Source organism: Dromiciops gliroides, chromosome 1 (assembly GCF_019393635.1).
Source record: "Dromiciops gliroides isolate mDroGli1 chromosome 1, mDroGli1.pri, whole genome shotgun sequence".
Classification (NCBI taxonomy): Eukaryota; Metazoa; Chordata; class Mammalia; order Microbiotheria; family Microbiotheriidae; genus Dromiciops; species Dromiciops gliroides.
In genome coordinates this window covers 401699035-401766339 of record NC_057861.1, presented here as the reverse complement: position 1 = coordinate 401766339, position 67305 = coordinate 401699035, and the positions used below count along the sequence as shown (strand labels likewise).

At 39.8% G+C, this 67305-nt stretch overlaps 1 protein-coding gene across 1 annotated transcript; it reads left to right on the top strand.

Annotated features, from left to right (window-relative positions):
- Positions 1-26715: 26715 nt before the first annotated feature.
- SNX18 (sorting nexin 18) lies at positions 26716-62394 on the top strand. The gene is made up of 2 exons (XM_043979757.1): positions 26716-28658; positions 59673-62394. Exons 1-2 carry the CDS (start codon positions 26993-26995, stop codon positions 59924-59926), a joined length of 1920 nt encoding a protein of 639 aa, XP_043835692.1. The 5' UTR covers positions 26716-26992; the 3' UTR covers positions 59927-62394.
- Positions 62395-67305: the final 4911 nt, after the last annotated feature.

The window sequence follows — 67305 nt, the reverse complement described above, 5'->3', positions numbered from 1 at the left end:
GGGCATTCTAGGTATAGGAAGCATCAGGAATCAGGCATCCCAGTGAAAAAACATGGAATATGTACAGTGGACACTGTACAGTGACCAGTTTTGATGGTGAACAGGGTAGCTGGAGGGTGATAGAAGAGTATGACATAAACCTAGAAGAATAAAGTAATACCAGATTTTGAAAGGAATTCTCGGCTTTCCTCCTTGAACTACATGGAAAGGCACAGAGGAAGGGTTTGGAGCAGAGGAATGACTTGTATAAGGAAAATCACTCTGGCAGTGATTTGAAGGCTGGATTGGAAAGCTGGTATAGCAGATAGAGCGCTGGGCTTGGAGTCAGGAAGACCTATGTTCAAATCCAACCTCAAAGATTTACTAGCTGTAGGATCTTAAGCAAGTCACTTGACCTCTGTTTGCCTCAGTTTTCTTATCTGTAAAAGTAGGATAATAATATCACCTACCTCCCAGAGTTGTTATGAGGATCAAATAAGGTGATGATTATAAAGCACTTTGTTAGTGGTGACGATGACATGTTCACTCTGCACCAAGTACTGAGTATACAAATAACAAAATAAAAAGCAGTCCCTGCCTTCAGGAGTGAGAAGTGTATAATCTAGTCACAGAGGAGGCAACATTTACATATATTTGTACACAAAATAGACACAACTTTAATACAATATGATTAGGGCAAAAGATCTTGGCAACTGGTCCCATCACTTCCTGGTAAATAGAGAGAAGAAATGGAAGCAGTGTCAGATTTTATATCCTTGGGCTCAAAAATCACTGCAGATGGTGACTGCAGCTGGAAATTAAAAGATGTTTGCTCTTTGGAAGAAAAGCTATGGCAAATCAGGACAGCATCCTTAAAAACAGGCATCACCTTGTCAACAAAGGTCTGTGTAGTCAAAGCTATGTTTTTTCTAGTAGCGATGCACAGCTGTGAGGATTGGACTATAAGGAAAGCTAACTGAGACTTTTGAAAGTCCCTTAGATAGCAAGGAGCTCAAATCAGTCAATACATAAAAAACATCATTCAGGCTATTCACTGGAAGATCAAATCCTGAAGCTGAAGCTTATTTTGGCCACATAATGAGAAGATGGGACTTACTGGAAAAGCTCCTGATGTTGGGAAAGACCGAATGCAAAAGGAGAAAGTGGTGGCAGAGAATGAGATGGAGTGATGGTGTCGTGGAAACAAGGAACATGAACTGCAAGGCTTTGGGAGATAGAGGAAGATAGAAGGGCCTGGTGTGGTATGGTCCATGTGGTCACAAAGAGTCAGACATGACTGAACAACAATGACAATACAATATGATTTGAGGAGGAGGGCGCTGGTAACTGGAGTCCACCTCCAGGGTGGGGATGAGGAGAGGCTTCATGAAGAAAATAGTATTTGATCTGAGTCTTTAAGGAAACTAGACTAGGATTCCAAGAAGCAGAGGTGAGTGAAGAAGGCATTGTAGGTATGGGGGACAGCCTGCAGAAAGGCATGGAGTTTAATAAGGAAGATTAAGACAGCCAATTTGGCTGGACCATAGAGTGAAGGAGGGAAATAAAATATATGTCTGGAAAGGGAGGGGGGACCCAGGTTATATAGGGCTTTTAATGGCATTAATTCAGGTTAGTGGTGATGATAATGATGAGTGCCTATACTAGGGCAGAGGCTGTGGGAATAGAGAAGAGGAATGAAGAAATGAACGAATGAAAAACATTTAATGAGTACCTGCTATGTGCCAAGCACTGCGCTTAATGCCTGTTTATAAATACAAAGCAAAGACAATTCATGCCCTGAAGGAATTTATAATCTAAGAGGGAGAGGCATCATACATAGGGTCATGGTGACCTGGGAGCTGAGAGGGGCCATGGGTAATTAGATTGACATTTATTCCAGGAATCATGTCTGAGTTAATATAAATTGGGGGAGGGGAGAGGGATGGAAGGAGTGAATGTGCTCCGCAGCCAAGACTGCTGTTGAGATTTATAAGGACATTTTTAGGGAGTAGGAAGTAAAGTGAATCATGGCTGGGATCTGCCTGAAGTAGTACACCCCCAAAAAGTGGTCAGTCACATGGTGGGTGGGGGGAAGGTGAAGGAGGTGGGGTGGAGCAGAAGTTCTGGAGATGAAAAGGTTAAAATCTCTAGGATGAGGTTTCTGGTCTGAGCAACAAGGCTCCTGGTGAGGCTGTTGAGAAGATGATCTGGGAACAGGAGGTTGTATTGTGAGATACTTTAAAGAGAGCTTCCACCAGCTGCGTTGACTGCTAGGCTAGGAAGGAAAGGGAAGGGAAGGGTTAAAGGTTTCAAAAATGGACAACTGTCAATGATGCCATTAACTGAAAGAGTAAATGCAGAATTTTGGGGAAGATAGGTGGTGGTGCAGTGGATAGAGTACCATGCCTGGAATCAGGAAGACTCATCTTTCTGAGTGCAAATCTGGCCTCAGACACTAGCTATGTGACCCTGGGGAAGTCATTTAGCCCTGTTTGCCTCAGTTTATTCATCTGTAAAATGAGCTGGAGAAGGAAATGACATGCTACTCCTGTATCTTTGTCAAAAAAAAATTCCAAATGGGGTCACAAAGAATCAGAAGTAACCGAATGATAACAAATTCAGATTTGGGGTGGGGGGGAAGATAATTAGTTTGGCTTTGGATATATTAAGTTAGAAATGCTGATGGGACATGCAGATCATATTATGCTATATGAAGTTAGAAATTTTAGTCTGTAGCTTGAAAAGGACTTTAGGGCTCTAGATATATATATATTTTGTAATCATGTATATAGGGGTACTTATTAATTAATTTAAAAGAGAGAATTAAATTTCCAAAGGAGAAAGTAAAAAGAGAATAGAGAAGGGGGCCTAAGACATAGCTTTGGGGGGCTCCTGGCCAAAGGGTTGGGGAGATGAAAAGGAATCAATGAAAGAGCCTGAGAAGGAGTAATGATTGAGGTAGGAAAAATAAGAAAGTAGTGTCTCAGATGCCAAGGGAAGAATGTTGAGAAGAGACTGGTCAAAAGGGCAAAGTACTTCAGAAAGGTCAAGGAGAATGAGGACTGGAGAAGCCAGATTTGACAATGAGGAGTTCACTGGTAACCTTGGGAACGAGAGTTTCAGGAAAGTAGAGGAAGCCAAAGCCAAATTGCCTGGGGTTGTAGAGAGGGTGAGTGGTATAGAATGAGAATTTTCTTAAGAACCAAAACAAGGAACTCCTCTGACAATTCTGTTGGGGGTCCTGTTAGTACACTAGCCTAATTCAGGGAAGTGTCTATGAATTGAATATTTAAAAGAAAGCTAAGCTGTGCTTCTGTCTGTCCCTAAAACTTAGCACTTAAAGAAGTCCCTGGTAAAATGTCCTAGATGCAAAAAAAATCCATTTATTTCTGTCTGACCATTAATAATCATTATGATGGGGGCAGCTAGATGGCACAGTGGATAGAGCACTGGCCTTGGAGTCAGGAGTACCTGAGTTCAAATCTGGCCTCAGACACTTAACACGTACTAGCTGTGTGACCCTGGGCAAGTCACTTAACCCCAATTGCCTCACTCAAAAACAAAAACAAAAACAAATAATCATTATGATGGAATAATATTGTGCTATAAGAAATGATTAAGTAGATGGTTTCAGAAAAACCTGGGAAGACCTATGTGAGCTGATGCGAAGTGAAGTGAGCAGAACTAGGAGAACACTGAACATAGTGACAGCAATATTGTAATGATGATCAACTGTGAAAGCTAAAGATTTGGCTATTCTGATCAATAGAATGATTTATGACAGTTTCCAAAGACTTATGATATCCACATCCAGAGAGAAAATCAATGAACTATGAGTGCAGATTGAAGTATTATTTTTTCACTCTATTTTTCTTCCTTTTTTCCCCCAAACCTGGCTAATGTGGAAATATGCTTTTCAAGACTTCATATATAAAGGGTATCATATTTCTTGCTTTCTTATGGGAAAGGGAGTGGTAGAAGGAAGGAAAGAATTTGATGGAGACCCTTAAATAAATGACTCACCCTCCCCCAAAAGAATAATTGAGAACTGAATAAAAAGACTAAGCATGAAATAAACTAAACACAGAGTAAAATATATACCAATGTGATATAGTGGATGAGGCACTGGGACCTGAAGTCAGGCAGTACTGAGTTCAAATCTCACATCAGACATTTTACTATGTAACCCTCAGAAAAATCACTTACACCATCTCAGGCTTAGTTTCCTCAGCCATAAAATGAGGGGGTTGGACTGAATGGCTTTTGAGTTACTTCCAGCTCTAAATCTCACATCCCAAGATGAACAAATAATTAAAAAATAAATGTTTGTTCTATATCCCTTTTCAAGTCTTGTGGAAGTTCAGCCACCTTCAACTTCCATCCACTGTGGCCTTTTCTTTCCTCTTCTTTCTGCTGCTCAGACTTCAGAAACCTATTCATATTTTGCCTCTTTACTGTTTGGGCATCTTATTTTCCTATTCCTCTTAGATTTTTGAAGATGAGGGGGGAACTCTGATGTCATCTAGTTCAATCTCATTTGGGGGGGGGAGCAGAGAAATGAGGGTTAAGTGACTTGCCCAGGGTCACACAGTTAGTAAATGTCAAGTATCTGAGGCCAGATTTGAACTCAGGTCCTCCTGAATCCAGGGCCAGTGCTTTATACACTGTACCACCTAGCTACCCCCTAGTCCAATCTCATTTTGCCATCAAGAAGACTGAAACCACAGGGTTAAGTGACTTGCGTGAGGCCATTCAGATGATATAGATTAACAAATTCATTTCAATCTAGAACTGGAAGGAACCTCAAGAGGCCAACTAGTCCTTATTTTATAGATGAAGAAACTGAGGCCAGAGTGGTTAAGTGACTTGCCTATGATCATTCAGGTTTTTGTTGTTCAGTCATTTTCAGTCATGTCTGATTTTTTGTGACCCCACTGGGGTTTTCTAGGCAGAGATACTGGAGTGATTTGCCATTTCCTTCATTTTACAGATGAGGAAACAGAGGCAAACAGGGTTAAGTGACTTGCCCAGAGTCACACAACTAGTAAATGTTTGAGGCTAGATTTGAACTCAAAGATGAGTCTTCCTGCAGGCCCAGCACTCTATGCACTATACCACCCAGCTGCCCTATGTTCATTCAGGACCTAGTTTCAAATTTTTCTCCACAATGGTACCATTTCACAGATCCACCAACAGCACATTAGTGTCCTTATTTTTCTACATCCCCTACAACATTTGTCATTTTTCTTTTGTGTCATCTTAGCCAAATGATTTGTCTTTGTTGATGTCTCTCTATCTCACCCTTAAGTCCTGTAAAAGCAGCTAAAATAAAACATCTTTGCCTAAGTGACAAAGCTCAAGTTTGAATACAAGTCTTCTAGGTCTCATTCACTTTAGCACAGTGCCTCTCTTCTTACCTACAATTTCTTTCTTTTTATTTTTTTTAAGTGAGGCAATTGGGGTTAAGTGACTTGCCCAGGGTCACACAGCTAGTTAAGTATCAAGTGTCCCAGGCCGGATTTGAACTCAGGTACTACTGATTCCAGGGCCGGTGCTCTATCCACTGCGCCATCTAGCTGCCCCCTTACCTACAATTTCTACAGTTGGCCTTGCAGTTTCCTATTAAGTAAGCCAGTAAGAGAACCCTGGAAGAACTTGGTGTCAAGTCACACAGACCCTTCAACTTAGTCCCATCACAAACGTCCCTAATGCAAAAGCTAACATTGGGAAATGCTTGCATTCTGGCCTGGGTATCTCTGAAAACTTCAGACAGTCTGGATAAATCCAAAGGTTAGTTTGAATGCTGATCTTCCTGGCATCTAGTGCTTCCAGGTTATTCCAGCAAGCAGCCTGCGAGGTCCTAACCACGAGGCTGCATTCCAAATGTCTGGTGTGAGCAGCTGTTTTCATGTAAGACTAAATGCTGACAAGTGAGAATACAAACAGACACAGGAATAAAGATAAAATACTGTTTTCCTGCTTACACAGAGTACAGGATTTTCTTTAAAGCTAATCCAAAAAAAAACCCTTTTTACCAAAGAACCTTTTGAAACTGGTATCTTCCTTTCCTTTTGATATTCTGCTGCAACATTAAGGCTGGGCCTCATGGGACCCTTGTGGAATATGTTAATGCCTGATTGTCTTACAAGCATAATCTTTTATGCTGTGGAACTTGGCATTGTGTATGGGTGTTCTTAGCCAATGACAGCAATCCTTTCCTTCTGGTCAGCAAATTGACCAATCATATGATGTTGAGTATAATATTCAAGTCCCTGGCTCATCTCATGTATTTTCATTACTCATTTTAATTCAACAAGCATCTCTTTTTTGGGCGGGGGGGGGGGGGCAATGGGGGTTAAGTGACTTGCCCAGGGTCACACAGGTAGGAAGTGTCAAGTGTCTGAGGCTGGATTTGAACTCAGGTCCTCCTGAATCCAGGGCCAGTGCTTTAACCACTGCGCCATCTAGCTGCCCTCAACAAGCATTTCTTAAAAACAGAGCCTTAACTAGGAATTTTAAAATCTGGAATGCGTACCACAAACCTCACTCTGAAGCAGTTTTCAGAAAAGGAATCCTCATTTGGGGGTGGGGGTGGATGCTACCCAGTGGAGGTGAGAAGATCTGGGACACCCAGAGGCTGTTGATGATGAAGCTGTTCTCTCCCCAAACCCTCACTCTCAGAGGAAGAGGAGCATTTGGTAGTATTCTATTTTAACTCATCTTTCCCCCTAACAGTTAAGTATTACAGTCAATTGTTTCTATATAACTTTTACATCTATGACACCTGACTATTAGAGGATAAATGAGATCTCTTGATTAGTAAATCCAAATTCATTTACTCCCCCCCTTCTCTTCTCTTTACTCTTTCTCCTGTCTCTCTGTGTCTGTGTCTGTGTCTGTTTCTGTCTGTTTTTGTCTCTCTCTGTTCTCTGTCCCTGTTCTTTCTGTCTCTCTCTGTGTCTCTGTCTCCTAGGTGAATAGAGTATTGACCTGGGCTAAGAAAGACCTGAGTTTGAATCCTGCCTCAAGCACTCTGTGACCCTGGATATTTCCTCATCTGTATATTGGGGATAATAATAGTATCCACTTCACAGAATTGCTGTGAGGCTCAAATGAGAAAATATATGTATTTTGCAAATCTTAACTATATAAATGCTAGTTATTTATTATAGTTGCTGTTGTTTATATTATTGTTATTATCATTAATAATTTTCTGGCCTCAAGGCAGACCATGCTTCACATCTCATCCAGGGGGCTACTGGCCATCCACTATGCTATGCTTCCCTCCCCCCTTTTTAATCTGAGCATAGTAACCCTTTCAATACCACCACTGCTTCTGTAAAAGGCATATAAATTGACTATCCAGGAATCAAGTCACTATCCCTTTAACTCTCCATCCCAAGGTAGCACAGTGGATACAGCACTGGCCCTGAAGTTGGGAGGACCTGAGTTCAAATTTCACCTCAGATACTTACTAGCTGTGTGACCCTGGGCAAGTCACTTAACCCCAATTGCCTTAAATATCTGGGGCCATCTCCAGTCATCCTGATGTATATCTTGCCACTGGACCCAAATGGCTTTGGAGGAGAGAGTGAGGTTGGTGGCCTTGCACAGCCCTTCCTCACTTAAATCCAGTGCATTGAAAGTCATGACATCGCACCTCAATGTCATAGTCTGGACAAATAACAAGAACAATTTCCATCCCCAAACTCCTTTCTCTAGCTACCACTCCCCTAACTAAAATCTAAGTTTCTCACTTTTATACTGTATTCCTATATTGTACCAGAGTTGCTGGTACACAGTAAGTGCTCAGTCACTGTTTTTTTATTTTTATTCCTTTATTCAAGAAGTTGACATTCTGCTGGGTTAGGGTGTGGGTTACAGAGGTAAGCAAATGGAAGATAAGAGGAGGAGAGAGAGAGAGTACCAGCAATTCTTCAGCATTGAAGCTTTCAAAGGCCCTATATTACAGTGCCCTGTTCCTTTTATATATAGAGAGAGTATATATATATACTCTAAGAGAAAATCAAAACTTGTTATTTGAAATAACAACAAGCTTCCCTCACATGCTTGAATTGGTTAAAATCCAACTAGTTGGCCTACACGTTTGCTTTCGCTAAGGACATTGTGGTATCCTCTTACAAAAATCAATTTATACTAATCTTGGACATGATTTTCAGAGGTAAAGGTGAGGAAGGAAGAAATTCCAGGAGTGTAGGAAAAGTAAGAAGTCTGGAGGTAGAGTGTTGCCCTTGGTAAACAGTAGGCCATGTGGACTGGAATATAGAATGTGGGAGGGGAAGTCAGGTGAAGGGAGGTTTACCTTTGTTCTTTGTCCCTTCAAAGTTTGTTAACTTTTCCATTTTTAACTTTTTACTTTGTGTCTAAAGTTGGCAATCTTGATAAATGCTGTTAAACACCAGCACTGCTAATCTATGGTTTGGAATTTCATTGAGAAGTGGAGATTCTGAAGTGTCCTAGGAGAAAAGAGAAATAGCTTTAAAACTGCTGTGTATTATCAGAGCATCTTTGATGGGAAGAAGAAGAATGTGATTGATTCAGTTTTGCATCTTTCCAGGGCAGAAACTCAGTCAGTCAATAAACATTTAGTAGGGGTACTAACGTGCCAGTTGCTGTGCTAACCATTGGGGATATAAAGAAAGGCAAAGTGGGGCAGCTAGGAGGCACAGTGGATAGAGCACCGGCCCTGGAGTCAGGAGTACCTGAGTTCAAATCCAGCCTCAGACACTTAACACACACTTACTAGCTGTGTGACCCTGGGCAAGTCACTTAACCCCAATTGCCTCATTTAAAAAAAAAAAGAAAGAAAGAAAGGTGAAGGACAGTCCCTGATCTACAGATGCTTACAATTTCTTCTAGAACAAAGCTTCTTAAACTGTGGGTCGAGACCCCATATGGGGTCTGAATGTGACCTCACTGAATGTGAGGGTCATGAAAAATTTGGCAACAGTGAAAGGTCATATATACCTATTTTATGTACTTATATACCTGAGGTCGAGTAAAAATTTCTTGAGTGAAAAGGGGTCTTGAGAGGAAAAAGTTTAAGAATCCCTGTTCTTGAGCAGGAGTTCTTAACCTATGGGCTCTGTGAGTAGATTTCAGGTAGTCTGTGAACTTGGATGGGGAAAAAAATTATTTTTATTTTCACTAACCTCATTTAGCATTTCCTTCCTTCCTTCCTTCCTTCCTTCCTTCCTTCCTTCCTTCCTTCCTTCCTTCCTTCCTTCCTTCCTTCCTTCCTTCCTTCCTTCCTTTCTTTCTTTCTTTCTTTCTTTCTTTCTCCCATCCTTCCTCCTTCCCTCCCTCCCTCCTTCCTTTCTCTCTCCCTCCCTCCCTTTCTCCCTCCCACCCTCTCCCTCTCCCTCTCCCTCTCCCTCTCTCTCTCTCTCTCTCTCTCTCTCTCTCTCTCTCTCTCTCTCTCTCTCTCTTTCTCTCCCTTCTTTCCTCTCTCCCTTTCCCTCTCTCTTTATCTCTCTCTCTCTCTCTTTCTTTTTTTTGAGGAAATCAGGGTTAAGTCAATTGCCCAGTGTCACATAGCTATGTAAATATCTAGGGCCAGATTTGAACTCAGATTCTCCTGACTCCAGGGCAGGTGCTCTATCCACTGTGCCATCTTGCTGCATTTCCTTTCATTATGAATGTTGGCAATAAACATTCTGGAAAGAGGTCCATAAACTTCATCAGAGCTTCAAAGAAAGTCCATGCCACTCCAAAAAAAAAAAAAAAAGGTTAACAAGTCTTGCTCTAGACTCTGGACAATAGGTCGACAGTAGGGGCTGGTGACTGAGCTGGCACTAAGGAAGCAGGGCCTCCTTCATCTTCCCTGGCTTGGTTTGGAAAGAATTCTGCTCATAGAACATAGAGCCAAGAAAGAGTCAAGCCCCAGAAAGAAGTAGCCCTGTACACAAAGAGGTGGGAGAATAAACAACAGGGATTGATAGCCCTGCATGCCTACAAACCAGCTCAATTTGACATGCTCACACCACTGCTACATATGTCTGTGGCACTGAGATCTATGACTCATTAGAACAGGTACTGGGCTGGGCCTGACAAAGCCCCTAGACCAAGTAACAAGGGAAATAAGGGCTTCCTTTGAATCTACTTTGAATAGAGCAACCACTATCTTTCTCCTGGGGGTGCATGGGACTGTGAGGAAATAAGCTATAAGGATTCTTTTCTTCTATTCTCCCTTCCCTTCACCCACATCCACCAGTTGTCAAAGGGGTTCCAGCAGTTGAGGTTTGGGAAGTCAAAATTATTTTCATAATAATACTAAGACATTTTAATTTCTAATACAGTAAATATTGATAGATATAATCCACACAAACAAAAGTTTTTTGGGGGGTAGGCCCTCACTAATTTTTGTTGGTGGTGGGTTTTTTAATTTGTTTTTTTGCAGGGAAATGAGGGTTAAGTGACTTGCCCAGGGTCATACAGCTAGTAAGTGTCAAGTGTCTGAGGCTGGATTTAAACTCAGATCCTTCTGAATCCAGGTCCAGTGCTTTATCCACTGCGCCACCTACCTGCCCCCGGCCCTCACTAATTTTTAAGAGTGTAAAGATATCCTGAGACCAGAAAGTTTGAGAACCACAGCATGCTATTCCTTCTAAATTCCCAAATGACTTTTCTCCCTATGGTTAAATAAATGACAATACTTTGGGTTGGTTGGGTTTTTTTTCCTGCCTGTTTGTTTTTCCAGCCCAGGTTGACAGACTGTTTCCTTCTTTCTATCCTTCTCCAAAAGTAAACATATAAGACCACAGTCAAACACATATCTATTTAAAGTCAAAGAAGACAAGAAGAACAAAGATTGTCAGGGGGAAATTTAATATGACAGACAGGAAAGGAATTCGCTATAACTGATCATCCCATTGAAGGTGGAAAATAGCTGAAATAGAATAATTAATAATAATGTGCATTCCTATAGTACTTTAAGGTTTATACAGCACTTTCTTCATAATAATCCAATAAGAACAAAAGAAGAAAAAAAAGAAAAAATTATCCAATAAGGTGGGTAGTACAAGAATTATTATCCCCATTTTACAGATATAATGAATATGCCAGACCCCAGCAGCTTGTTCAGCTGATGCAACTTCTACTGAAGTTGGGAAACCTGCCTCAGAGAGGGTGGTGACAATTGCCGTGGAGAGCCTGTGGAGCGTGGTTCTAGGCTACTAATCCAGAAGGATGATTGGGTAGCCCCTTTTGGCCAATGGGGTTGCTTTGGCATCGGGATCCCCAAAGAAGGGATCTGATCTGCACTTGAGAATGGCCTTGGCCCTTGGTCTTTGCATTTGTTCTTTTTCCCTCTAAGCAAAGGGAGTGGAGTTGCTGACCCCATGAGTCTCAAAAGATCAGGAAAACAAACCACAGGAATCTGGGAGTCAGAGTCCAGGCTGAGTTTTGCAGCCAGCCCAGCTTGGATGCCTTGAGGAGCAAATGAATAACTTTCAGGAGTGACTTTCTGGACTCTGACCAGTGGAAGCTGAAATGAGGACTCATGTGGAAGTCATAGTATATCTGGACATGAACCTGATGGGACTGATGCAATGTAGGAACTGAGCTAAGTGTAAGCCTTCTTCTTCCAGAGGTGAAGATGGTCTGGGGAAGTGCCTCAGGTACTGGGGCGCAAGGGGGTGGGGTGGGAAATGTTTGTAGATTGATTCTTGCTTTATGTTCAGTGCAAATATTCCTTTATAAAAGCTCATGGATTTTAAGTGGTTTAGGGGGCATGTCTAATCCCTGGTGCCTAACAATGGGGGGAAAGGACATGGATGCTGGTAGCTCCAGCTGATTGCATTATAATAGAACTACACACACACACACACACACACACACACACACACACACACACACACACACACACACACACACACACACCCCTCTCAGGGTATCCTAGAACCCTGGAGAACAGAAAGAGCCTGTCTGGTTCTGAGATAATGGGCCAGAGCATATACTTGGTACATAAATAAGGAAACTAAGACTCAGATCATTGAAGTTACCTGCCCAACATCACACAGGTAAGATATGTCAGCATGAACCCTTGCATCCTAACTCCATGAACTATACTTTTTAGGGAGGTCTGTAGATCTGGATTATATGGCAAGAGGAGGTTATCCCCCAGGAAGTCAAAGATGCCTTCATTGTCCATCTCTATAAAGGAAATAGATTGTCCTATGACAATCATGGTGGGGGTGGTATGGTGTCTCTCTCAGTCATTGCTGGCAAGATTCTTTCCAGAGTCTTCCTTAATAGGTTATCCTTCACCTGGAAGATGGTCGTCTACCTGAGAGCCAGTATAGCTTCAGAAAGGGCTGAAGAACGGTCGATATGGTGTTTGCTGCCTGACAATTCCAGGAAAAATGTCAGGAGCAGAACAGAGGTCTGTACACATTTGTAGATCTGACCAAGGCCTTTGATGCTGTCAGTCATGAGTGCTTATGGAAAATTATGTCGAAATGTGGTTGCCTGGAGAAGTTCATTGGTATTGTAGGTCAATTTCATGACAGCTTATCCAGGTTCTAGAGAATGGACAATGCTCTCTGTGCTTTCCCAGTCATGAATGGAGTGAAACAAAGCTGTGTGCTTGCTTCCATGCTTTTTAGCATGTTTTCAGCCATGTTGTCAAATGAGGACAAACATGGCATCAAGGTCAGCTGCTGCACTGATGGTAAGTTCTTCAACTTGAAAAGGCTACAAGCCAAGACTAAAGCACAAGGACTGTTGGTGCATGATTGTTTTTGTTTTGTTTTGTTTTTGCAGATGATTGTGCACTCAATACAGCCTCTGAAGCTGAAATGCAACAAAGTATGGATCAATTCTCTGCTGCTTGTGCCAATTTTAGCCTAACAATTAACACCAAGAAAACACAAGTTCTCCACCAGCCAGCACCATATACCATCCATACATGGAACCATCAGTTACATCAAATGGAGAAGTTTTGAATACTGTGGGTAAGTTCACTTACCTTAGCAGTATACTTTCCAGGGATGTACACATTGATAATAAAGTTGATGAGCACATTGCCAGAGCTAGCTCAGCATTTGGGAGGCTCCAAAGGAAAGTGGGGAAGAGAAGAAGTATTAGACTGTCTACCAAACTGAAGGTTTACAGAGCCATTGTGCTGACCTTATTGTTGTATGCCTATGAAACCTAGACAGTATACCCAGCACCATGCCAGAAAACTGAATGGCTTCCATTTGAATCTTCTTAGGAAGATTCTGAAGATCACCTGGCAGGACAAGATACCAGACACTGAGGTCTTCCCTCGGGCTAAACTGCCAAGCATTCAAACTCTACTGCAGAGAGCACAAGTCTGATGGGTTGGCTACATTGTTCAAATGCCAAATGTATGCTCACCTAAAAGACTATTTTATGGAGAACTCGCATAGGGCAAGCACTCACATGCTGGTCAGAAAAAGCAACACCAGGACACTTTCAAAGTCTCTCTTAAGAACTTTGGAATTGATTGCATGACATGAGAGACACTGGCACAGGACTGCCCAGCATGGCATGTCCTCAAAAGAAGTGTTGTGCTCTGTGAGCAAAGCAGAATTGAAGTAGCTCAAAAGAAACTAGAGCTGTGCAAATTTAGAGAATCAAACCCAAATGTTCACATGGATTATTTGTGCCCAACCTGTGGTAGAGCATTCCGAGCTTGTATTGGTCTGATCAACCACATTTGGACATACTGTAACTTGACTCTAACATAGTAATGTCATTTTGGTCCTCTTTGAGAACAAAGGACAACAACCAACCAACCAGTAACAGGCTCTATCCCAAGTGGGTAGGGGAGAAAATGTTCTATTGTGGGGCTGGTGTTAGCAAATAACTCTCCTTGGAAAGCAGAAGCTTGAAGCTTTAGCAGGGGACACAACTTGACAAATTGAAGAAGTAAAAGTCATTTGCAGAGAGTATAGTGAGAAAGAAGAGGGGATGTCCCCAGGTCCATATTGGGTCAATGAATGGAGGATGAGTGAAGCATAAAACCATTGCAAATTTGAAAACTTCTCCTTAAAGCATTTATTTTGTATCCCTGTCTTCCAGTGTGTAGCAGGAAATCAATCAATCAATCAATCAATCTCTCTCTCTCTCTCTCTCTCATAACTAGCTGTTAGGCCTTGCCTCAAAACTCCTCTGAAGCTTTGGTCTGACTTTATCTAAATATGAAAAAGCCATGAATGAAGTTAGATTGGTAGAAGAGACAAAGAAAGGCCTTGTCTCCTAGACTTACTGTGTCTTGTGACTTTTCCTCCTACTTATTCATCTACAAAAGGAGAATGGAAGAGACCTAGATTTTGAAAACTAGGTAACCCTGAATCCCAGAGTTGTCTGGTTATTATTAGGCAAATCACCATTACCTGGTTTATTGTTTTTCCTTTAGAGACATAATTATGGGAGGTATAAGGAATGCACATCATGAGCTCAGGGGAGGTCTTTGACAAGAGAGACTGAACCAGAAAGTCTCTGAACCAGAAAGGGGGCGGGAGGGGGGGAGGGAATTAGTCCTCAGGACATTTGCAAACTGGGAGGACCCTGCTTTTTGTTCTAAAGAGTTTAGGATCTGAAGCCAAAACTCTTGAGTTGGGAAAAGGAGAGGCTTTAGGAGCCAAGATTTGGGGAGAATAAGACCAGAGAATCTGGGTGGAGGCTTTTTTTTAATGCTTATGCCAGGGTTTCTGCTTTTTAAAAAAAGGAGTTGGTGGGGGGGAGCAGGAAGGGAAAGCATGCAACACCCATTCTCCCCTGAGGAAAACATAGCCAAGGATTTCAGCTAAGCCTGGAAGTACAGGCAAGAGCAGAACAACATCTGGTGAAGACTTTGTCTGCTTGAGCAGGGTCCAATGGAGAAAACACAGAATAGATTCTGGAGGAGATGAAAGCAAAGCAGTGAATGGCAGATGCTATGGGTCCTGCAGCATCCAGCAGAGACTATGCCAACAGAGATGATGAGAAGAGCATGATGTCAACCTGAGTGGCCCCTTCACTGTATGTGCCCTATGCAAGAAGGTCTCTTCTTGTTCCCTCTACATATGTCTATCAATGTACATACATTAGCCTCACGTATTCGCGATTTGTGTGTCCTTCCAGGTACATTACCTGACTCCAGACAGGTATCTCTCCATGGGTAGTCTATCATATGCCCAATGTTTCTCATCCATGCCTTGAGTGTACATTTCTATTTCTTCTTCTTTTTTTTTGCAGGACAATGAGGGTTAAGTGACTTGCCCAGGGTCACCCAGCGAGTAAGGGTCAAGTGTCTGAGGCCGGATTTGAACTCAGGTACTCCTGAATCCAGGGCCAATGCTTTATCCACTGTGCCACCTAGCTGCCCCTCTATTTCTTATTATTCTATTTCATTATCTGTCTTTAGTTTGAAGTAGTTGTGTTCTCAGGTTGATATTAAAGGTAAAAACGATAGTGAAGGCTGGTGAGCTTTGTTTTTTAGCAGATTTGGATACACAGAGTACATTGGATTTGGGGTAGTTATCTGCTGGGGGGCCTACCCTGCTAACGAAGAATTGTCATAGGCTGTTTTTCCTAAAAATTGATTTTCCTAAAGTTCAAGCTTGACTATCCTGGGTTTATGGACATGGTTAGGCCTATGACTTTACAAATATTATCTTATTTCATCTTCACAACAACCATTTGAGGCGGGTGCTGTTATTATCCTTATTTTGCAGTTGAGGAAACTGAGGCAAATAGAAGTTAAGTGCCCATGAGGGCAGGGAATTTTAAAATCTTAATCTTTGTATCCCCAGTAGCTGACACATATTGGATGCTTATTAAATACTTGTTAATTGATTCATTGGTTAACTATCAGGGAGCAAAACGGGGAAAAGGAAAATGACTGAATTTTTTATCATAGCTTATTTTCATTGTCAGGGGAACTCAGGCAACAGGAGAGGTTGTAACGGTAAGAAGAAACCATGATCGCGTGCCCCTGTGCTAAATCCTTGAACTTGATGCCAAACCTGCTGGACGCCCCCAGTTTCGCTACAGAAATGTATGCAAACGAGACTTGAGGTCTCTGGGAATAGACACCGGGAGCTGGGAGGAGATGGCCAAGGACTGAGCCGGATGGAGTTCAGTATTCAGGAGCAGCTTGTGCGCAGCTGAGATGGGCCTCCAAGTTCTGGAGGAAGAAAAACGAATAAGACGCAGGAACTGATGGGCAACAGAGAGCGCAGTTTTCCCATGTCCTCGTTGAGGCAGGAGCTGCGGCTCCCATATCGGATTGCACAGCCACACTGTGGCCTGTGGCTCTTCAAGGTGCTGATCCATGGTCCTCTGTGACTGGTGGAAACCTACTAGATGCCAGACCCAGAGATTCACCTAACCTCAAATTCCCTTATGATCAGGTTTTAGCTTCCTTCCCTTTCCCCCGTCTAAAGATAGGAAGGAAGGAGAAACATACAACAGATATAAAAGGGGTTTTCAATGTTATTATCCTTTACCATGAGGAATCCCAGCACACTAGTGAGATTACAAGTAGAAATTCCATACAATTCAAGCCAGAACTTCAGGCCCACCCTTTGATAACTACAGTTTTAGAGAAATGACTGGAGGGGTAATAATATTATAATTTAAATGTTTTAAAATACTAATGGGGCATTGGAACATTCTCTTAAAAATTCTAAAAAAGCATTAAGAAGACAGTTTCTCCCTAAAAATGAATGCATTCCTGAAAAGTTGCCCATACCACATATTACATAATTGGTTTTCTACATTGAATTTAATTATGAGAGATGTGGTTTCCTTCAAAGGGAAGCCTTTTCTCAAACCTGATCCTCCCTGACCCCTCTGTAACCTGTGACACTATTGATCACCTTCTTCTAGATGGTCTTTTCTTTCTAGGTGTTTGTGACACTGCTCTCCATTGGCTCTCCTATCTGATTGACCAATCTTTCTCAGTTTCCTTTGCGGGATTGTAAGCTATGTCATGCCCACTAACAGGTATATCCACCAAGGCTCTCTCCTGAGTGCCTTTCTCTCTTTGTTCTGTACTGTCTTACCTGGTACCCTTATTAGTTCCTATGGGTTCAATTATCATCTCCATACGGATGATTCTCAGATCTATATTTCTATCTCCAGACTCTTTCCCTTTAGACATTTTAAACTTGATATGTTCAAAATATCTTCTTCCTCTTCCCCCCAAAAGTCCTTCCCCCTCTTCTGAACTTGTCTTTTACTGTCACAATTCTGCCAATCACACAGATTCACAACCTCGGAGTCATCCTCCATCTCTCAATCTCACTCCACGTATCCAACTCACTGCCAAACCTGGTGGTTTCTACCTTTACAACATCTCTTATCTATGTCCCCTTCTCTCTGCTCATGTAGCTACAACTCTAGTTCAGGTCCTTATCATTCCTTGCCTGGACTACTAAGTACCAACTAAAATCCTACCTTCTATAGGAAGCCTTCCCTAATCTCTCTTCATCCCAATGCTTTCCCCTTTTTAATTATTTCCTATTTATCCTGAATATAGCTTGCTTTATATCTATTTGTATTAGATTGTAAGCTTCTTGAGGGCAGAGAATGTCCTTTGCCTCTTTTTTATTCCCATTGCTTAACATAGTGAGTGGCACATAGTAGGTACTTAATAAATGTCTACTGGATGAATAGATAAATAATCTAAGTGTTTTCCCTTTCCAATACATATTCCACTTAGCTGCCAAGGTGATTTTTCTAAAGCGTAGGTCTGACCATGTCACCCTCCCTATCCAGTGAGTTGCAGTGGCTCCCTATTACTTCCCAAATCAAATATAAAGTCTTCCATTTAACATTTAAAGCTTTTCCTAACCTAGCCCCTTCCTCTCTTAACAATCTTTTTTATAACTTACTCCCTTGAACTCCACAATCCAGCAGACAGCAGCCTCCCTGCAGAGCTTCGGTCGTGACTGTCCACCTCACATCTCTTCACCTTTATGTTGGCTAGTGCCCAGGACTGAAAAACACTGACCCCCTCCAGCTGCCTCTCTGATTCCTTCAAAGCTCAAAGTCCACATTCTTCAGAAGGCTTTTCCTGGCTCCCTTCATTTATTAAAAAAAAAAAAATTGGGGGTGTGTGTGTGAGGCAATTGAGGTTAAGTGACTTGTCCAAGGTCACACAGCTAGTAGGTTTCAAGTGTCTGAGGTCAGATTTGAACTCAGGTCCTCCTGACTCCAGGGCCAGTGTTCTATTCACTGCACCACCTAGCTGTCCCTCCCCCTTCATTTATTAAAGCCAATCCCGCTAAAGTTGCCTTCCATCTGTTCCCTCTCTATCTTGTATATACCTTATTATTTACACATTCTCTCCTCCATTAGAATGAATGTTTCTTGAGGACTAGGCCTATATTTTTACTTTTCTTTGCATTCATTGCTTAACACAGTGCCTAGCACATAGTAAACTCTTATTCAATGTTGACTGCCTCATATAAACGATATCATAGATTTAAAAGGAAAATGGGGGCAGCTAGGTGGCGTAGTAGATAAAGCACCAGTCCTGAATGCAGGAGGACCTGAGTTCAAATCCAGCCTCAGACACACAACATTTACTCGCTGTGTGGCCCTGAACAAGTCACTTAACCCTCATTACCCTGCAAAGAAAAGGGGGGAGGGGGGCAGCTAGGTGGTACAGTGGATAAAGCATGGGCCTCAGATTCAGGGGGACCTGAGTTCAAATCCAGCCTCAGACACTTGACACTAGCTGTATGACCCTGGGCAAGTCACTTAACCTTCATTGTCCTGCAAATATAATAAATAAATAAATGAAATAAAAAGAAAATGATGTAATTTGCTAAAATAAAACTAAATTTAGTAACAAACTAGCAACGTAGGTAGAACTATTTTTATGTGTGGTAAAAGGACTTAGAAGTAAGTGGGGGGGGAGGATGGGGGGGGAGTAAGGGGGAAACCTATGAAAGCTTAACCAAGGAGGACATACTAGAATAAAAATTTACGCTGTTCAAACCACATCCCAAATATTTTATAGCAGTATAATATATAATTCTCTTTGGTTGCTCAGGGTATTTGTGGAAACTGCTGATTTTGCGGAAATGAGCAGGTTTGTCTGGGTTGATGAGAAAAGATATAGAAATTCAGCAAAAGCTATAATTCAAAATGAAATAGTTATTGAACAAGTGGCAAAATGTTTATTAGAACTTATAATAGGGAATGCAGGAGTAGATTCACTGAAACACCTGTTTAAAGGTACATGAGAATGTTGCAAAATCCCTATCCCTGAATTTTATTAGTATACAGACATTAACTTCTTTGGAGGCAAGAGTAAAAATTAACATTATTAATCTAAGGAGAGTTTTGCTTACCTTGAGACAATGAATCATACTTTGGCGTAATATGAATCTGAAATGCTCTGGCTAAAAGAAGAGAGTTGACCTATTTTCAGTAAAGCTCCTAGAGCATTGCCAATATTATTATCTATTAGCTCTTATAATAACAATATAAGGAGTTTCTTCTTATTATTTTTTTGTTTCTTTTTTTTTCTTTTTTTTTGTTTCTTCTTATTATTGAAAATTTTTGAAATGTTCTACTTATAAAGAAATAACCCATTTATCTAGAAGTCAGACTTTCAGCAATCTCAGTCACCCTGGACACAATCCCAAATTTGGAAATAATTAAAAAAGCCTCTCATGGAAAATAATCCTCACTAAAACGATTTACTTTGTATTATGTATGAAATAAAGCTTTTTTATTTATCCTTCTTGGTTGCCTGGTTGGTCCTGGAAACTTTAAGGTCTCCTGAGGTTATTGCTGATGGCAGTAAAGAAGAGAGTGGGAGTAGTGGTGAAGTAGTAAGACTAATCAAAGAAACACATCCTGACAGAAGATAGGAATTGAAAGCTATGATTGAAGGACTCTCTTGTGGAAAAAGGATCTGACTTCCACTTAGCCACAGAAGGCAGGACCAGGAGCAAAAGGTAGATGTTGCAAAGAGGCAAATATTATAAGGAAATAAAAGAAAAGTGCCTAACAATTATATCTATCCAAAAATGGGATGGGCTGCCTTGTGATGCAATAAGGGTGCCCCTTCACCCACTGGGGGTCCTTTAAGCAAATGCTAGATGACCACTGGTTGGGGATGCTATGGAAAGGATTCTTGTTCTGGCACTGGTTATACTAGATGATTTCTTAGGTGTTTTCTAGTTCTGAGACTAATTCTGTGAAGAATAGACAACAGCCAGAAAAGTACATGAGTCTGAGATCATTTTGTGTAGCAACAAAAAGGTTCATGCATCCAGTGCAATTCTTGAATAATGCAGAAGACATTCAGTTGTGGTCATTATGCTCTCTTTACTGTGGTGGGTGAAAGATGAAATGACTGCAGAAGCAAAGGTTCAAGTTTCCTAGCATATTGATTTATTAAGCAATGCCTGCTAATGAACAAATTGGGACTAGGACAGGGGAAGACAGATTTTTATATGTTAAAAACAATTAATAAACAACAGAGTACAAATCATGATACAAAATTAGGTAGTCTCATTTCTAACAAGAAGGAAAGATCAGGGACTTCATAAGTTGGGAGGGGGAGAGTGAACAGATGCGGTTACCTGAAATCTGTAAAAGAGGTATTCCATTCTCCCAAGTATTTGTATTCAGTCAAAGGAACACGGAAACAATAACAGATTAACCAGTAGGGGGTCAGTTTTCAGAGAAGACATATAGGTTTCTTGAAATGTAAACTGTAAGAAAACTCCTTGAATCAATCTTAAGATCTGACCAAGTTTCTGGTCAGCATAAACTAGGTCCTTAGTTAAGGGTCTCTAAACAACAGGTAGAGGTGGTCTAGCTTCCCAGCCACACAGGGCTAGGATAAAACAATGCAATAATGTTTTCTTTTCTTTTCTTTTTAGTGAGGCAATTGGGATTAAGTGACTTGCCCAGGGTCACACAGCTAGTAAATGTTAAGTGTCTGAGGCCAGATTTGAACTCAGGTACTCCTGACTCCAGGGCCAGTGCTCTATCCACTGCTCCACCTAGCTGCCCCAGGGTTTTCTCACAATTCCTACAATTGTTTTCTTGCAAGACAGAAATTGGGACTTGACCATTAATTGAATAAAAAGGAAACCGAAGTAGATCTAGAATTGAGTCACAAGATGAAAGTCAGCGTGGTTCACTTAATTTCCACCTTACTAAAGCAGGGGATATAAAATACATTTTGGAAATATTTCCATTTAAACAGTCCCCACCAAAAAACCCATTTGTATAATTACAGGGATAAGCTTCAATTGTTTAGAAAGATTGCTGGATCTGGGTTCAAATTTTGTTTCTAAACTTTAGTTAATTGCTCACTTAATTCTCTGAGCTTCAGTTCCCTCACTGGCAAAACCAAGATAAGAGCTGTAGTGGCTGTCTCACAGGGTTGTTGTGAGGATCAAACTATCAAATGTATTAAAAGTATTACATAAATATCAGCTATTAATATTAGCTACAAAATTTATGTCTACTGGAAAAGCAAGTAGAAAAAATCTTGAATCTGGAGTCAGAGGACTTGGCTTTGCTAATTCCTTCCTGTGTTACCTTAGGGCAAATCACTTAAAATTTCTGGACCCCAATTTTCTCATCTGTGAAATGAAGGAGTTGCATTGGATATTCTTCAATCCCTTCCATCACTAAATCCTATGTCAGATAAAGAAAACCTTACTATATCTGAAATAATTGTTACCATCTTCTTGTGCTAATTAGACAATAGCCCCTCTACCCTCCCCCTACACATGTAGGAGTTTAACATCTGAAATACCTTCTACATTTTGCTATCTTGCTCAGTGAGTGGTTTCTTATTGCCTCTATAATTGAATATAAAGTCCTCTATTTAGCTTTTAAAGTCCTTCATAACTGTGCCCTGAAACTAACTTTCTATTTGTATATGTCTATATGTATAGCTGCATAGCATGTACACATACCACACATATCATTTATTTGAATGGAAGCTCCTTCATTGTATCTGTATGTCCAAAGACTAGCACTGTGCTTGGTACATAGTTTGTTGTTGTTGAATCATTTCAGTCGTCTGACCCTTGAGGGCCCCATTTGGGATTTCCTTGGCAAAGATACTCAAGTGACTTGCCATTTCCTTCTCCAGCTCATTTTACAGATGAGGAACTGAGGCAGACAGGGTTTAGAGACTTGCCCAGAGTCACACAGCTAGTAAGTGTATCTGAACCTGGATTTGAACTCAGGTCCTCCTGACTTTAGGGGTGCTACTCTATCCACTGCACCACCTACCTAGCTGCCCTTTGGTACATAGTAGGCACTTAAAAACTCAGCTTTTAATGTGTTGTTTTCCCCCATTAGATTGTGAGCTCCTTGAGGGCAGGGACTGTCATTTACTTCAATAATAGTCAGTAAAGTGCCTACTTAGGACATTTCTAAGTGCTGGGTATACAAAAAGAAGCAAAAGACAGTCCCTTGCCTTCAAGAAGCTCACAATCTAATAGGGAAAGACAACACAAAAAAAGCTGAGAAGGGGAATAAAGGTTTCTGAGCAGGAGGAGGGTATGATGAAATTCAAAGGAGTACAGAAATACCTGTTGATTGAGTGAGTGAATACATGAAAAGTTAGCATAAAAAGTAACTATGATGGAATTATTGTACTGATCTATACCATCTATACAATCTAATCTATACAATATCTAATAGATGGAGGATGAGTAGAGCCTGTGTTGGTGATATTCTTCAGTGAACTTTTTTTTTTCCATTTCATTTCATCTCTAATTTTAGGAAGTTGTTCATATTCATATTTGGAAACATGATAGGTGTCCAAATTAACATTTTTAAAGATCTAGAAGAAATGCAATTAAAATGATCATTTATGGTTATTTTCATTAAATGTTAAGAAGCTAAACTAAAATAGAATAATTCTAAAATACAATCACATTTGGAAGTGATCTTAGAGATTACCTGGTCCAATCCCTGCCTCATGAGTGAATACCTTCTATAACATTTCCAACAAGTGTTCATCATGCTTCTGTTTGAACATCCCAAGGATGAAGGAATTCATGAACTCACAAGGCAGCCTATTCCATTTTTAAACCATTCCAATTGTAAGAAAATTTATCTTTGTATTGTGACAAAATCTGCCTCTTTGCATTGGCCAATGATTGTGCTTAGTTTCTCCCTCTTGACCAATACAAAACCATTCTAATCCCTCTTCCATGTGTCAAAAGTGGGTGGTCAATTGAATCAATCAACCACTCCCACCTCATTTAAAAAGTAACTAACAAGATGCTCTAAGATCTGGTTCTTTTATTAAATGAGAATACCATTAGGTTGGACAGCCAAGGAATATAGGATTCCAAAGGGTTTTTATCCATAGGGATGACTCTTCAACCAATCCTAATATTTTCCCCTGTGCAGCAACATCTCATTTCATTCAATGGCTCACTCCTTCCAAGATTGATTGCAGACTTTTCAACCTTCTTTTATGGCCTTGACCAATTCAATAGTGGTGGTGGATCCTGATTGATTGATTATGGGTCTCAATTAAACGAGATTACAGATTTAACCTCCTCCTTACTTTAAGTAAGGTGGGAGAGGTGGTTTAGGACTGATTCATTGAATTCCTCCCTTTCATTTGGAAGAGGGATCAGACTTGCCTTGCCTAAGACTTCCTGTATCCTGACCCTATCAAATCCCACCAGTTGGTCCACCAGTTTAATGGTTTAAAGGAGGAAAATAGTTTGTTCTGGGATGACTTTTTCTCAGGGAATCTGATCACTAGGAACCAGATGGATTCATTCAAATGTAATAGATCTGATTAGTTAACTTTGCACTTGACCTCAGTGTTGACCATTTGAAATACTGACTTTAGAATGCAGTATGATTAATTAGCAGAAGGTAGGATCACAAGATTTAGAGATGTGAAAAAAAACTTTAAAGATCATGTATTTCAACCTTCACATCATACAGACAGGAAAATGTCTTTTTCTTTCTTATTTTTTTTTTTTAGTGAGGCAATTGGGGTTAAGTGACTTGCCCAGGGTTACACAGCTAGTAAGTGTTAAGTGTCTGAGGCCAGATTTGAACTCTGGCCCTCCTGAATCCAGGGCCAGTGCTCTATCCACTGTGCCATCTAGCTGCCTCCAGACAGGAAAATTAATTGAAGACCCGAGGACAAAAAGGGATTTGTATGATGACATTCAAGCTGCTAGTGCTGTCCTCTCTGTGTATGTGTCGATTTATGCACATGCTATCTGTCACTATAATATAAGCTCCATGAGACAAGGACTATTTTCACTCTGTGTGTGTGTGTGTGTGTGTGTGTGTGTGTGTGTGTGTCCAGTGCATAACACTGTGCCTGGTACCTAGTAAACAATAAATGCTTATTGATTTGACTCATTGATAATAATTAGCAGAGCCACAATGTAAACCCAGGTCTCCTGATTACAAATTCAATCCTCTTTCCACTCCAGGATTTTCAGCTTCATTAATGTCCCTTTGTAGCAAATACACACATATCTATGTGCATATACATGTATATACACACATATATGTATATATATATATACCTGTCTATCTTGCTTCCTCTCTTTATTTCCTTATTCCTTTCTTTTTCTACCTTCTTTCCTTCCTTTCCTCCCTCCCTTCCTTCCTTTCATTCATTCTTTCTTTCTCAAAACAAGTAAGATAGTCCCTTCTATCCAGTAGTTTCCATTCAAATGTGGAAAGGCAACATGTATCTGTGAACAAAAGTTGGGACTGGGAGGCACTGTACCAGGTAAAATAAGATGAAAGCTTACCATCAGATGCTGAGCTTCAGTGCTAACAGTTCATTTCTAGAGGGAGGAAGATGAGAGGCCAGAGTGCAGTTGGAATGGTTGGAGATGGGCTTGAAGCTAAAAACATATAAGAGGTCAGCAAGGTGGTGCAGTGGATAAAGCACCACCTTGAATTCAGGAGGACCTTAGTTCAAATACATCCTCAGACACTTGACACTTACTAGCTGTGTGACCCTGGGCAAGTCACTTAAGCCTCATTGCCCCACAAAACAAAAAAAAAAAAAACGAAAAGAAAAACATATAAGAACACCACACTTTTATTAAACACATACTTCATGCTGGGCATGGTTGGGGGCAGGAGGAGTTTATAAAGTCTAGGTTCCACATGATCCCTCTGCTGTCACTGAATGTATAATCTAAGAGATGTACCCATAGGAAAGGAAGGGAAAGACAGTCATAGAGTCTCATACTATTCATGGGAAAGGAAGGCTCTTTTTGGTTCTGCCCACACCTATGCTTAGGCCATTTTCTGTTGGGCTAAGCTCTGTGTGGGCACGATTGTAATGGGCACCACACATACCATATCTTTACTACTTTTGTCAAACATAGCTTCCCAGTCACTAGGCTATATAATTGTCAATGGCAAGCTTTGCTCACTCCAGCCAAAAGCAATGCTGTGGCAGTCCACCCCACAAAGAAATAGATTGTTGTGTTGTAAGTAGGCTGTGAAAGGAAGCTGACCTATTTGGACAGCACTAGCTAGTACCAGAAGTCATCCATCATTATTCATAGGATTATAAATCAAGAGCTAAAAGAGACCTCAGAGGCCATCTAGTCTAACCCTACATTACACAGACAAGGAAACGGCCCCCTGGGGGATGGGGGGGATGACATTAAGTGACTGGTAGAATGTTAGCACTAAAAGGTACCTTATAAATCATCTGGTTCAATTTCCTCATTTTAAGGATGAGGAAACTGAGGCCCATTCATCAATAACCACTTCTCTAACTCTAAATGAGATTACAGGCACTATAATCTCATATGTACACACAAACATATATTAAATATAAATTTACATATGTGAAAATATAGAAACATAAATATATATAAATGTATATAGTACTTTGCAAAGGATTAGAAAAATGTAAGCCATTCATTCACTAACACTAATTATCTTGTCCATTGTCTGATCTTCCTTTCCTCCACTCCCCTACCCCCAACCTTCTTTTTAGATCAAAGGTTCTTAACCTGTTTTGTTTCATAGACCTCTTTGACAGTTTGACTAAGCCTTATGGATCTCTTCTAAGAAAAATGTTTTTTAAATAAGTGAAGAAGATGCTAAATTTCATTGAGAGGTTAGGTGAAAATAAATTTTAAAAAAATTTATTTTTTCCATTCAAGTTCATAACTCCCTGAAATTTACTAAAGGACAGTTGGTGGATCCCAGGTTAAGAATCCAGGATAACTGATCATTTATCCTTGATAACTACTATATTAAAACACTCGCTAACTCACCAGACCATTCCCAGAATGCTGGTTAATAAATATGAATAGGAGTGAGAGCTTGGCACTTGCATTCCTTGTTAATTTTTTTTACATGTAAATTAAATTACAAATCCATTTCATTTCATTTACATTTATGGGTTTTTGTTTTGTTGGGTTTTTTTACACATTTTAACCAGGTAGTTAAAAGCAACAACAAAATACCTCCTTAGCACCTAGAACGATGCATAGAAAACCGCCACCCCCCCCCCCACACACACACCCCGCCCCCTTCCTCTGACCGGGTGATCCGCTGCAAGTCTTAGACAGCAGGGGGCAGCGGAGTCTTGGGAACAGTCCTCTGCCGCCGCCGTCGCCGCCGCCTCCTTCACAGCGAGCCGAGCGGACGCGGCAAAGGAGCGACTCTGTGATCGCTTGCTCTCCCCTGGCCCAGCTCCTCTCGGCCGTGGATTAGCAAAGCTGGGGACGTGGGAGGCTGTGGCGCCCCCGCCCCCAAAGCCCGCGGCGGCGGCAGAGAAGCGGGCACTGAGCGCTGTTGCCGCTGTTGCCGCTGTTGCTGCTGCTGCTGCTGCTGCTGTTGCCGCCGCCGCTGCGAAGGGGAGTCGGAGGGGAGCGGGCGCAGCGACCCGGGAGCAGCCGAGCCCGGGGACGAGACGGGACGGGCGGCGCAGGGCGGGCGCCGCGGAGCCTGCCTCTCACGCGCCGGGAGTAGCCCGGGGCCGGGCGGAGGACCCCGGACGGGCGGGCGGGTCGAGGGCGCCGGGACCATGGCGCTGCGCGCCCGGGCGCTGTACGACTTCAGGTCGGAGAACCCGGGTGAGATCTCCCTGCGCGAGCACGAGGTGCTGAGCCTGTGCAGCGAGCAGGACATCGAGGGCTGGCTGGAGGGGGTCAACAGCCGCGGTGACCGCGGGCTCTTCCCGGCCTCCTACGTGCAGGTGATCCGCGCCCCGGAGCCCCCGAGCGCGCCCAGCGGCGACAGCCACGGCCCGGCGGCCCGCTACGCCAACGTGCCGCCGGGCGGCTTCGAGCCGCTGCCCCCGCCCGCCGCCACCGCGTCCTCGGCCGCGCCGCTGGGGCTGTCGCTGGCGAGTTCCTTCAAGCCGCTGACCTCCGACAGCTTCCAGCCGGTGCAGCAGCCGCCCCCGGCCGCCGCGGGCTTCCCGTACGGCGCGGCGAGCGGGGCCCTGCAGCCCTCGCCGGCGCAGCCGCTCTACGGCGGCGGCTACCAGCCCAGCCAGGGCAGCGACGACGACTGGGACGACGAGTGGGACGACAGCTCGACCGTGGCCGATGAGCCGGGGGCGCTGGGCAGCGGCTCCTACCCGGACTACGACGGCTCCTCCTCCGGGGGCGGCGGCTGCGCGCCCGGGCGCTACCGCTTGTCCACGCGCTCCGACCTGTCCCTGGGCTCCCGGGCCGGCGGGGCCCATGCGCACCCCCAGCACCCGCCGCAGCCGTCGGGGGCCAAGAGCTCGGCCACCGTGAGCCGCAACCTGAACCGCTTCTCCACCTTCGTCAAGTCGGGCGGCGAGGCCTTCGTTCTGGGGGAGGCCTCGGGCTTCGTGAAGGACGGCGACAAGCTGTGCGTGGTGCTGGGGCCCTACGGCCCCGAGTGGCAGGAGAACCCCTACCCCTTCCAGTGCACCATCGACGACCCCACCAAGCAGACCAAGTTCAAAGGCATGAAGAGCTACATCTCCTACAAGCTGGTGCCCACCCACACCCAGGTGCCCGTGCACCGGCGCTACAAGCACTTCGACTGGCTCTATGCCCGCCTGGCCGAGAAGTTCCCGGTCATCTCGGTGCCGCACCTGCCCGAGAAACAGGCCACGGGCCGCTTCGAGGAGGACTTTATTTCCAAGCGCAGGAAAGGACTCATCTGGTGGATGAACCACATGGCCAGTCACCCGGTGCTGGCCCAGTGCGATGTCTTCCAGCACTTCTTGACCTGCAGCAGCAGCACGGATGAGAAGGCCTGGAAACAGGGCAAGAGGAAAGCCGAGAAGGACGAGATGGTTGGAGCGAACTTTTTTTTGACGCTGAGCACGCCTTCGGCGGCAGCCCTGGACCTGCAGGAAGTGGAGAGCAAGATCGACGGCTTCAAGAGTTTCACCAAGAAGATGGATGACAGCGCCCTGCAGCTCAACCATACGGCCAATGAATTTGCCAGGAAGCAGGTGACTGGCTTCAAGAAAGAATACCAGAAGGTGGGACAGTCCTTCCGAGGCCTTAGCCAAGCTTTTGAACTGGACCAACAGGCCTTCTCCGTGGGCCTGAACCAGGCCATTGCCTTCACCGGAGATGCCTACGACGCCATTGGAGAGCTCTTCGCTGAGCAGCCACGGCAGGACCTGGACCCAGTGATGGATTTGTTAGCGTTGTATCAGGGACATCTGGCCAACTTTCCAGACATCATTCACGTTCAGAAAGGTAGAGTACTGTTTTTTTGCCACAAAGTGTGTATGTTTTCCAGCTTGAATGCTTGCCGAGACAGTGATTTCGTTAGTGATGTTGGAGGAATTGCTTGAAAATGGATCTCTCGCAGGTCAGGAAACAGATGTACTGGAGTTTTCTCACTTCGGTGTTGAGTAAATTAGTTGCTCAATACTTTAGGGTGACCACTTTTGTTGCTGTCAGGCAGTGCACGTTATGCAGAGGCAGCATGACATAACAAATGGTAAGCTCTGATGGGGAACCAAAAAGACCTGGGTTAGAATCCTACATCTGATGTGGACTGGCTGGGTGGTTTTAGGAAGTCAAGTCATTAACCTCTCAGCACTGTATCCCCCTACTCTAAGCAGCAGAAACTTTAACAAACTATGCTCAATCTTTGCTGCTTTAGTAGAAAATTTAGGTAGCTTCAGAAAAGTAACAGTGCTTTGTAGGCAGAAAACCAAAAATTTAGTTCAGTTCATCATTTAAGTATAGTAGAAAGAGTGTTGGTTTTGAAGTCACAGGACCTGGGTTCAAACCTGGATCTGCTCCTTACCTGCGTGGCCTTGGGCAAGTCACTTTACATCTATGAGCCTCCGTTTCCTCATAAAATTTCCTCCCTTTCCTCTAAAGTGAGAGGATTGGACTAGTTGAAGGGTCCTTTTCAGCCTTAAATCTGCTTACCATGCCAAGAATTTGGGAGATGCAGTATGGGAGAATTATGGAAAAACATGAAGAGGTTAAAGGCAAAGGAGGGATCTCCCTCACCCACCTACCCCCCCCCCCAAAAAACAAAACAGAACCAAACCAAAAAACCCCACAAACTGAGGAAGAGACAGAAATTACTTTCAGCTAGAGGGATTAGGGAGGGCTTCCTGGACTAGATATCACTGTACTTGACATAGGCTTTGGAGCAGGTGAATGGCCAGTGGAGTTCACTTCTGTTTCAGACACTTACTAGCTGTATGACCCTGAGCAAGTCACTTAACCCTGTTTGCCTCTCAGTTTCCTCATTTGTAAAATGAGCAGGAGAAGGTAATGGCAAACCACTCTAGTATCTTTGCCAAGAAACCCCCTGCAACAACAAAAAACAGGTTTTGTGTATAAATAGAGGCAAAGATTTTTTTTAATTTCAAATTTATTGTTTTAAAATCTTTAAAAAAAATTTTGAGTTCCAAATTCTTTCCCTTGCACCTCTCCCATACCCATTGTGAATTCATGCACAACATATTTCCATATTAGCCAGGCTGCAAAAGAAAAAGCAATACAAAGAAAGAAAATGAAAAAAATTATGCTTCAGTCTATACTCAGACTCCTTTAGTTCTTTTTCTGGAAGTGAGTAGCATTTTTCGTCATAAGTCGTTCAGAATTGTCTTAGATCATTGTATTGCTGAGAACAGCTAAGTCATTCACAGTTGGTCATTGTACAGTATTGCTGTTGCTGTGTACAATGTTCTGGTTCTCTTCACTTGCATCAGTTCATATAAGTCTACCCAGTTTTTTCTGAACCCATCCCTCATCATTTTTTCTGAAGTCCTCCTAAATTATCTTAAGCTGGAAGATTGTTTCACTCTGTCTTTTTGTAGGTTTTGTAGCTTCAGAATTGGCTTCTTTCTGAAATCTTGGCTCGATCCTCCCCCCTCCCCCTCAATCATTTCTTAAAGCACAATAGTATTCCATCACAGTCATAATATAGCAGCTTGTTGCCATTTCCCAATTAATGGGCATCCATCCACAGGTCAAAATTTGGAAAGGGAGTGACATCTAGCCTTGGAGACAAGGGGCAGTGTAATTGGAATAAGAATAGCTAGTAGTCTATTTTGGGAAGGAATAGATTGAAGTAAGACTTGAAAGATAGGCTGGAACCAGATTGAGGAATGCCTTGAATTTGCGATTAAGAATCGTAGGATCAGGGCAACTAAGTGGGGCAGTGGATTGAACACCGGCCCTGGATTCAGGAGGACCTGAGTTCAAATCTGGCCCCAGGCACTTAACGCTTACTAGCTGTGTGACCCTGGGCAAGTCACTTAACCCCAATTGCCTCACCAAAAAAAAAAGAAGAATCATAGGATCATCAATTTATAGCTGAGAACTTTAGTGGTCGCTCTCTTACCCAATAAACAAGCATTCAGTCAATAAACATTGACTAAGTACCTACTTTGTGCCGGGTAAAGTGCTAAACACTGAGGATACAAAGGAACAGAAAAGATAGTCCTTCCCCTCAGAGTTTTTACAATCTAAGTGAACATAATTTTTATTAAACTGTATTCAGGAAAATGAGGTACATATTAAAGTCTGAACTAATACATCATGGAAAGAACCTTAAGTCCAGTCTCCCACCTTTTAGGTGCATTCTTCTGAGGCAGTTAGCAATCACAGCTCCCCAAGATTTGCTTCCTTGATGATGTCAAGAGTTAGACTTGGAAACAGGTCCACTGATATGGGAGGAGTAGGCATGCCGAGATCCTGGCAAGTGTTTGTTCCCTGGGATCTTAGGTTCATCTGCCCATTGTTGGCAATTGGTCAGCACTTGGTGTTGGTGGTGGCAGAGGATGGCTGGCTTTTTCCTCACAGGGATTGATTACTTCCTCAGATAATGATTGGAGGGTGGAGCAGAGCCAGTGGTTTTTGGGGCCCTGGTGTTTCAGGCCTCTTGGACTTACCTGATGACCAAAGATGACAGCTAAGGCCCCTCCCAGTTTTAAATCTATGCTCTTGTGCCCCCTATGTCTTCTTATTCTTCAGGCAAACCATTTCCACTCATGTAACATTATCTCCAGATTCTGTAAAACTTAGGGATTCAATCCAGTTTTCTATTGCCCCTCTTTGACATGATACCTAGATTTAGAAACTGTACTTCAGCTGTGGCCTGACCAGTGGGACCAGATTGGAATTGGGTATTGAATCAGAAGACTGAAAAACCTTTAGTTCAACGTCACAGATTGGATGTATATAGATAGTATTCTCTCTCTTGCTCTGGTCACTATATTTCCTGTTAATATAATTCAAAGTATAGTGTCAGCTTTTTTCCAAGTTAGTGTGTATTGAACTTAAACTAAAACCCCCAGTTCTTTCATATTAACTCCTTTTAAACCTTTCTCATCAATCCTGTTTTTGTACACATTGTTTTTTGAACTTATTCGGGATTTTACATTTCTCCTACTCTAAAGTATTGTCTTGTTAGCTTTTAGACTTTGTGTATCAGTCTGCTGATTGTGATTTTCTTATCCAGTATATTACTCTTACTCCCAGCTTTCTGTCTCCAACCCAGTCATTGATAAAAGGCAGCGGACAAAGCCAGATATTCTTGTATCAGTTTAATGGAAAGCAACAGGCTGGGAGTCAAGAAGCCTGGGTTCTAGTAACCAGGTCTGCCACCTACCAGTTGCATCTGAGGCAAGTCAATTAATCTTTATCATCTTCCGATTTGCTCACTTGTAAAATAAGGGGTTTGGATATCTAAAGCCTTTTCTGACTTTGTTCTAGGGTTCTGTTTTTAAGACCTAGGTTAGTATATTGCTAGAATCTCCTCATTAACGTTAAGTAAATTATCAACACATCTTTTTTTTTCCCCCCCATTTTTGCCTCCAGGTGTATCATTGGAGACTTGTTAAATGCAGTGTTGAAATTGAAATGCTATCGCCAACATCAGTAATGTCAAACTCAGATGGAAGTGTATCCCTGCAGACCACATATTGATTTATTAGAAAACCACAAATTAACATGCTTTGTTTATTTTTATTTATTTTGTTAAACATTTCCCAATTGTATTTCAATCTGGCTCTGACCTGCAGTGGTAGGGCTTTGTATTTGACACTTCTCTGCCAGGTACTATGCTAAGTGCTTTTACAAATGTTATCTTATTAGATCCTCACAACAACTGTGGGATGCAGGTGCTGTTAATTATCCTCATTTTTGCAGTTGAGGAAATTGAGACATAGATTTAAGTGACTTCCCCATGGTCACACAGCTGGTAAGTGTCTGAAGCTGAATTTGATATTTAAAAGAGCACAATTGTAATTCTTACAGCAATAATGGAGATTTGGAATATTATTTTTATTAGGAACAGAATATTTATGAGAGACAGTAAGGTGGCATGGAAAGAGCCCTAGAGTTGGAGTAAAAAACCAATCTGGTTTCAAGGTTAGGCCCACCACCTGCCAGCCACATGTTGGGAAACATGTGTCTCTGTCCTTAGTTGTAGTTACCTAGGATAATACACTATGAATACACTATGTCACAAGGTTGTTGTGGGGAAAGTATTGATTATTGCTGTCAAGCAGAGCCAGTAGTACAAAAAATCTCGACAAGCTCTCAGTCAGTGAACATTTACTTGCCAGATGCAAGCTAAGCACTGAGGATTTAAGGAAAAGCAAAATCCCTTCTCTGAAGGACTTCCACGTCTAATTGGGGGGCGGGGGAACAGCATGCAAATAATATTACAAAATAGACACTAGGTATAGGGGAAGACTCTGAGCCTGGGAAAGGCCTTCTGCAGAAGAGGGGTCTAGAGATGAGTAGAAGAAAGCCAGGGAAACAGTTTAATTTTTCCAAAGTGTAGCAGCTAAGGACGGCATTTTTCTCTACCTTCTACATTTAGGGCTGCACTTTATTGTCCTTAGATTAGGAAGGTGCCTAAAGCTATGCTTTTGGGGCCATTTACTCTGTTTTCCAGGAATTCTGATGGACCACCTTACATAAACTTGGACAAAACTTTTCAGAAATATTCAAAATTTTGATTGTAAAGAGAAACTCCATTTTTTCAAAGAGATTCAAGAGTTATTCCTGGAATGGATCTATACTCTTGAGACCTTGAAAGAACCTCAGATCACTTCAAAGGCCTTAACTTTACTCTTAGTAGTGAGAAAAAGCCCATATAAACTTGATGCAATTTGAATAACCTTTTATGTTTAAAATTCTCTGTTGGAATATAATTATTCTATCTAGTAACCTGTCAAGGTTTGAAAGGGGGAGGGGAAGATTAGCTACTTCTGTCTAATTAGATTATCAGAGATGTAGATTCCTTTAAGGTCTCTCTTTGGTATGGGTATTAAAAAAAATCCTGCTTAACTCTTTGGAAAGGAGAGTTCTTAACCTGGCATCTTTGAACTAAAAAAAAATTTTTGATGACTATTTCAGTGTAATTTTTTTTGTAATTCTATGCATTTTATTTTATGAATTTTAAAACATTATTCTTGGAATAGGTTTGTAGCCTTCTCCAGACTGCCAAAGGAGTCCATAACACAGAAATGGTTATGAAAACCCCTACTTTAAGCCAAGAGAAAGCACTGTTAGATCTTAGACCTTCAACTTTATCCCAAAGATCAGGATAGGACGATTACTTAGGTGCTATAAGAAGTTTAGAGATTGAAATTTTTATGTGACCCTGCATATATAGTTATATAAAGTAGGTATGGATAACCTTTTACTGGTGCCAAGTTATTCTCAACCTCACATTCAGTTACTCAACCCCATATAGGGTCGTGACCCATAGTTTAAGAAGCTAGGATCTTGTCCAACTACAACATTTTACATTTGAGGAAACTGAGCCTTAGAGAGAAGAAATGATTTGGCCAGGGGTCCTTTCCACTGCTTTCACATTCTTTTCCAGCAAATCTGTTTTTTCCTAATCTGCCCTCTACATAGTTTTCTGATTACATTAAGAAACCCAAGTACTCTTTCCCTATCCCCTATAGATAAGACTGTAGGGAAATGAAATAGGCATAGATCTTCCTTAAAGGGCTTTTAAGGCACTCATCTAGTGGGTAATTTTATAAAGCTTCTCTAGCATCAGCGTTTAGACAATATAAGCCTGCTCTTGAGAATTTATGACTTATTACAGATTGAGGATAAAAAAATGCAAATAAGTACTATTCTGTCTGGTAGACTCATACTTGAGATTTTATTCTATTAAAGTTGTTTCATATGTTTAGTTTTCCTTTTGGGTGTTAGAAATGGAAAATCATAGTTTCTTAAGCCAAATGAGAGGTTTCAGATTTTTTTTTTCATTTCTTTCCTATGTGAGCCTATCTGGGTTAATTAGAATGAGGAAGTAAAGTAGTTTGCCCTAGTTTTTAGGACATCAGAGTGGAATTCAGTTTTTCTTTATATCTTGTATATATCTAGTTATTTACATGTTGTCTCCCCCACTGCAATGTAAACTTGAATGTAAGGACTATTTTATTTTTTTCTTTATATTCCCAGCATTTAGCACAATTCCTGGCCCTTGGTAATTGATTGATAGATGATTATTGACCATTTATTCGCTTTGAATAAACAGGGAATCTCTCTTAAATTGTTAGTGCCTTAATATTAGACTGTTGACCGACCTGCCCTTGGCATTATTCTTACCCTTGGTGCTTCATAGTTTTTTCTTTTAAAAAGTGGTGTTTCATATTTTACATTCCTGCATTGATTTACTTTTATAATATTGTGCTGAAGGTACAGGACTAACAATGAATCCAGTAAAATGTGTTGTCCGGCATTCGTTACATGTGATTTTGTTTCATGATGCATGGTTTGATTTTTCCATATATCTAAGACTGGTCAGTATTAAAGCTATTTTATAATGGGTCTTTAAGGTTTGGGGAGAGTTGTTTAAGAGGGAGAACCTAACCTCAATAAGAATATGAAAATGTCATTTGTGGTTTTAGGAATATGTAACAGGTTGCTGTGGAAAACTAGATTATGTTTAATAACTGAATGCAAATATCAGTCTTCTTAGGGAAGAGTGTAAAGTTATGTTCTATCTTGGTAATATCAAGGTTTGGGCCATGAGCAGAATTAAATTATTATTAGTCTGTGATCTCCATCAGAGCAGGGCTTGTTGCTGCTTCTCTGTATTTCTTGCTTCTTCATTTTGTATCTCCCTTGTGCTTTCACAGGGGTCCTTAATATTTATTGCATGAATGTAAGTTTCCTTAGCTATTCAAACAGAAGTAAGGAAATTCTTGTCTTTTATTACACTTACCGAGAGGTTATTTCTTTCTAAGCAGATTTTCAGCTTCTTTTAGATCCAGCCCTGTCTTTCTTATTAAATCTTAAAACTAAAAATGGCCAGTACCTTAGAAGTGGTCATACTTAGAATGTTATCAGTTTTTTTGAAGTTTAATTCAACCACTTCCCCACCTCTACTCCCCTTTAGCTATTTGTAATTGAAAGATCTTGCAATTCAAAATAGTTAAAGAAGCCAGACCCAGTTAATCAGTAAGCATTTATTAAATGCCTACTAACTTCCAGGAATGTGTTTAATCACTGGGCATACAAAAAGAGGCAAAAGACAGTTAGTCCCTGGCCTCAAGGAGCTCACAATCTAATGGAAGAGATGGAATGCAAATAAATATATACAAAGCAAGCTGTATACTGAGTAAATAGGAAATAATTAAGTTAGGGAAAGCCACAGCCAGAAAACATTGCCTAGAGCTGAGAAATGAGTGTCTTATTCATGGAACCACCAGGAGGCCAGTGTCAATAGATCAAAGACTGTGTTGGAGAGTAAAGTGTAAAAAAAAGCCCTGGAAATGTAGGATGGGGGCTAGGTTATGAATACCAGAGCATTTTGTATTTGCTTCTGGAGGCTATGGGGAGCAACTAATTATGGAGTAGGGGTGTGACATCCAATCTGTGTTTTAGGAAAATCACTTTAGTGACTGAATGGGGGATGGACTGGAGTGGGGAGAAACTTGAAGCAGGCAGACCCTCCCCATGAGGCTTTCAATAATCAAGGCATGTTGTGATGAGAGCCTTCACTAGGGTGGTGGCAGATTCAGAAGAGAGAAGGGGACGTGTTTGAGAGATTTTGCAGAGGTGAAATCAGCAGGCTTTGGAAACAGCTTGCATATGGGGAGTGAGAGATACTGAGCAATCCAGGATGATTCCTAAATTTTGAACCAGAACAATGGGGAAAATAGTATTGCCCACTACAGTAATAGGGAAGGTGGAGGCTAGGGGAAATTTAGAGGGAAAGATCATGAGTTGAGTTTTTGACATCTTGAGTTTAAGACGACCACTGGAATCCAGTTGGGGATGTCTGAAAAGCAGTCAGAGGTACTAGATTAGAGATCAGCAGAGAGATTAGAGCAAGAAAGGTAGATTTGGGAATCATCAGCATAAAGATGGTAATTAAATCGATTTAACATGGAAGCTGATGAGATCACCAGGTTAAGTAATATAGAGAGGACAAGAGCAGAGTCATAGACAAAACACTGAGGGACGCTATGATGAGAGGTTATGATTTAGATGAGTATCCAGCAAAAGATAGGAAGAAAACCAGAAGAGAGTGGTGTCTCAAAAACCTAGAGAGAAGAGACTTTCAAGGAGAAAATCATCAACAGTGTCATAGATTGCAGAGAAGTCAAGGAAAATGATTGGGAAAAGGCCATTCTATGTATTTGACAACTGCGACCCTAACTTTGGAGAGGGCGGTTTTGGTGGAAAGATGAGGTAAAAAACTAAATTGTAAGGGATTATGAAGAGAGGAAGAGGAGAGAAGTGGAGGCACCTTTTGTAGATGGCCTTTTCAAGGAGTTTGGCCAAGGAAGGGCAGAAGAGCTGTAAGAAGATAGTAGGAATGGGGGCAGAGTTTTTTCTTTTAGGATAAAGGAGACTTGGACATGTTTGTAGGCAGTAGGAGATAAACCAGTAGACAGGGAGAGATTGAAAATAAGTGAAAGAGTGGGGATGACAGAGGGGTTCTGTTGCAGGAGAAGAGGTAGAATGAAATCACTTGAACAAGTAGAGGGGTTAACCTTGGTAATGAGTATGTCAGGGGAAGAGGAAGAAAAAGTGACAGATGGCACCTAAATGATAGGAGATGAGGAAGGGAGAGATGGCCAAGATGTCTGGTTTCTTCTTTTTAGTTCCTGAGATTTTTAAGGCTAAAAAGGACTGGGATAGAGCCAGAAATTGGTCTCAGGCCCAGTGAAAGTAGCTTTTTGCAAACGCAGCCATGCTGTGAAACCTCCCAGGCTTGTGGAGCCTGGCAATTTCCAAACTTGGATAGAAGAACAAAATATAAATGAGAGGAGCCTCCTTACTTAGGGTCTGAAATTTAAATTACTTGTTTGTCTTTGGATCCAATCTAATCAAAATAATTTCCCCATAGGCAGTTTTGGGGAAATTGTGAAGATTGGGTTTTTTTTGGAGGGGGGGGGAGGAGGGACAGGGCAATGAGGGTTAAGTGACTTGCCCAGGGTCACACAGCTAGTAAGTGTCAAGCGTCTGAAGTTGAATTTGAACTCAGGTCCTCCTGAATCCAGGGCCCGTGCTTTATCCACTTTGCCACCTAGCTGCCCCTGATTATGAAGATTTTTAAGTTGACTTCTTTAAAAATACTCATCTTAAGGGGAGACATGATCTGGAAGCCTTAAGAGTGAAACCTGGGGGGCAGCTAGGTGGCGCAGTGGATAGAGCACGGGCCCTGGATTCAGGAGTACCTGAGTTCAAATCCGGCCTCAGACACTTGACAATTACTAGCTGTGTGACCCTGGGCAAGTCACTTAACCCCCATTGCCCCCACACACACACAAAAAAAAAGAGTAAAACCTACATTACTAGCTAGCTATGTGACCTTGGGCAAGTCACTTAACCCTCATTGCGCCCCCCCCCCCAAAAGAATGAAACCTACCATATGACAGTACCTCTTTTTATTCTAGTGATCGCCAAGGTTCCCTTCAGTTTTCAAATTATGCGACTTTCTATTTATTTATTTGTTCATTTATTTGTTTATTTATTTATTTATTTATTTTAGGCTTTCTTTGATATAATATACTTGCTACTGCTGTCCTAGAAGTTTAAGTTTCATTATTCTCCAGTTGTGATAATAGAGGTTTATTCCACTTGCTATTTTATATCATTGAGCTTAGAATGTTGACAGATGTTGGCTAACTGAAAGAACTCAGAATAAACTAGTTTTTTTTAAGTTTATAGTTTTGTTTCAACCTTTATGGCATCCTTAATATCAGTTTCACAGGCCAAAAAGATAATTCAAGCAGTTTTAATTACTCTGATCAAAATATAGTCAGTTCTACATGTGACACTTGGAATGGGTTTCTTTGAGTACTCTAGGCCTTGTTTATACTCTATTTATTGGAATTGTTTAATTATTTTTTTATTTAATTATTTTACCTAGTAAAACTTCAGGTTTTGAAAGAGAAAGGGGAGAAAGATTAGCTACTTCAGTTTCTAATTAGATAGAAATGTAGATTCCTTCTTTTGATTCCTGAAAACATAATGAATGTGTATTCCTGGATCACCAGTTACCCATTTGGCCCTGTATCTGTCTTCTCTAGTGCTCAGTGCTCTTTGGTCGTTTTTCCTTGTTCCCTTCTGCTCTCTTTAAAAAGGTTCGGGCAACTAGGTGGCGCAGTGGATAGAGCACCAGCCCTGGAGTCAGGAGTACCTGAGTTCAAATCCGGCCTCAGACACTTAACACTTACTAGCTGTGTGACCCTGGGCAAGTCACTTAACCCCAATTGCCTCACTAAAATTAAAAAAAAAAAGTTAAAAAAGGTTCATTTCTTGGCTTGATATCCTACATTATATAAATACTGAAAGGATTTATGATTTTTATGTGGAGAAAATCTAGGAGTCCCACAAATCACAACTTTTCCATGACTTCCTAGATAGGTCCTTGGGAAATGCCTGAAGCCTGTAGCCATTCAGGATCTGTTCCAGTTCAAATCTGAACCCAGGGCTTTCTAATTCCATGATACTCAAAAGCACTCTATCCCACTCTGCTCTGCTGCTTCTACTTTCCCTTCATTCCTATAGGTCAGTAACCACAATCATCTTGCTATTGGAGAGGGGGGAAATGCATTTTGATTTTTTTTCTAAATATGTCTGATCTCTTAGTACCAGCAGCCTAACAAACGCCACTCATCATTCATTTATGCAAAAATGTTCTCAACCATGAACATTGGCTTTCTGACAGCCTTATTAATTATTGCCAAATGCAACAGTAAAAACTAAGCAACTAAAAAATGTAAGTTAGAAGATAATTTGAAATAACTTCCAAATTCTAGAAAGGACCATAGGATTTTTTTTTTTTTTTTGAAAATGGACTTAGTCATCTAGTCCAAGACTCAGATTTTACAGATAAGGAAACTGAAGCTAAGAAATATGAAGTAACTTGTCAAGTTTTCACAGTAAAAAGCAGGACCTAGATTCAGACCTGGGTCCTCTGACTGCAAAGCTAATATTCTTTCTACTCTTTGATGTTGGTTACTTTGCCAAGATCCTCAAGGTAAATAAAAATCAGTTGTATTTTTATTTCAGATATTATATTTGAATATTCCTTTTGGGGAGGGTGGGGGGATGGGGCAATGAGGGTAAAGTGTCTTGCCCAGGGACCCTCAGATATTAGATTAAAGGGTGGGTAATGCTTTTTTCTTTAAAGCTTAAAGGTAATTCTGGCACGCGAACTACCCATGTCACATATGCTTGAATGAGACAGTGTTGAAGAGAATTTCTTAGTCTGCCATTTTAGTTTCTCCATGGTGTGGTAACAACCTTCCTTTCTAGTCTTTCCCATTATTCCTCTTTTGTACAGTCTGAAGACCATCTAAATTTGACTACTAGTTAGTTCTCAAACTCAACATTACATCATCTTTGATGTTCAGCTCAGGCAGGTGCCACCTCCAGTTACAGTTTCCTTAGTTGCTGTTCCTCAATAGCATTCTCCAGATCTCTCTTCATTTCCCACCCACATCTCCATCATAATAAGGATAGCTAGCATTTATATACCACCTACTGTATAGCAGGATGCTTTGTAAAGGTTACGGCATTTGATTGTGTCCCCAGGATCACATCCAATCTGGTACTCATACCTCATTAGTACCCTCTGCCCTCTGGAGGTTGGGAATCGGGACCATTGGCTCTGGGTTCCTCTCTGCCATGTGCTTTTGTTCTAAGTGACTGGTGACATGGAGATACCTGACCCCTCTACTCCCAAATCAGCCACAAAACAAAAGAGCCAGTGCTTGTTAGCTGTGCTTACTTTTATAGATCACTGAATGAATAATCTGAGTTTCAGTCACTGGGAACCAATCAGGGAGGCTCTTTGTTTCCTCCCAACAAGATGATTCCATCCATGGCCAGCACCATGGGTACCCTTTAGACAAAAGTCTGTACCTGGTGGCACAATGGATAGGGTGCTGAGCTTGGAGCAGGAAGACCTGAGTTCAAATGTGGCCAAAAGACATTTATTAGCTGGGCAAGTCACTTTTCCTCTGTTTGCCTCACTTTCCTCATCTGTGAAATGGACATCGTAATAACGGCTGCCTCCTAGGGTTTTGTGAGGCTCAAATGAGATACTTGCACACAGTAAGCTCTGTATGAATGTCAGCTGTCAATCTTAGTATTATCGAGTTGATTGAAGACCTGTCACCCCTTCATATAATTTTCTGCTCCATATAATTTCCTCCATACGGTTTTACACATTCATATTGTAAACCATAGTTTACAGGAACCTTACATTTAGATGACCAACAGTTAAGTTAATTTTCATATGATCTGTGTTATGTGCCTGTTTTCATGATTCTGCCACAATCACTGCAGCAATAGAAGGGGGCTGCACAGGATTGAGGACTATTTTGTATTTTTCTTTGTTTCGTGGGTTACTACGGCCAAAGAATCCATTACCGAGTGACCAGGGTACAGCTGATGAGCCTGTACATTCTTAACTGGGCAAGATCAGTTAAGCACTCAGTAAGCAGATCCAGTCTATTGCTAGGCCTATGTTTGAAGCCTTTTCCATGTGATACAATAGGCCTGAGTACATTATGCTTAATCAGCAGAGCCTTTGAAAGCTCAAGGTCATGTTGATGCCTAGATGAAACATTGGAATAGGACTTGGTGAATGATAGTTAAACTTCTTTTATATTTAATTCATAAACTAACTGATGGTCTGTCCAGGCAGTTTATTATTTTTCAGTGTCAGAAATTAGCTGTCATCTTATAGCCAGCCTAGCAATTAGGCAATAAGTTTGCTTGTTTAGGAAAATAATTATTTTACTTCAATACTTCAAGGATTTGTCATTCATTAGTGTGTCATTTCCTCTTCTCAGGCAGATTACATGTTTCTGTTGTTGAAAAATTCATCACCCTGTGGCCTATGTCTCTAAGCTTGGGCTGGTCCTTAGACAAAGGACATATAATACATCACCAGGGCTGTGCTTGAAACCTTTCCAGCATGATAGAAACTGCCAGACCTGTGCTTCACTGGCGTAACCTTTAAGAACTCAGTTACCTCCTCATCTCAATGACATGTTGCAGTAGAAATCTAGTGGAAGTTTGCTCTCCTTTTATGATTGGAGACAGAACATGGTATAGAGCAATGGTTATCATTTTTCAAGTAGAAATGGATCTTTGCAGGCCACACATTGGCTTAGAAAAACCACAAGTTAGCATCTTCTATGTTGTTCATTCATTCATTTATTTGTTTATTTTTTTGGTTAAGCATTTCCCAGTTACATTTTAATTTGATTCTTGCTGGGGAGTTTTGCAGGCAGCCTATAGCTGAGGCACTGGAAGTTTGACACCTCTGGTACAGAATAAAGAATACTGAATTTTGAGTCAAGACAACCTAGACTTGCATCTCCACTTGGACACTTATTAACTTTGTAAGATCCTTGGGCAAGTTTCTTAACATCATTGAACCTGAGGCAACTCTTTTAGACATTAATTTATAGAAAGATCTCAATTTGTGTTGATAGAGGAAATAGCCACGTTGAATTTATAGGTATTGGTCTGTATATATGTATATGTTGCTATTTATCAAACAAAAATATTTTTAATGTTTCAAATGAACATTTCAAAACCATGGGAAAATTTAAGAATATTTAATAGTGAATGTGTGTGTGTGTGTGTGTGTGTATATATGTGTGTGTGTGTGTGTGTGTGTGTGTGTCAGAGAGTCATCAATGTTAAAAAATTGTATAAGAGTATATAAGATATAACAAGTTATAGATGTAGCTAGGTGGCGAAGTGGATAAAGCATCGGCCCTGGATTCAGGAGGACCTGAGTTCAAATTTGGCTTCACATACTTGACACTAGCTGTGTGACCTTGTGCAAGTCACTTAACCTTCATTGCCCCACAGAAGGATAGTGGTGCCCTTAATAGATACAGAGAAGTTTGGAGGTGTGTGTGGAGGGGTATTTTTAATTAGAAGTACCTGTGGGTTATTAACTGGATATATCCAGCAGGCAGTAAAAGGAGCCTGAGGAAAAAAATGATCAGACAGGTATGAGGAAAACCAAAAGACAGCAGGGTCATGGAATTCAAGGGAAGAAAGAGTATCCAAAAGTAGCCAGTGGTCAGCAGTTTCAAAAGCAGCAGAGCAGCAGCCTAGGACGATGATCTAGAAAAAGGCTGTTTGCCAGATTTGTTATTTAAGAGATTGTTAACCTCAGCCCATCAGAGTTAGAAACCAGATTATCAGGTATTGAGGAGTGAATGGGTGCTGAGGAGAGAGAGACGGACAGAGACACCTCAAGTTGATGTGGGATCAAAATTTCCTGACCCATTCCTAACCTCCTGGAGATTACCAATATCGCACCTGCGTCCACATGGGTGTCCATCAATCAGCAAAACTCTATCCAGGGCATCCCCCAGATTTTTGAGTTTCGCTTGGGGAACCCTTGACCAATTGCTTTATCAAAGGGAAATCCCCTGGGGCAAATCTCTTGATCCCGGACCAATAAGACCAATAAGAAAATACTCCCCACTCTGTTGGTGAGCTGGTTGGTCGCCCAAAGGAGCAAAAACCCAGCACAGTCAGAGGCAAATCCCAAATTTAGCTTAGCAAGATCTGATCATGAGTTGTCCCAGAAGAATTACAAGACTCAGTGACTCAGTTTTCCAAGTTTTATTGCAATACTGTGAGTGACCACAGGGAGAGAACCAGATTAGTGGAAAGCTACCTTAGCAAGATCTCAAAAAAAGAAAAAGAGTTTCAGTCTGGGACTAAAATTTCTCCTCACTTGGGGCACCAGATGATGTGGGCTGAAATTAAGGTGATCAAATTGATCGTGAGTCATCCCAAAAGAATTACGACTCAGTGACTCAGTTTCCCAAGTTTTATTGCAATACTGTGACCACAGGGATAGAACCAGAATAGTGGAAAGGTATCTCTCAAATAGTGAAAGTATAGTATGTATATGTATGTTATAGTATGGATAAATTGATTATCGGTCTCATTATAATAATCTCCACCTTAGGGAGGTACAGGGGAGGTCTTATCCTGATTTGGAGTTCCTGGAGTCCTAAGCCAACCCCTGAGGTGGATACCTTTTTCAGTGGAGGTGCGTTTTGGGGGTTTACACATCATTAGGTGAATCTGGGGACAAATTTGGCTTTTTCTGCGCATGTCTCTTTCTGATTCCCATGGCTAGTTTCAAAACATCTTCATTTATCATTTATTCCTAGTCTGAGTTTCTATAGCTTGTCAATTTTATCATTGTTATATGACCTGCCCCTTTATGACCCTGTCATGGGTACTGACCACTGTGGGCAAGAGAACCTAGCATCCTGACATGTAAGTTATCCATTAACTGGGGTTTGAATCCCTCTTAGAACTCATATCTGAATTAGAGCTTGGACCTTAGGTTTTTCTATTAACCCCTTTTTGCCTCCTACATCATTCCCCCCTTTTCATATACCCCGGGGAAAAGGACAAGGATCATCTCTTCTGTTACTGCTTCCTGCTGAGTGGGGGCGACATAGGGGCCCACAGCAGGTTTATGAATTGAGGGAGATCTAGGAACTCGAGTTACAAATGCAAGAACCACAACACAAAACACAAATGATTTACAAACAGACCAAGGGGCAACAGGGACCCTAATACAGAATAAATCTAAGAGTTCCATGAAAAACTGGAGAAAGCAAGCATTTGTGAATAGTTTCAGTCATCCTGGTAAATCTCTACCGCAGTTCAACCTTCTTCAGGAGGTGTTCTGAACCATATAGACTCTGCCTCAGTCCAGGACTACATCTGCCAGAGAGTTTGAGCACTCTTCCAATTCTTGTAACCCTAATGCAGTAGAATTAGAAACTTATTCTATTACCAAAGTTAAATTTGTATAAGCATAGCTTCATGTTCAAGTTACCCCACAAAAGGAATAGTGAGGGCAGCAGTTTTTCAGACCCACCAAAGAAAATTATCTCAGGTTCCTCTTCTGACTCTAGTATAAGAAGAGGCAGTAGCATTCTTACTCTGGAATCCAGATAGCCCAAAGTAACATGAGCTTAAGCAGTTGGTAGTTAACACTAAAGATTTATAATCTCCTCCTTGCTATAGGAAGGGGAGATACCTTGGGGCACAATAGGGTGCAAGGGGACCAGAGCTAAGGTGGACCGGTGAATGGACCTGGCAACTAATCTAGCAGCAAGGTCTGCCCTGTGGTCTGCCCTTATGCTATGGAGTTGGTAGCTTGGTGCTCTTGGCAGTACTTAACAGAGATCTGACTGGGCAGATTTATGGTAAAACCTAAAATGCATGACTATTTTTCCTAGTTACCATCCTCCCTCTCATCTGAATGGGGAGGAATTTCACTTTCTTCTAAACCGAAAAGATGCCCAGTTAATTTAACTATGTAAGCATTAGCAGGCAGATGGCAAACCTGAATATTAATATACCTTGTTGTTTGACATAAAAAGTGACCACACATTTAAATTGAAAACAGTAAGATCTTACATACTTGCATTGTGCTCATTTCTTCTACTGCCTGCTTGCTCTGACTATAGAAATCTACTATAAAAGAAAAAGTAGGGACATGATTATAAGGCCAGGATAAGACATCCTTAGCTCTGTTTGATTTCAGGTAAAAGTTATAAGTGACCACCAGTCATACAGTAATAGCCAAATTCAGGGATAGCCAGGTGGGAAAACATTTTGTCCTCTCTGGTTTTTCCCAGATACCTCCACCTGTAAGCAGCACAATACCTCTTGTGGCATTGATTTGTGGCATTCTCTCCAGTACTTGGATTACTGGCTTAAAACAATTATACCTGAATTCAAAACTCAAGACAGTATTATAAATTACTGTCCCAAAATATTTTATCTTAAATAGCAAACCTCTACTCTCATGAAATTGCAATGAGAAAAAAAATGATTTACTGGGACACACACACATGTTGCTTGGTTTTTCTTCTTCTCAGGTTTAAACTTTATCCTGGTGTAAAGATCAATCATTAGAAATTACTTGTATACAATAAGCAATCTTATAAATCTTCAGCAAAACCATTCCTTTTAACAAGCTCTTTTCTGGCAAATTAAAAGAAGTCTAAAAGGTCCTTCCCTGTGTAATGATTAAGCTTTCAGTGCTTTCTTCTGTCTTAGAGGAAACAACTAATGCACCTGTTTTTGTTAAAACTATCAATTGCTTTGTTTTTAACACACATACACCAATTTAAAAGTAACTTTAAAATTCTAACAGTATTTTGGTTTTCCAATCAAACTCATTTATTCTTTGGTTTCTTCCAGAATTCACAAACCTTGAAATGGCAGGTGAGCACTTAAAGTGGCAGTGCACCTTAAATATACTCCCTCTTAGAGCTTGGACCTTAGATTTTTCTATCTACCCCTTTTCACCTCCTACATCAAAGTGATCTCTGGGGGCAGCTAGATGGCACAGTGGATAGAGCACCGGCCCTGGAGTCAGGAGTACCTGAGTTCAAATCTGGCCTCAGACACTTGACACTTACTAGCTGTGTGACCCTGGGCAAGTCATTTAACCCCAATTGCCTCACTAAAAAAAAAAACAAACAAAACAAAACAAAACAAAGTGATCTCTGATTTTCATAGCTTCTAGGAATTTGGCTGGGAGAGGGAGGGGATATAAAAGACAATAAATAGCTTAAGGGGAAGGGATCTGGGGAGGGGTTGGGTTTGTTGTGGGTGTGTTTTTCCAAGATAGACCTGAATATTTATTTTGGTAGTAGGATAAGACCGCCGACAAAGAAAATTTGAAAATGGGAGAGAGGAAATTATTTCGGAGGCAAATTTCTGGAAGATGACACCCATTGGAGAGATCTAGGATAGTTAGGGGGTTGCCTTAGCTTTTCCCCAGGACTGGAGTTAAGAGGGGGTGATGTGGGCTGGAATTTGGGGTCAAATTGATCGTGAGTCTTCCCAAAAGAATTACAAGACTCAGTGACTCAGTTTCCCAAGTTTTATTGCAATACTGTGAGTGACCACAGGGAGAGAACCAGAAACGTGGAAAGGTATCTCTCGAATAGTGAAAGAAAAGACAGTTATATTTATAGTATAGATTATAATATTCTCCACCTTTGGGAGGTACAGGGGAAGGCTTATCCTAATTTGGAGTTCTTGGGGTCCTAAGCCAGCCCCCAAGGTGGGTACCTTTTTCAGTGGAGGTGTTGGTGGTTTACATGTCATAAGGTGAATCTGGGGACAAATTTGGCCTTTTTTGCGCATGTCTCTTTCTGGTTCCCATGACTTAGTTTCAAAACACCTTCATTTTTCTTTTATTTCTAGTCTGAATTTCTATAGGCTGTCAATTCCTTTATTGTTATTTGACCGGACCCTTTATGGTCCGGTTATGGGTACTGATTTCTGTGGGTAGAAGAACCTAGCATCCTGACTTGTAAATTATCCATTAACTGGGGTCTGACTCCCTTTGGGAACTAATATCTGAATTAAAGCTTGGGTCTTAGGTTTTTCTATTAACCCTTTTTTCACCTCCTACATCAGGGGGAAGGGGAGGGGACAGGTGAAAATACTGAGGGTTTGGGGGTATTGTTTGTCCTTCATTCTCAAAGAGGACCAATGGCATCAGGAGGGTGATGTCTTGACTTGCAAGTGAATTGGATTTAAGTCAGACTGGGCTGTGCAGAGTCGCCAGCCTCACTTTCTCCTGCAGCTGTCTGGGTCCAGTGGCAAGATATAGATGAAGACTGCTGGATGCAGTGGGAGACCTTGGCCTTTTTAAATTAAGGTCTTTCCCAGATCTCAGTTTGTCTGAGGCAACACCCATTCAGTGCTTAAAGGCTAGGTATGAAAGGAGGCAAAAAAAAAGGGGGGGCTTCTTTTACCTACTCCCCCCAAAAAAAATCAATCTGGGAGGGAAGACCCTCAGGGTTTCTGACCAGAAGGAAAACAAATGGTGTTTACACTCACCTTGAGCCATCAAAACCCAAACTACACCCAAGTAAGGCTTGGTAGGATAGCTCCCTTTGAATCCCAATGGGCTTTATCAAAGCCTGATTTTCCAGTGCTGTATTTCAAGAATTCATAAATGAAACTACATGGGGCAAAATTGTCCCAGTTAAAAAAAAAAGATAGAATAAATAAGGAAGAGGAAAATAAAAAAAATACTTTTATTTTTAAAAAATAAGAAAGGGGGAGGGAAGCTAGCCCATTAACCCCAAGGTTTCAGCAATCAAAATTTATATTCCTTTGGGCAGAGCACCCACAGGTAAGAGTATGATTCCTTATTTGGATAGAGGGAGAGGAGAAAGAATATGGAATAGGAAAGAAGAATTCCAGGGTAGATAACTTCCATTGTCTCTTAACAGTAGGAGATGAAACTACCTGCTGAAAGAAAGAAGAAAAAAAAAGTTTTGAGGGTTTGGAATGAAAGTTTTTCTGCACATTGCAAAGGGTGGGCTAAAATTAGATAGCAAAATTTTAGTGAATGAGTCAGCATAATACGAATAAATGAGAAGGCATTTATTAATCTCCTACTTACTGTATGCAACACACTAGGATAGGTGTTAGAGTAAAAAATAGAAAAGTAAGACTATTCTTGCCCTTAAGGAGCCCACATTCTAATTGGAGGAGACAGCACACATTAAAAGTTTCTGCTGAAAATCAGAAAGACCCTACCCTTAGCAGTGGCAAAGCAGATGGTAATACCTATTTTAATGTCATTCACATTGATTATAAATAATATACTTTTCTGGTTTTGACCCATTTGACAGTGGCAAGGAATTGGTAGGGAGTCAAGGGCAAAGGATAATAGCCAATATTTGAATTAATCAACTGTAGGCTCAAGATTGTATAGAGAAGAAAGTAAGGTCAGAACAGGACTGGAGGTGGCAGTGAGGATTAAGAATTAGTTTAGGAGGTAGGCAGATGAAGAGATGGGAAGGTAGGAGACAGTTGGGAAGAAGAAATGAGAAAATGGTAAATTGAATACTATAGAAGAGGAGGGTGTGGACAGAAATGATAAAAAGATGAAGAAATGAGTAATGACAACCAAATTAACATTTTATCTCAATATATCTTTGTACAGTGGAATGAAGGAAAACTAGCTTTCTCTCCTCTTATCTTCCCTAATTTGTTTCTTCTGTTATGACTCCTCTTGTCCTGTCTTCTCTACCCTTGGGACAATGGTTGCCATTTTTAAGTGGAAGGAAAGATAATTTGTAAGAGAAAGACTCAGGCAAAGAACCAAATTCAGTTTTGTATAGATTAGCAATTTTCTGTCAAATAAGATTGTTGATTCTTTTTTTTTTTTTTTTTTTTTAGTGAGGCAATTGGGGTTAAGTGACTTGCCCAGGGTCACACAGCTAGTAAGTGTCTGAGGCCAGATTTGAACTCAGGCACTCCTGACTCCAGGGCCGGTGCTCTATCCACTTCGCCATCTAGCTACCCGATTGTTGATTCTTAAACAGTTAATAGGTCATAATATTTTCTTACAATGTTGTTACTGAAGAATTCTAGAAATGGGAAACAGCCAGTCAATTTTCAATATGAAACTACTTCTGTTGCTGACTTAACTTTGAGAAATTAAGAAAGAATATTAATTGAATTTGAGAAAACTAAAAATTAATTTTACCACTCAGGTCTAAGTTAAAAAAAAACATGAAATCATTTTATGTTAAGTAAAGAATAATAAGTGGATATTTTTGCAGTGACTTCACCTAGTGCTTATGTAAACACTGGTTTAAATTATTCATGTCTATCATATAATTATTTAAATTCTGTTTTCTTGTGGAAATAAACTGTTTGTGGTATTCCTACAGATACAAAACTCCTTAATGGCTGTGGTGTTGGAAAATAAGCAACATGTCTTATAAACTAATTATGCTCTATCTTACTTTTAATGATGTAATTGTTATATTTGAAGGGATTGTTTTTGAACCAAGGTATGTCAGGATCTGTGTACTAATAAATTATATTCTCATTGGACTGTACCTAAGCTCCAGAGGTCTTTTAAAATTCTGATAGTATATAATATATAAAGATTATATAGATTCTTCTATTTTGAAATATAATTCACAGACCTTATAGAGGTAGTATTCAATCACCTGAGTGATCAGCCATATGTTATAACACCTAGTTTTTCATGAGTGGTATGAGAAAATGAGGTTTCTTGGTGAGTATATGTTTCACATCAATGAAATGTTTGTACTGAAATATTATTTAGCCATATTTTGTGAGATAACAAAGCACACTTCTCTGCCTTAGTTAAACAGTGTGCAAATGTAATTTAACCTTTTGTGCTGACTCAGGCTCACCATTATGAATAAATCTACTTGGGACAGCCAGTGAAAAATCTTAGAGTCTGGTGATTGAATATTTTGTTCAAGGAACAGCAAGGAGATCAGTGTCATTTGATTTTTCAAGTAGATGGAATGGGTGGGGGGAGTGTAAAATTTAAGAAGACTGTTGGGGAGGGGGTGTTGGGTAATGAAGAGCTTTGAACACTAAATATAAGATTTTATATTTGATCCTGGAGGTGATAGGGAGCCAATGGTGTTTTGAGTAATGGGGTGAAATGCTCAGGCTTGCTTTAGGAAACTCACTTTGACAGCTGAGTGGAGGATGGACCAGAGTGGGGAGAGTCTTGTGGCAGGCCGACCCACCATCAGGCTATTTCAGTAATCCAGGTGAGGTGATGAGGACCTGCACCAGGGTGGTGGCAGGCAGGGGGGGCAGGGATCTATAAGACGTGTTAGAAAGGCAAATGCAAAACCAACAGGCTTTGGCAACCAGATTGGATAATGGGTGGTGAGAAAGTGAAGAGTCAAGGATGCCATTTAGGTTAGGAGCCTGAAGAATCAAAAGGATGGTGGTGCCCTTAGAAGTAATAGGGAAGTTTGGAAGGGGTGGGGGGCAGATAACTTCTTGGACATGTTGAGTTTAAGTTTGCTAGGGGTTATTCAGTTTGAAGTTATCTAATAGTCATTTGGAGATGCAAGTCTGGAAGTTAGAGAAGGTACAACCTGGATGAAGATCCAGTAAAGGAGATTGAGAAAAAAACGATCATTAGATACCAGGAGAGTAGTGTCAGAAACCTGGAGAGAAGAAAGTATCAAAGAGAAGGTGATCTGACAGTGTCAAAGGTTGCAGAGAGGTCAACAAGGATGCAGGCTGGGAAAAGGTCATTAGATTTAGCAGTTAAGAAATCCTTGGTAACTTTGGAGAGAGCAGTTCCAATAGGAAGGTGTCTTTTATTTCTGTAAAAATTTGTAGTTTTATTTGTAAAAATCCTTTGTTTATCTTTGTAGATTAACTCCCATATAGTAATATATGAACTTCAAATATTTAACTCCTTTCTGGATTGTGTTAGTCATATACAGAATGCTTATGGTGTTTTGGATTTGTGGGAAGAGTATACTGCTATTCCATCAAAGTTAATATCTCAGGATTTTGGGGGCTGATTCTCTTGGGTTTTCTAAGTAAACTATTATCCATAGTTTTGTTTTCTGTGAATGTTCCCATAAAATTTATTTTTCTTATTGTTATAGCTAATCTTTCTAATACCATGTAATAGTCCTGGTGACAGTGAGCAACCTTGTTTCACCGTGCTATTATTGTGCTTCCATTTCTTCATCACCAATATTGCCTACTCTTTAATGTGTTTGAAAATACTTCCTTCTTAATATAATCAAATAATCCACCCAACAAGAAGAATCTTTGAAAGCTTTGGGTTTTTTTTTTTTTGTTTTTTTTTTTTTGTGAAGCAATTGGGGTTAAGTGACTTGCCGAGGGTCACACAGCTAGTAAGTGTCAAGGGTCTGAGGCCGGATCCGAACCCAGGTCCTCCTGAATCCAGGGCCGGTGCTCTATCCACTGCGCCACCTAGCTGCCCCGGGGTTATTTTTGTAATGATAGCAGTGATGTGGGGGGTCTTTTGTTCTCTAGCCTGTAATTCCAGAATTTATGCTTTAAGAAAAATTTAGTAAAATGAAAAGAATTCTTGGAAGTTGTAATGTTATGGAACATCCCTGAAATTGGCTATGCCCTGTGTTGCTGCTCCTTATAAACAGATAAAAAATGATTTAATTTTTAAAAAAGAAACCTTAGAAATTGCAACTCAGCACATATTTTTAGTCTGAACTAATAATTTATCCTTTTCCAGCTGTGCATTATTTAGATGCTAACACTATTGAAAAATTTTGTACATCTGTACTTTTACGATACACCTGAAAAACCTGGACATGTAAGGGCTCAATTTACTGATGGATCATATTCTAAAAGTTTGTTTCTGAGCTGGTGGTTTAGAGTTTAGGTTCTTAGGTTATCCCACAGAAAGCCTATTTTGTCATCAGCTATACATATCTGAAATAAAAGTATTTTAGCTTTATCTGACTAAAATTTTATAACATTTTGAATTCTGACTTTTATTAGGAGGCTAGGAACATATCAATGGAGGAGGGTTTGTGTGCCTGTCTGGGTAGAATTTTATTACAGCCTCTATTCTCTTGCTATGTTCAAAGAGTTTTAAAAAATCTATCCAGCTTCCTACTATGGTGTTGAGATAAGCTGTAACAAGAATACTTAACGTGGGGTGGAGTTCTGTGAACTTAAAAAAAAAAATCTTTTGAAGACTGTATTTTAATGATTTGTTTCCTTTGTAATCATAGGTATTTGGGGGGGAGGGCAGGGCAATGAGGGTTAAGTGGCTTGCCCAGGCCACACAGCTAGTAAGTGTCAAGTGTCTGAGGCCTGATTTGAACTCAGGTCCTCCAGAATCCAGGGCTAGTACTTTACCCACTGTGCCACCTAGCTGCCTCAATCATAGGTATTTTCTAATGTGTTGTTCTAAGAAGGGGTATGGTATGTAGGTTTCCCTAGATTATAACTTGGAAATCTTTAATCAGTTGTTTGAGCTGTCATCCTTGGGCCTATAGTTAACCCCAGATGTCATGTCAAATATCAAAGATATACCACATACCAGGTGGTTCAAAGAGTATTTTGAAAATACTAAAAATATTAGCTACATTGGCCAAAACAGTGATTACTGAGTTCAGGTTCTAAAAGGATTTGTGATTTGTTTTGTTCGGGAGGATATGTTTTAATTGAAACTGGTCCCCTTCCCTCTCCTCTTTTTTTTTTTTTAAGAGAAGGATCAGTGCTTCAAAAGAAAATAATTGCATTCCACCAAAATTTTAAGTTGTCTTTTTTCCTTATTTAGTGATCATTTAAGGGATATACAATCAATATGTTGGTTTTTGTGGCTCAAAAGTTAGTTCTCTATCATATCTTATTATTTTTTGTAGGAACTAGGTTTTCCAAGTAGCTTGGCTAGTGTTTTAGCTTCTTTTTATTTTATTCTCCCCTTAGTTCATGCTGTATTTCACCATTCTGTGTTCTCATTTTTTTTTTAACTTACTTTTTATTTTCAACTTTGGCATCTGAATGGGAAATGTAAATTCTTAAGCTATTAAATAAGCAAACAAGATAGGACTTAAAAATGGAGAAAGCTCAAAAGTCTACTCAAATATAACCATGACAATAAATCTGCTATTAAGGAAATTGTGAAATCTTTTCTTTTAGTTTTTTGTAAGTATCAACACTGAGCAAACACTTAAGTGTGATATATTACTGTTGGCCAGTATTCTAGCAGTGTTCATCTATGCGCGTGATGTAATTGGAAAGAGAAGCAGACTCCAGGAGTCATGAGACTGAGTTACAGGTTTGAATTTTCTTCTAACTACCAGCATGCTATTTTTTGGGACAAGTCATTTAAACTCCATTTAATCCTCGGTTTCATCATCTCTAAAATGGGGCATTTGAACTAGGAGGACCTCTTAAGATTCCTTTCAGTTCTAAAAACCTTATGTTTCTCTAATTCACACCTTCCTTACCATTTCTACTGCCACCACCCCAGTCATCCTGTCATTTTCCATCTTGTCATACCTAGATTACAGTCACACTTTATAATCTGCTATGTTGCAGCAACCTTGAAATGCATCAGGGACTTTCTAGAAGAATGAGGACAGCCATTCTGTGCTGGAAGCAGCTGGCATTTAGCTAATAATTTAACCAAGACATTGAACAGTATTTGGATGAGGTGGGGCAAGAAGAAATTCACAGTCACATGAGAAAGGGGATGGGAAAGGAATAAGCATTTATATAGTGACCACTATGTATAGATACTGCGCTAAGCACTTTTGCAAATATTATCTCTATTCATCCTCACAAAAACCTTGTGAGGGAGGTACTGTTGTCATTCCCATTTTGCAGTTGAGGAAACTGAGGCAAACCGAAGGTAAGTATAAGGAAACTGTAAGTGTAAGAAGGTAAGGCTAGTAAGTGTCTAAAGTGGAATTTAGACCAGGTTATTCATGACTCAGAATTCAGTGCTTTATTCATGATGTGTTTCAGAATTCAAAACTGATTGGATATGGAGATAAGGGAATGACAGGAATCAGAGCTAGTTTGGGGGTTGCACATCTGGGTGTCTAGAAGTATGGTTGAAGAGAAAGGTGGGTTTTAGAGGAAATATGAGTTTGAGACAGCTCTGACATGTCCAGTTTGAAATGTCTGGTAGGCAGTTGGTGGTGTGGGATTAGAGCTCAGGAGAGACTTAAGGATAACTATATTGATCTGGGAATCATCTACATAGAGATGAGACTAGAACCCATGTTTATTGTTAAGATCATTAAAAGAGGCTTTGGAAGGAAGAGGACCCAGTAGAGCACTTTTGGGACACCTTTGATTTTAGGATGTGAAAATAGATAGTGATCCAGGAAAAGTGGCCCCGTAGTCAGTTGTGTAGAAGAATTAGGAGTACAGTTTCATGAAAACTCACTAAAGTGTCACTTATTCACCACCTGTCATATTACCTACAACCCCTATTCCAGACCTTTTCTTTTCTTTTTTAAGTCTTAATCTAACTCTTCACTCCCGCACTTAGAGCAGATGACCTAACCTATGTCACTTCAGGAATGGAGCCCATCTGACAGAAGCACTTCAATTCATCTCCTTTTCTAGATTTTTCTGTTCTCTACTTTTTCAACCTTTGAGACACTATTCTTCACCCACTTATAACTAACTATTCTTTCTGACTTCTCTTCCCAACTCCCTTAAGTTTGTATTCCTATTGTTGTGTCCTCGACCTCATTTTATTCTCTGTCTTCTTCCTGGCAATTTCTACCTGTATTCAGATGAATTCCAAATTTATCCCTAGTATCGAACTCTTTCCTAAACTAGACCCTACCAACTTAGTTTCTTAGTCACTTCAAACTTAACTGAAACCAAGTTTATTATATTATCTCTTCAACATTTGGTTCTCCTGACTTTCTGTCAGTAGTCCTATCGTTCATTTGGCCTCTTGTGTTGAAGACTTTGGTTATTAATAAAAAAAATAATAGCTAATGTGCATATACTATATGCCAGGCACTGTACTAAGTACTTAGAAAGTAGGTGTTATTATCTCTGGTTTACAGATGAGGAAACTGAGGCAAACAGGGTTAATTAATTGACTTGCCCAGGGTCACACAGCTAGTAAATTTCAGAGACCGGATTTGAACTCAGGTCTTCCTGATTTTCACCTCAGCATTCTATCTCTTGTGTCACCTAACTGTACACTGAAATTCATCTCTCCCATCCAAATAAGTCCACTAAATTCTGTAGACTCCACCTCCACAGTATTTCTAGCATCTATCCATCTGTCTATTCTGCTTGATACTTCAGTTGCTAGTATAAGGTTCTCATCATCACCTGGAGTGTTCTTACTGGTCTTACACATCTTAACTTCCTCCAAACTATCCTTCCACACTCCGTTGCCAGGTCTTTTTATATATATATATATAGTTTTAGGTTCCGTTTTTTCCCTCTTTCCCTCCTCCCTGAGGCGGCAAACAAGCAGATACGGGTTATACATGTAATGATTATGTAAATTATATAAAACATTACCGTTGTCATTTTGTACAAGAAAACCTGATTAAAAGAAAAAAGTGAAAATGAAAAATAGCATGTTTCAGTCTGTTCCATCAATATCAGTTCTTTCTTTGCAGGTGGATAGTATGTTTCATCTGTAGTCCTTTGGGATTGTCTTGGATCATTGTATTGTTGAGAATAGTCAAGTCATTCATAGTTCTTCATCAAACAACATTGCTGTCTCTGTGTACAGTATTCTCTTGGTTCTGCTCACTTCACTATACATCAATTCATACATGTCTTTCCAGGCCTTTCTGAAGTCATCCTTCTTGTCATTTCTTATAGCACAATAATATTCCATCACTATCATATACCACAGTTTGTTTAGCCATTCCCCAATGGATGGGCTTTCCTTTGATTTCCAATTCTTAGCCATCACAAAAAGAACTGCTATAAATATTTTTGTACAAATAGGTCTTTTCTCTTTTTGGGGATGTCTTTGAGATATAAACCTAGCAGTGGTATTGCTGGATCAAGGGCTATGTACTGTTCTATAGCCCTTTAGGCATGGTTCCAAATTGCTCTCTAGAATGGTTGGATCTTTTCACAATTCCACCAACAGTGGATTAGTGTCCCAGCTTTCCCACATCCCCCTCCCAACATTCAATATTTTCTGTTTTTGTTACATTTGCCACTCTGATAAGTGTGAGGTGATACCTCAGAGTTGTTTTAATTTTCATTTCTATGTTCAATAAGGATGTAGAGCATTTTTTAATATGATTATAGATAGCTTTGATTTCTTTGTCTGAAAATTGCCTGTTCGTATCTTTTGACCATTCATCAATTGGGGAATGACTTGTATTTTTATAAATTTGACTCAGTTATATATTTGAGAAATGAGGCCTTTATCAGAGATATTTGCTTCAAGAATTCTTTCCCAGTTTTCTATATCTTCTTTGGTCCTAAATTCTTCCTTTGCCCATAAATCTGACAGATAAATGATTCCATACTCCCTTAATTTGCTTGTGGTATCATCCTTTATGTGTAATGTACCCATTTTGATCTTATTTTAGTATACAGTGTGAGATGTTGGTCTATACCTAATTTCTGCCATACTGTTTTCCAGTTTTCCCAGCAGTTTTTGTCAAATAATGAGTTTTTATTCTAAAAGTTTGAATCTTTGGGTTTATCATATACTAGATTACTATAGTCATTCTATCTATTCTATTCCACTGATCTACTTCTATTTCTTAGCTAGTACCAGATTGTTTTGATAATTACCGCTTTATAATACAGTTTGAGATCTGTTACTACTAGACCACTTTCTTTTGTATTTTTTTCATTGATTTCCATGCTATCCTTGAACTTTTGTTTTTTCCAGATGAATTTTAGTATTTTTGATAGTTTGATTGGTATAGCACTAAATAAATTAATTAATTTATGTAGGATTGTCATTTTAATTATATTGGATCTGCCTACCCATAAGCAATTATAATATTTTTCCAATTGTTTAGATCTGACTTTATTTCTGTAAAGAGTATTTTGTAGTTCTGGTCATATAGTTGCTGTGTTTGTATTGGCAGATTGACTCCCAAGTATTTAATATTGGTCACAGTTACTTTAAATGGAATTTCTCTTTCTATCTGTTGTTGCTGGACTTTATTGGTAATATATAGAAATGCTGATGATTTATGTGGGTTTATTTTGTATCCTGCAACTTTGCTAAAGTTGTTAATAATTTTAAGTAGCTTTTTAGTTGATTCTCTAGGATTTTCTAAGTTTAACATATCATCTGCAAAGAGTGATAGTTTTTTCCTCATTACCTATTCTAATTCCTTTAATTTCATTTTCTTCTCATTGCTATAACCTAACATTTCTAATACAATATTAAATAATAGAGGTGATAATGGGCATCCTTATTTCACCCCTCATTGTATTGGGAAGGCTTTTAGGTTATCCCCATTACAGATAATGCTTGCCAATGGTTTTAGATAAATAGTATTTATCATTTCAAGATAAACTCCTTTTATTCCTATACTCTCTAGTGTTTTGTTTTGGGGGGCAAATGATTCCTGTTGCTTTTGTTATTGATATGGTCAATTATGCTGATAGTTTTCTTAACATTGAACCAGCCCTGCATTCCTGGTATAAATCCCACCTGGTCATAGTGTGTGATCTTGTGATATATTTCTGTAATCTTTTTGCTAGTATTTTATTTAAAATTTGTGCATCAATATTCATTAGCGAGATTGGTTTATAATTTTCTCTGTTTTTGCTCTTCCTGGTTTGGGTATCACCATTATATTTGTCTCATAAAAGGAATTTGGTAGGATTCCTTCTTCACTGTTGCCAGGTCTTAGTCATATCATTTCTCTGCTCCTAACTCTTTAGTGGCAGCTCTTGCCTTCCAAATAAAGTTCATACTCTTTAGTTTACTCTTTAATCCAGTCCTTGTTAGCCTACCTTTCTGTTCTTATACTCCTCCCATCCACATTCTTAAAGTTTAACCTGGATCCACTGCCTTCCCTCATGCATGGCCTAGTTCTTCCACATCATTGATTATCATATTCCCTATGACTGGAATGATTTCCCATTTCTTTACCTCCCCTTTACCTGCTAAAATCTTATCCTGCTCATTTACCACCTCCCAGAAGCCTTCCCTGATCTGCTCTTTCCTCAAAAATCACCCTGTTTATATCTCTAATTCATTATTTTGGGATATAATTTATTGTTCTGTGTCACATTTCTCTTCTGTGAATAGGGACCAGTTCTTATCTGTAATCTCTGGGTGATTATCACAGCATTCTGCACAGTTATGTTGGGAAAAAATGTGTCATAGTGGATAGAAGACCAACTTTGGCATCAGAAGACCTGGTTTTAAGGTCCTCTCTGTGACATACTGCAAGGCCCCAGGCAACTTTAAGAGATGGAGTGCTAAAACACTGCTTTTCAGTGGAGAAACTACACACACCAGTAATGTCCTATACCTTTGAAATCAGAGATGTGTGTGTATAAAACTTTTTTTCTTAACTGATTCTGTGATTTCATCAGCGTAGAGAGCTCGTGGTGAAGAACTTTATCTGCCAGTTCACATCTGTTCCTTCTTGCAACTTATCTTAGAGAACATATGTATATATGTATATTTGTGCATACATGTATTTGAAATACTATGGTGTGATAAATATGAAGACTTCAAAGAAATGTGAAGACATCTGAAGTGATGTAAAGCAAATTCAGCATGCCTTTTAATCATTATAAAATCATGTTTTTTAAAAAATGACAGCAAGGCAATAGGTCTTACTGTAAATTCATATGTGGAAAGCGGTATAATAAGTATTATTAGTGTTCTCATATTTTGATAGAAATATTTTAATCCATTTTGTATAATATATTTACAACAGAAAATTTTTCATTATCATTGTTTACAACGGTAATAAAGCTGTTTATTAAATTCCAGATACTGCCCGACTTTGGAAACTTTCAGTGATCTTATACTTTCCTACCTATTCAGTCATATTTGTTCATCTTCCTCATATACACCCTTCTTAGGTTATCGAGCTGGTCTCCCCATTTCACCTGAATGTATCGTGCTTATGTGGACTGTCAGGATCTTTAAGTATTCTTCAGTGAGGCTTCCTGAGAAGTGACTTTTCATTCTTTCTTTGCTAAGTAGCTTATAAGCACTTTTATTAGTAAGACACTCAAGAGATTAAAAACTGATATAGAAATCCAGTCCTAAAGTGAGATCACAAAAAGTGGCTGGTTTTACACATGCATACGATCAAGTTTCTGAGAATTTTAAAACATTTTAGGAAACTGTTAATAGTACCTAAAGATAATAAATAATTATGTTATGATCATAGAGAATGATTAGACAGCGGTGATGTTACTGTAAGAATGCTTCCTTCTTTAACGTTCATTTTCTCTTTGTGACAGGAGCTCTTACCAAAGTAAAGGAGAGTAAACGGCATGTGGAAGAAGGGAAAATGGAGGTCCAAAAGGCAGATGGCATTCAAGATCGCTGTAATACAATTTCTTTTGCTACTTTGGCTGAAATTCACCACTTCCATCAAATCCGAGTGAGAGACTTCAAATCACAGATGCAGCATTTCTTACAGCAGCAAATAATATTTTTCCAAAAAGTGACACAAAAGTTGGAAGAAGCGCTTCACAAGTATGATAGTGTTTAATATCTGAACTTTGAATTCTAACTTCCCTCAGTTTGAGGGTGATTTAAACAGAGTAAAAATAACTGCTGTCAAAGAACTCTTGCCAACTGTCAGTGGTGGTACAAGGATGGTTTTGTGTTCAACTGGAACCCAGCTGAATATATAATTATGTAGGAAAGAAACAGTTAATCTGGTTATGTAATAGAAACAGTACCACACATTGTAGCTAAATTATACTATGTATGCCTACACTACCATTGTAACTTTTGGAATAATGATTATACTATTTGCCTTATTGCTTTTTGAAGTATGGGTATTTTAGTGCATACTTTGTAGACCTCAAAAACCCATTAAGGGTCTCAAAAAAGCTGGCTGGTTAAAAGCCTGCTTTGGATGCCTTTTTATTCCTGTAGATTTGGATTATCTAAATTCAACCAATTCTCTGTTTACAGACTCCTCCTAGAGCAGCTATGCGACTTTGTGCCTTTAGACTCTTGGTTTTTCTTTTTTTTTCTTTTTCTTTTTTTTTTTTAAAGTAAGCCACATTTTTATGATTGAAAGAATGAAGGGTCAGTGCATATAAATGACAGACTGATAACTTCATTGACTGGAAAAGTTATCATCTGTCATCATCTTGCACAGCAAGTATTATCTCCTGACAAAATGTTGTCTGAAAATGCAGGATCTGGAACCAATGCTCGTCTCTGGATGTGAAGACTATTTATTATGTATACCAGGAAGCAAGAACATTGTGCCACTGCAGTCCCGTACATGACATGGTAGCCTCTTCACTAAATTATAACTCAAAACTGAGTGAAGATTTAGGGAACTTTCTTACAAAGAAGAGAATTGAAATCAGGGGATACAAAAACAGATTCGGTGACCACTTTTTTTTTCTTTTTTTTGAGTTTAAGAGTATTTTTCTCATTGTTTGGATATTCACTATAATTGTGAAATGGAGCTACACTGTTAAATAATCGACCCGAGACTCCACTGTGATTCACTGGCTTACTCAATCAAAAACTTTCAGGGATGTCTATAAAGTATAGTACTATAATTATTTAAAAGTAGCTTTGGTTGAATTAGGAGGGACCAGACATGATTTCTACTATTCCAGATATTGAAGAGATACAAATTTATTTCTACTGCATGTAAAAGAATAATTAGTGTTATAATGTGTCCCCTCAAAAAAAATTGGCTTTAAATCTTTTAAATTTTTTCTTTTGCTATTATCACAAGGGAAATTTTATGAGTTTTAAATACCAAAAAAAGATTCAAAAGCAGCTTAATTTTCAGAAGCACAAAAAAAGGGTCTGGCTTAAGCAAAAGTACTAAAATGTTCATGGTGATGCAGTTGATGAGTAGGAATGACATGATTCTTAATAAGTTTACAAATACACTATGTTGATGAAAAGATCAAGTATCTGCTATTTTGTGAAGTCATACAAAGGTTGTATTAGAAGCCTCCGGTACTGTATTGCTAACTAACATGGAAGTTAAAACAGTTTGCTTGATCTTCTAGCTCATTGAGTGAGAAGAAATATCAAAAAGTCTTGTCAATCTAAATATAGAAGGAAGTTTTATGAAATAAATATTTCATTTCATTAAGAAGTCTCTGAAAAGTGGACTAATGTGGGTTGAATTCTAAGATCAAATAATCAATTATTTTGACCTTTGGTTTGAATTTCAAGCCATAGGTTGCTTAGAGCCAGACTTATAACCATATATGGCTATGTATTTACCATGGAATTGTAACCAAATTCATTGTTCTCCAAACAAGTGATATGATCTTGTTGATTGTAAAATAACATTTTTGAACTGAAACAGTTCAGTTTATAAATTCCCAGTTCATTTTAGCTTGGGAATTACAGCATTTATTTTTTAAGTCTAGCTCTATACTGGATAAATAAGCAATATACGTTCAATGTGTTTTCCAAGTGGTTTGAAAATGACATTTATTTGCCTCCTTATTTTGATGATGCCTTGGTATAAAAAAAAGAAGAAGTAAACAAAATTTGTGGGTCGGCAGCACTATCTAAATCTCATAACTGCGTTTTGGCCAGTGTAGACTTAGCTTAAATACAGAGGAACTGGAGACTAGGGTGTACCAAGGTCATGAATGTGTAGATCATGAACTGAAGACTAGAGTGTGCATTTGTTGGGCTGCACAAGAAAATGTAAGTTCACACTGCCTTGTTACAAGGAAGCTTTTGTTTTTAACAAGCACATTATAATATACCAGTGGCTCTTAAGAAATTAAACTAATTTAGTATTGTGGCATAAAAGACCAGAATGATTCTTCTTCATTTACATTTGAAAAAAAGAAGATCTTCATTTCTCTAACGATCTTGGGCCTATTACACCATTTCAGCATGCAAATATTACTGGAATGGTAATACCCAAGAGAAAAGCCATGATAATGTATATGCTGGTCAACGTAATCAGAATGGTACAATTCCCTCCAATAAACTCTCATGCCCTTCCTTACATTATCTGGTCTTCTTTATTTCTGGAATCGCTAAATAAGAAAGAAATGAACTGACTACAAAGTGTACTTATGTGAGGCAGTCCACTGTGGAAACCTATTTTTCTGTTTAAAGTAAAACTACAGCTGTACCTGCAGTTTGACTTAAGAACAAGGTAATGAGACTGATCTACAAGACCACAAGAAAATCAGTCTCACTGCTTTGTGTGGTGACAGGTATTCTTTTTTTTTTTTTTAAGTTGAGATTGTTTGGCCACAAACCTAAAGAATCTATTTGAAGGATGAATTTACAAAGATGAGACAGCATGATATCTGTAGTGGAAAGAAAAGACCAGTGGCCTTGGGGTCAGGAGACCAGAATAATGGTCCTGTCTCTCACTTCATGGTTGCATGACCTTTGTCAAGTCATTTAATATTCTGAACCTCATTTTCCTCATCTCTAAAATGGAAATAATAAAATATTGTCCTGACCTACCTCACAGAATTGTTGTGAGGAAAGTGCTTTGTAAACGTGAAAGCACTCTATCAATGTGAGCTATTATTTATTAATAAACTCATTTTATGTTAGTTTTTAGTTTGAATTAAAATGGTTGCTGGAATTTCTTTGGACCTTACTCATCATACATAAAGTACATAATACAGTTAAAAGCTCCTGTTGGTAATAACTGTATACAGTACTTTAGATGTTCAAACATCTAAATTTTCTCTCATCTACTTTTTCTAGAAAAAAATATACTCCTCTTTAAATATTTATGTTACCATTCTTGACTTCATCGGTCCAATAGTACCACCATTTTTCTGTGTTTATCCCTCCATAACTCCTGGCATCTATTACCATTTCTGCTCTGTTTTTCAAGTGGTCAGCTGAATTTATTCGTCTTGTTCTTTGCTCCTCTTTGCCTAATACCATGTAAATCCTACCTATAAGTTGTCTTGTACTATTTTATTTATCTTATAGCAGTATTTTCTTCTGTCAGTTCTTGTTATAAGCTAGAGCTAGGTCTACCCATTTAAGAAGGATTTGTTAAATTTCTCAACAAAAGTATTAAATTTTTTTCTACATTTATCAAGAAAGCATTCATTAATAAGTATGAAAGACTCAATAGAGAAGGAAATGTTAAGACAATGAACAAAGCATTTTCTGTATTGAGCAATTTATATGCCAACTGCAGATGGAAGCCTACTAAATCCAATAACTAATTATAACTGATAGTTATAATAAATATATTATAAATATATAGTAATAATATATTACATGTTCAATATATTATATATAAAAATAATATAATAAATGTTATATTTTAGAATATAATACTAAATATTGTTATAACCAATGATAACAAAAAATTTTACTTGTATGTTTCAGTGAAAAAAACACTGAACTTAGAACCCTGAGTATTGAGTTCAAATACCATCTCTTCCATTTTATACCCATATGACCTTGACCAAGTCACTTAACCTTGATAGACCTCAGTTTCCTCAAATATAAAATGAGTTTGCACAAGAAGACCTCTAAGGTCCCAACGTCAGATCTTATATCTTAGGAACTATAATCCTATGTTGTATTTTCTACTGAATATGCTTTTACCCATGCAAGTAACCTAAGTACAGTAAATATTTATTGTCAATATTTATGATGGAGATATAGTCAATGGAAATACAACATAGGACATATGTATAGAATAATTTTACATATATATACACACATATTTGTGTCCAATGGTAGCCATGGGGGGGGAGAAAAAAAGGAAAAAGAAATTTACATAATATTTAAAAGGAATAGCAAGTTGTACATAATTTGTAGTTTCATATACAATCATCTTTTTAAAAATTATACTGGAAAATGCTTGTTTTAATTTCATAAATTATAAGTATTTTTTTAAAAATACAACATAGAAGGGGCAGCTAGGTGGCACGGTGGATAGAGCACTGGCCCTGGATTCAGGAGGATCTGAGTTCAAATCCAGCTTCAGACACTTGACACTTACTTACTAGCTGCGTGACCATGGGCAAGTCACTTAACCCCAAATGCCACACATACACACACACACAGAGAAAAATACAACATAGGCTCATAGATTGGAAGGTGGGATACTTCCCTCACTAAATTTTAGGGCTGCCTAAAGTCATCCTGAATGCCTGCCAACCACTCAGTTCATTTTCTGTTTTGTTTAAAGCAGGATGTAAAACAGGTCTTAATACTGGACAGCGTTTTTGTTTGGGGCATACCAGTGTCCGCCTGGTGCTCTAGGGAAAACCTAGAAGGCCTATTAATTACGGCTTCTATTTCCAGTGACTGGCTTATCTTATGAGGATGAAAAGAAGTTGGTATAACTTTAGCCCTAGGACTAAGAGTGATAGGGTAAGTTTTGTTTACTAAGTTAATTTAGCAAGATTCAGATTTTTAGCAAATTAATGTAGTTCATGGGTTCATAGGGCTAGCCAGTGCTAGAAGGGACCTCAGATGCCTTCCAGTCCCAAACCCCCCTCATTTTGAAGATTTTTTTCATTTAAAGTTGAAGAATCCATTTAAGCTAGGTAGTGCAGTGGGTAGAGTGCGGGGTCTGGAGTCAGGAAGACTCATCTTCCTGAGTTCAAATCTAGCCTTAGATACTTTCTAGCTGTGTGACGCTGACTGGGCAAGTCACTTAGTCATGTTTGCCTCAGTTTCCTCATCTGTCAAATGGGTTGGAGAAAGAAATGACAAACCACTCCAGTATCTTTGCCAAGAAAACCCCAAAGTGGGTCACAGAGATTTGGACAGGACTGAAAACAACAGTGCGTTACAAAAGTAAAATGAACTCTGATGGGTGAGTTACCTGTCAAACCAAAGTAGGGCAAAACTCTTGATTACCTATTTTACTACAATGCCTCAAATAGGAGACATTCGTGAAATGGAAATAGGATCATTGTAATCCTGAGGTCATAAATATTGAACTGGAAGAGACCTTAGGAATCCACCTTCTCTTTTTTTACAGGCTAGGAAGCTAAGGTCCAGAGAGTGACTTGTCCAAGGTCATATAGGTAGGAAGCATCAAAGCTGGAATTTGAACCTAGCTCTTCTGACTATAAATACCACACTCCTTCCTCTACCACAAGTACCTTTGTGGGAAGTGATACCTATTATTCTGTTAAAATGGAGTCTGTCTCTAATGTTTTTATAGGAGTTTTTTTTAATACTTTCCATTTTAAAATTAATACAATAAAAATTTGACTTTTAAGCATATGTGAGCGGTAAAGGCCTTTTAGACATGTTTCACTCTACTTAAATAAAAAAACTAGGTATGTTAAAAATTTGGAAAATTGTTTATTTCTTTATTCCTCTGCTGAGTCCACAAAACGGATTCTTGGCAGATTACTTGATATCTGAATATAAAATATATAAAGCACAAGAAAGGAATCCTGTGCTAATGAGGGTATTGCTATGATCAACTAATTAATCTTCACTTCTTTGACTTTATGTTGGCTCTCAGTGGCATTACTGAATATTACTGAAAAGATGTTCCTGGAATGTCTAGCAGTAGAGTAACAGGTGGCACACAGTGCCAAATCTCAGTTGCTTAATTACAGGACTTTGTCTTAGAACTTTGTTATCAATTTCTGCCTTATACTAGAGCAAAGCTTCTTAAAACTGGGTCGTAGGGGGCAGCTAGATGGCACCGTGGATAAACACCGGCCCTGGATTCAGGAGGACCTGAGTTCAAATCTGGATTCAAGACACTTACAAACTGTGTGACCTTGGGCAAGTCACTTAACCCTCATTGCCCTTCCCCCCAAAATAAACAAAACAAACTAGGTTGTGACCCCATATGGACCCCGAGTAACTAAATGTGGGGGGTCGTGAAAAATTTGCAACAGTAAAAGGTTATGTATACCTATTTTGTATACCTGGGGTTGCATAAAAATATCTCGGACAAAAAGGGGCCACAAGTGGAAAAAGGTTTAAGAAGCCTTTCCCTAGAGCACCTCCTATTCAAATCAGTCCAAAGTCCTCCTTTTCTCCGAAGTCCAGCCAACTCCCACTCTTCTAGTCATTGCACCCTTCTCTGAATTCTGGTGCACTTATGATATGTAGCATACCTTAGCCCTTGATTATACTGTCTTATATTTTCTAGTTGTGCCTTATGGTGCAATGGATAGTGTGGAACTTGGAGTTAAGAAGATCTGAGTTTGAATCTGGCCTTAGATATTTATTAGCTTTGTTACCCTGGGCAAGTCACTTAAGCTTTGTTGGCCTGTTTTCTCATCTGGAAAATGGGAAGAAAAGCACCTACCTCTCAGGGTGGTTGTGAGGATAAAATAAAATAATATTTGTTAAGTGTTTTACAAATCTTAAAACACTGAATATTAGTCATCATCAGTATCGTCAACAAGATTAAGTACAGGGGCTACAGCTTATATTTCTCTTGTATTTCTTCACTGCTGTATGTATGCATATATAAGATTTTAAAATACTGATTAATTCTTTGTGAACACAGCAGAACTCCTCAGACTTGCAGTTTAATTTGCTAGTTGTTTGACCACTGCAATTTGTTGTCCCGTCCGTGGCCTCTAGATTAGATGACTTCTGAGGTTTCGTCCAGCTCCGAGTCTGTGACCCTAGCTTTTTTCTCTGCTCAGTTACCACCTTAGGGTATGAATTCCTTTAGTCACAGTACTTCCAGAAGGGCAGGAGATGGAGGACTCAGCAGGCTATCTTTTCATCAATCCTTAATTCTCTCTTACCTGCCTAGCCATTCACTTTTTTTTTTTTTGGTGAGGCAGTTGGAGTTAAATGACTTGCCCAGAGTAACACAGCTAGTGTCAATTGTCTGAAAACATTTGAACTCAGATCCTTCTGAATCCAGGGCCAGTGCTCAATCCACTATACCACCTAGCTGCCCCACTAGCTATTCACTTTTTTTAACTGTCTTTG

Coding starts and splice junctions, on each gene's coding strand:
- SNX18 (XM_043979757.1), top strand. CDS start 26,993: ATGGCGCTGCGCGCCCGGGCGCTGTACGACTTCAGGTCGGAGAACCCG. Junction 28,659..59,672: donor CATCATTCACGTTCAGAAAG/GTAGAGTACTGT, acceptor TCTTTGTGACAG/GAGCTCTTACCAAAGTAAAG.